Source organism: Bos indicus x Bos taurus, chromosome 3 (genome assembly GCF_003369695.1).
Source record: "Bos indicus x Bos taurus breed Angus x Brahman F1 hybrid chromosome 3, Bos_hybrid_MaternalHap_v2.0, whole genome shotgun sequence".
NCBI classification, from domain to species: Eukaryota; Metazoa; Chordata; class Mammalia; order Artiodactyla; family Bovidae; genus Bos; species Bos indicus x Bos taurus.
In genome coordinates, this window is record NC_040078.1 from 10,172,117 (window position 1) to 10,244,205 (window position 72,089).

General features: G+C 39.6%; 1 protein-coding gene and 1 pseudogene across 1 annotated transcript; one reads left to right on the plus strand and one right to left on the minus strand.

Moving 5' to 3' along the window:
* Window positions 1–12,746: 12,746 nt before the first annotated feature.
* LOC113882686 lies at window positions 12,747–13,315 on the minus strand (annotated as a pseudogene).
* Window positions 13,316–15,219: 1,904 nt separating this feature from the next.
* Window positions 15,220–16,149, plus strand: LOC113890400 (olfactory receptor 10J5). Its single transcript, XM_027538286.1, has one exon. It carries the CDS (start codon window positions 15,220–15,222, stop codon window positions 16,147–16,149), a length of 930 nt encoding a protein of 309 aa, XP_027394087.1.
* The last annotated feature ends 55,940 nt before the right edge of the window (window positions 16,150–72,089 follow it).

Below are 72,089 nucleotides of genomic sequence, written 5' to 3' on the forward strand. Positions count from 1 at the left end.
CTGAATTCAGAGATTGAAGCTGAGTTTCCTGCATTGCAGGCAGATTCTTTACCATCCGAGCCACCAGGGAAGCCCCATATATGTGTCTGTGTATGTACGTATGTGTGTGTGTGTGTTGTATGTGTGTGCGCTGTGTGCTCAGTCATGTCCAACTGTTTGTGACCCATGGGCCACAGGCCAACTCTTTGTGACCCACCAAGCTCTTCTGTCCATGGAATTTTCCACGCAAGAATACTGGAGCAGGCTGCCATTTCCTTCTCCAGGGGAGCTTCCCAATCCAGAGATTGAACTTGTGTCTCTTGCGTCTCCAGAATTGGCAGGTGGATTCTTTACCACTAGCGCCATATACATATGGGCTTTCCTGGTGACTCAGTAAAGAATCTGCCTGTAATGCTGGAGACCTGGGTTTGATCCCTAGGTTGGGAAGATCCCCTGGAGAAGGGAACAGCTATCCACTCCAGTATTCTGGCCTGGAGAATTACATGGACAGAGGAGCATGGCAGGCTACAGTCCATGGGATCGCAGAGTTGGACTTGACTGAGCAGCTTTCATATATATTTGTAATGATTAGAAGATTATACTTTTATATAAAATGAAACATATATCTTTTCTCTCTGCCCAATTCCTTCAGAATTTGTGTTAATTTAATGTTTGAAGAAAGTTATTCTCATTATATTTAATTAAATAGAACAGGGAGGATCATGTCTTTTATTTGAATACTGTATTCAAGATGTAAAATCAAGGGGAGATGTATCATAAACAAAAAACATATAGTTAAGTCAGGAGATAACAAAGAGAAGCTAAATATTTCGTATATCAGTAAAACACCTGCTTTTCTTGGTTTACTTACCTGTTTCCCTACTACTTGGTGGGGAGGCTTATGGGACCTGACTTATAAGAAACCCATTGTAGCCGCTCTTCCTCAGTTTTTAGGAAATCTTTGTAGGCTCAGATGGCAACTCTAACTTGATCATCTCTTTCTGAAATCTTCTGTTTTCATTACACTGTGCTGTGCCTGTGCCTATGCCTTTCATCACTTATTAAGTCTTCTCTTAGGTTGGTTTCAACTTTTGGTGGAAGGGAGAGGATGGTAAGGTGGGTTAAACCCTTGGCTCTTTCTGAATTCTTGTTTTCTGATCTTCATTGACTCCACTCTTTGCAAACTAAGGCCAGTGCCCCTGTGATGTGCTAGACTGGGACTAGTCCCTCTTAAATCCAGCATCTTTTGCTCTTTTCTGTTTGGCAAAGGAGTTGAAAGAATTGAAACCCACTCCTCCTAAGCACCAACTAAGAACAAGACAGTGTGGGATGTGTTTCACACAAAAACAATAATAATAAAATAGTAAGCAATATATATCGGAGAAGGCGATGGCACCCCACTCTTGCCTGGAAAATCCCATGGACGGAGGAGCCTGGTAGGCTGCAGTCCATGGGGTCACTAGGAGTCAGACACGACTGAGCAACTTCACTTTCAGTTTTCATTTTCATGCATTGGAGAAGAAAATGGCAACCCACTCCAGTGTTCTTGCCTGGAGAATCCCAGGGACAGGGGAGCCTGGTGGGCTGCCATCTCTGGGGTCGCACAGAGTTGGACACGACTGAAGTGACTTAGCAGCAGCAGCAGCAGCAAGCAATATATATAGTATACTAATATTATTAATTATAGTATTTTGTATAACAATAAAATACTAACATATACTAAAATACTACTAAAATATATAACAGCAGTGTATATGATGTTATTAGTATTATTTATTACATTATTATTAATCACAATAATAAAACAAATGATTTTGATTATAATTTTTGTTGCTGTTTAGTCACTAAGTTATGTCTGATTCTTTGCAGCCTTACGGATATTGCAGAAGGCTGTCCTGTTCTTCACTATCCTCAGATATTAATTGCAATATCATTGATATATATTACATACCAATCAATAGGCTGAATATTTTATTTGCAGGGCTTTCAGACAAGTAGTCAAATCCTTCAGCAAATATTTAACTTTGCCAAAATATTTAACTTGCCAAAATATTTAACTTCTGCTATAAGTGCCTGGGAATCTTAGAGGGATTTTAAGCAAAGGTGGCATGAGAGTTATTCATAATGTATTTTCTTGATGACTTTAGGACACTGTTATGTCAATGATTATTTTATGGCATTTCAGGGGCTATAGGGGGCTTCCCAGGTGGTGCTAGTGGTAAAGAACCTGCCTGCCAATGCAGGAGACGTAAGAGATGTGGGTTCAATCCCTGGGTTGGGAAGGTCCCTTAAGGAGGGCATGGCAACACAGTCCATAGTGTCGCAAAGAGCTGGGCAGCACTGAAGCAACTTACCATGCAGGCACTGAAGGGCTACTGGAGGTAAAGATTTGCCATGGACTATGCGGCCCCAGATTTTGTGAGATCAGCTCTGGGGATGTGCCCCAGAGGAAGGAGGCGCCATAGCTCTTAGTGAGTACAGATTCTCCCAACCTGTTCTACCCTTCTGTTTCTGCTAACTGTGCCCTGGAAACCCCAATTAGCAGGTTCTCAGTGAAGTTCCTGGAGAAGGAAATGGCAGCCCACTCCAGTGTTCTTGCCTGGAGAATCCCAGGGATGGGGGAGCCTGGTGGGCTGCCATCTATGGGGTCACCCAGAGTCAGACATGACTGAAGTGACTTAGCAGCAGCAGCAGCAGCAGTGAAGTTCCACAGAGATAGATAGTTGTGAGTAAAATAAGAATAAGCTCCTTTGAGTGGGAAGTCCAAAACCTTTTCTTACTAGTAGAAGTTAAACCCTTTACTTTTTTTCCCCTCTTACAACAGATTTTGTTTTTATTGCACACTGGTTATTCCTTATTTTCTGAATAACAACACAACTCAAAAATATGAACCTTAAATAAAAGATGTTTGGGGCCATAAAAAAAATTGAACAAATGCTAGAAGTCATTGTACTTTTACTGTAAATTAAGCATTTCAATAGATAGGATACTTCAAAGAAAATAGCAATAGCCATAGGGGATCAGTGTAATTGACTTTAGAGCTGGTCTTTCCTGTGGGTAATTTTCCTTCTCGCTATCTTTGTCCTGTTGGAACAGAACTTCAGTTCGACTTCTGATGCCTGGTCAGCACATAATCCTGTATTTCACTGTTCAGTGCTCACCACTCCAGGACACTGGGTCAGATGGAGATACCTCCACACACAAGCCAGTCAGTTTTTTCTGGAGATGGACAGATACAAATCCCCAATCCAATCCCTCCTACAAAGGCCTGGCTCTGATCAAACCCACCTCAATAGGAATTCTGCTCCTGCCCCAGGACAATATGGGGTGAGTCCCCACAGAGTAACCCTGTTTGAGTCCCTTTCTCACCCAAATCTGCCTTTTGAGCCAGAGTCTGGCAGTACCGGAGGATGACTCCTCACTGGCACAGGTGTGCACCTGGGCAAGGACGTCCTTAGAGACCTTGGAGAAAATCTTGTCATCCACAAGATAACACTCTACTCTCCAGTCCTAGGCTTAAAAACAATCATCTCAAGATTCCCTGGTGGTCCAGTGATTAAGAATCTGCCTGCCAATGTGGGGGACACAGGTTTGAGCCCTGGTCTGGGAAGATTCCACATGCTACGGGGCCACTAAGCCTGTGCACCACAGCTACAGAGCCCACGTGCTTCAACTGCCGAAGTCCAAGTGCCTAGAGCCTGTGCTCTGCAACAAGAGAAGCCACCACAATGAGAAGCCCGTGCACTGCAACTGAAGAGTAGCCCCAACTGATGCAACTAGAGAAAGCCTGCCCACAGCAATGAAGATGCAGTGCTTCAAAAAAAAAAAAAAAAAAAAAAAGGTCATCTCATTTTTATTGGCCTGTAGCTGTAGGAGGACAGGCTTGAGACATGGGGAGAGGTCAGGATAAGCACAAAGACACAGAGTGAAGTTCTGCAGAGGTTCCTCTGGCTGTGTGATCAAGCTCACATGAGTGTTACTAGACCATTTAGGAAAAAATAAACACCTTCCTACTCATGTCTGTGAGAGAAAGAAGGGGATACAACAATTTTCACCTAAAATGTCAACAGGAGAAATCATAAATTCAGTCATGTATTTAATAATCTCTAGTCTTTCCTTCCCATGATCTCTCCATTCACACTTTCCCTACTTTCCCACCACATAGACTTATGTACCCTGACCTTCTAACCTACCTGAGCAAAGGCTTCTGGGAGAGTGGAAACAGAGACCCATAGCAGCAGCTATGTTCTTGGCCTGGGGCTGTTAGAGAAGCAGGGGTGACCAGCATGAGTGTAGCAGACAACCCAGTGGTTGGTTATCTAGCCAGCTTCTGACTCACCTACATAGAGATTCTCATACTCAGACCTCAGGCTGTTCAGGGTTTATATTCACCTCTGGGTGGGTGGGGGGATGGAGAGCACCAATAATGTGTGAGTGATTTTCCAGGCCTGCCCCCTGGTGCCGATGGTCAGAGCTGCTGGTGGCGAAGGGAGGGCTGGAAAATCAATGCAAGCTACTTATTAGGTACAGAGGACAGCCAGAGCTCCGTTCCACTGTGACCCAGATTCTGTGCTGGGAGAGAGTACTGTGGAGCTGTGGTGTTATGGATGAGACAAGAGGCCACACCGGCCACATCAGAAGGGCCTGATTCCACTCTCCAAGGGCCGCTTTGCCCACGGCCCTGTGCTCTGCTGGGAGTTCCTGAGCCATGTGGGTGGGAGGGGAGCCTGCCTGAACTCAGGCCTCTCATGAGCTGTGGATGCAGGGACTTCTTTTCCTCTTACCCTTCTGTGAAGCAGTCTGTTTGTGGGGTATTCTGGGATTCTGGTTTCTGCTGTAGCCACAGAATCCACCTCTCTGTTACTAATTCAGTATGACATCCCAGCACTTTGCTACAGAGATTCAGAGCAATGGGGGATACCACCTCTGGTTTCTAGAGAATTGTCGTGAGACATCTTTCATCTTTCCCTTTTCCTTTCCCTTTTCTCCTTATGACTTGACCTTCCAGACCCTCATTCACCATCTTCAGATGTCAGAATCTTGCAGCTTTGTTCTCTTCTGCCCCAAGCCTGTCAAGGTGACGTTCAGTGTCTGTATGTGGTGATACTGCCTTCACATCCATTCAAGCGTACATTTACTAAACACATTTTTTTTTTAAAATGTAAACACAATTTTAATGAACATCTCTTGTGTGCCATGCAGTATTTAAGTTTTGCAGATAAGAGAGTGGCTTTTTTGCTGGGCTATATCCAGTAACCTCGATTTCTTTTGTATTGGAGTTACAACTATCACGTGTTGGATTTAACTCAACCTTGCTCTCCCCACTCCATATTTCAAACTGAAGTTGTTTATGCATAGATATTATTCCATCTATTCCACTTTAAATCCCATTCAACTGTTCTACATCTTATTTTGGTTCTTCTCCTCCTGACCTATGTACACACACACACACACACACACACTCCCCTTTTGTTTTGGTCAGTACTTCATGTCCTTTACTTCATCTTACCTTCCAGCCTCATTGTCCTGATTCAGTAATTGCCTTCCAGAATCTCTTTTTCTTCTCTTCTAATCCTGAAAGCTGGCCAGACCCTAACTGTCACTTCCTGGAAGCAGTTTTCTACAATGTCATTCTTCTGATAACCTTAGTTAGGTTCAGTGGTGGAGTTGGGCTTAGGTTAACTTTTGCATCTTGAATGAAACACAGACTCATTTTTCTGGGATCTAGAACCATTTACAGTTCTTTTCCAATCTATTGGTCTTGTCTTACTTCCTTCACAAATTCTATTGTGTACTCAAAGTCTTCTACTTTTGAATATATGCCCTGAGTCTCCCCTTTAAACTCTTTGATTCATTCTCTTCTCTGTAATCTAAGTAGCTTTCAGACATATCTGTTTCTCAAAATCCCAGTTCTTGAAAGTCTATCTTATATGCCATTTACCTCATGAAGTCTTTCCTGATCTCCTGACAGATGGGATATTTCCATCTTCTGAATGCCATAGTGATGAAGGAAAACGATTTTGGAATTGGACAAATATGGACTCCAAGCAGAGCACTCTCATTTTCTAAATTTGGAAACCCAAGCAAACACTGAAACTGTTGGAACATTTAACTCCTCATATGTGTACAGTAATATAAGTTGCCACCCTTTGTGAGGTTTTAGTGGCCGGCAGGTACACAGTGCTTTTTACAGAGTAAGTTCTTGAAAGTCATTATTATGGCATTTTCTGTTATTACAGTATTATCTCACAGTATAGTTATTTGTATATTCCTCTAAACACCCTTACAAAATCTTACAAAATATTCTATTTTATCCTTATCTCTGAGATCCCACCCATCATCTAGCACTTTGCTTCATATATATCTTAGGGACTCACTAGATATTTGTCGAATTATAATGTTAATATAAATTTGTGGAATTACAATAAGTGAAGAGATAAGGGAAAAGATAGAAATTGGAGATATTGCTGTGAATGCATGATTTTCACTGTGTGTGTGTGTGTGTGTGTGTGTGTGTGTGGTGTGTGTGTGTGTGTGTGTGTGTGTGTGTGTGTGTGTGTGTATTTGCGTTGCATGTTCCCAAGCTGTTTCTAATGCAAGTGCCTGAAAGCAGATCCCAAACTTCCTTTCTACATACTGCATATCAGTAAAAAGAACCAGTAATGCTTGGACAAATGGTTAATTCTAGGTCTGAGGCAGGCAAACACAGAGTCTGGACTTTTATTTTTAAAACCAGAAAGGAAGGAAATGATCAAAGAATAATATGAACGTGTCAAAAGGACACCAAAGTCAGCTTGAAGGCGATTCCACTGAGCAAATGGAAAATAACTGAAGAATCAAAATAAATTGTCAAAATAATGATAATATATTGAATAAACAAGGTAAACAATGAATCATAAAATGATATATATAAATAATTGATAAAGAACAGGAAAAGATATTTATCAAACAATTATCAAAACTACCTCCCTGAAAAATATTTTATTAATTTAAAGAGAAAGAGTACTTCAAAGTAGAGAATCTTGGCTTATGCCACTTTAAGCAATCCAACTGGGTATCATTAGAAGTGGGATAACTCAGAACCACGTGACTCTTGATAGCATGCAGTGAAAAAACACAACATCACTTCTGTCCTGCCAAAGATCCATAACCTGCTTCTAATCATGAGAAGACAGTAGACAAATTAAACTTCAGAGACTTTTAATAAAATACTCGACTTGAAATCTTTGGAAATATCCAAGTTATGAAAGACAAGGGATTGCTGAGAGACCGTTCTAAACTAAAGAAGATTAACAAAGCATGGCAATAAACAAAAAGCTTGATTCTGAGCTGGATTTATGTTTGGGACACCTGGCAAAACACTGAATGGGACCTGAGGATTAGAAGATAGTGAGTCAGTGTTACTTTCCTGATTGGGGTGATGGCTTTGTGGTACGTAGGTAAATGTCCTTGTTTGTAGGGACTTCTAAAGTATTTAAGGTCTCAAAAACTTACTCTAATGGTTCAAGAAAAAGTTCTTTGTATTGCCCTTTCAACTTTTCTGTAAATTTGAGGAGGTGGAAGAAATTTAAAGAGAAAGTGGTACTTAGTCTTGCTTGGGAAGATAGTTGAGCAGCAGTAAAAAGGAAAGTAAGAGAAATTATTTGGGACATGGGAAAAATGGGGATGAATCTTTGTAGATTTTCTAGATGGACACGAGCATTGGGTGATCATTAACTCAGGAGACTGGCTTCTTTGGGAAATAATGTTCTTGATTAGGTGGAAGGAGAAGAGGTAAGGTTGAGGGGCTCTAATTTTCCTTCTGCCCTTTCTTTTCTAAAATAAGTTATTCTTTCTCAGGCCCTTGGGCAAAAGCATTACTGGGTTAGGAAGAATTGGAAGGGGTACGATATTTTACGTTTTGGAAGGGGAAGCATTGGTATTGTGATATGCAGAACTGAAATCTGGGTCTAATTTCTGTTTCCTGCCAGTAAGTGTTGAGATAAGTGACAGTGGTTCTTGCCTCCGTGTCTTTGTAATTTCCTTGTGCTGTGTGATAGAATTTCCTTTTGCTTAGAAAACTTTCAAAGGCGTATTTAAGGCTGTAGGGGCATGATGTATCCAACTTACTCTCAACTCCTTTAGAGTTAGATTTAGATGAGGCAGATGGGGCAAAATATAAACAATTGGTGAGTCCAGGAAAGAGTATGTAGGAGTTCCCTGTAGTGTACTTGCAACTTTTCTATAAGTTTGAAATCTTGTTAAAAATCTCAAGTGTCGGGGGAATGGGAATCAGTAATGGTATTGCCTTTGTCAGATCTGAGAGACACTTAAGCTAGGAGGGAGCAGAGACCTTGGAGATTGTTGTTGTTTAGTCTCTAAGTCATGTCTGACTCTTTTGTGATCCCAAGGACTGTAGCCCACCAGGCTCCTCTGTCCATGGAATTCTCCAGGCAAGAATATTGCAGTGGGTTGCCATTTCCTCCTCCAGGGGATCTTTCCAAACCAGGGATTGAACACACATCTCCTGCTTGGCAGGTGGATTCTTCACCACTGATCCACCAGGGAAGCCCAATGTCGGAGATAACTGAGGATTAACTAAAGAATTTATGAATGTGCTTCAGATAACTTCTAAAGTCAAGGATTGTGCAAATTATCAAGGTCACTGTAAACTCTGTAAACATTGTAAAAGGAAAGACTGAAACCAGAGGTTACTGGATTTGAAACAATATAGAACAGGATTTAGGGCTATTAAAGAAATCCTTATTCTGACTTCCATTGAAATGCTCTGAAATGCTTTGAGAACATATAACTGGATAGAAACAGATGTCAGAGTTAACATGACTGCTTGATTATGATCCTGGCATTTGAGTGTATTAAATTGGAGGTGTACATATCTAGTCTGATAGAATGACCTTATACCATAAGGTATAAGGAGGAAGTAAAAGTACATTAAAGCCTTTACACCATTTTGTAACTTCCATGTAGGGAAGGGAGGAATAAGCATAGATCAAGTGGAAAAATTAAAACATTATTTGCTGCAGTCTTGGAAGAGTCTTGAAGGATGCTCAGGGGAAAGGGATTTGGATCAGTCCAGAGGAGTGGGCAGTGGGCAAAGATAGGGAGCCATGGATGGCTCAGCAGGTAAAGAATCCACTTGTAATGCAGAAGACAGGAGACCATGGGTTCAGTCCCCTGGAGGAGGAAATGGAAATGCACTCAGTATTCTTGCCTGCAAAATCCCATGGACAGAGGGATCTGGCGGGCTACAGTCCATGGGGACGCAGAGTTGGACACAACTTAGCAAGTAAACAGTAACAACAAAAGGGAACTCTGGATGCCAGGAGCATGACATATTTGTTGGAAAGTCTCCCAGAAGGAGTCTAACTGCTAATACTCAGGCTAAGAAAATCTGTCTTGCTAAAATGGAAATGGAATTTATTAACAAATGAGTGTCCTTGGGAAATACTGTTTATGTACTTAAGTGCCCTCTCTTGGAAGCACTATAGAGGCTAATCTCCCATCTTCTAAAGTCCACGATAGGGGCAGAGACACCATCTGAGAGGATGGCTTCAGGATCACAAATCACCAACCACTTGGAAAAAATGAAGTCTTCTTTTTAATAAGATCCCTTGACACCTGTCTGGAATCTGACTCTACTCATTCCCTTGAGACAATCAGGAAGTTCTGAGGAAAAGAGACCCTGGAGAACTGGGCTAGTCAACATGGCTTTTCCTTGGAGATTCTTCTCATGATGTCTGAGTTTATAGGTTTTCCTTCTCCTCCTCCTACAGATGTAACTTTCAGGGCCAGTGTGCATGTCACGCACCTCTTTTTCTCTAAGCTCCAGTCCAATCTAGAGAGAGAGAAAGTGATTGTAAGATTATAAAGCCCTGAAGAAGCACCAGGGTGTTTTGCTTTTGTAGATGCTTTCAGATTAAGTTTGCAATGTGCCTGGGTTACCTGTATGTGTGTCTTACCTTAAGCAAGATCTAGTCCCTTGTGCTCCTGCATCCTTTATGGGCCAGGATCTGGAGTTCTGCGATGGGAAGCTGCAAAGACATGACAAATGGGCTCATGTCGTAAAAAAAATAAAAGCACAGTCTGGCAGATTCTTTCCCATCCTATGATCAAGTGTTTTTCTTTCTCTGGCTTCTTCAGATAGCTATAATAATCATAGATTTTTAAAGAGTCCCTGGCATCTTGAAATTTGTGTTTCAAGGTCTCTGGAGAGGTCATAGAGTTTTTGTTTTTTTGGAAGAATAATTGACATGTAATATTTTTTGTGAGGTTAGCCAAGTTGCATGTTTTAAGTTCCTTCTCACTTCCTAACAGGTTCACACCAATTTAAATAACATACATGATTTGTTGTAAGTATCAATACATTCCGTAATAGTTTGTTTTCTTGTAAATACAGTTTTCTTTGCATCTTCAAGCTTTTTTCTCTTTTTCTATTTGGAATGTAATCTTCCTGATTAAAACACTTGCTATTCTATCTTTTCATTATATTCTGCTGTTTCAACATTCTTATTTTCCCAAGAGGATAATCTAGAAATAATTTCTCTCTGTCTTTCTCATCTTCCATTGTCTCACACTGTTTTCTTCTTTTTTTTTGTTGACTTTAAAAAAAATACTTGGATGGTTTCTTCCTATCATAGAGCCATACCAAGAAAAAATTTAAATGGTTTGCCCAAGACCACATGCTTTTTGGTTTTCTTTTTTTTGGCCACCCCGTGTAGCATGTGGGATCTTAGTTTCCCAACAAGGGATTGAACCCAGGCCCCCTGAAATGGCAGAGTCTTTACCACTGGGCCATCACTGAAGTCCCCAAGACCACGTGTTATGACATTAACAGATTCCACATCAGGTTCTGACTCCCTAGGGTCCAGCCAATTCCCATGCTTCTTACATCACAGTGAGCCCCTAAAGAGCTGTGGATCTAGCAGTGACAGATTTGCAAGCATAAAATCTTATTTTTGGCCAAATGAGAATCTTTTTAAAAATCAACTTAGATGAGGTATATTACATTCCATCCTATTGTACTATATAATGTTATACAATGTGATAAACACCATGTTTACTGTAAATGATGTAACAAAATGCACCAATATAGGTATACATTTTGGTGAATTTTGATAACTTTATGTGACTGTGTAACTACCATCATAATCACGAACATTCCCTTCATCCCTAAAAGTTCCCATCCCTAAAAGTGTTCTTTTACAGTCAATTCCCTAACAATTCTGGTAACCACCTCTTGCTTTATTGCAAGTGTAGATTAAAATTATATTTTCTAGCATGCCCTATAAATGGAATCACATTGTATCCACTCTTTTGTGTCTGACTTCTTTGGTTTAATATAATGCTTGATAGCATCAGTCATGTTGTTTGTATTAGTAATCTGTTCCTTTTATTGCTGAGCCATATTTCATTGTATAGATACACCATAAAAGTTTCAGTGGTTTTTAGTTTTTGGCTTTTAGGAATAAGGCTTCTAGGATATTCATGTTCGCTTCTCTATATGGACATCAGTTTTAATTTCTCTTGTGTAAATACTTAGGAAAAATATTGAATCATGGAGTAAGTATGTATTTATTTTTCTAAAAATATGCTAAACTGTTTTACAAAGTGGTTGTACTGTTTTATAAGACTGCCATCAATATTTTAGAGTTCCAATTGTTTTGCTTCCCTGACAACATTAGGGGTTGTCAAGTTGTTAATTTTAGCCATTTGAGTGGGCATGGAGTAGTACCTCATGGTGTTATTTTACATTTCTCTGGTGGCTAATAAGGCTATGATGTTGAGCATTCTTTCATGTACTTACTCACCATTTGTATATCTTCTTATGTAAAATGTCTATTTAAATATTTTTCCAATTTAAAAACATGTCTCTTAGTATTGAGCTCTAAGAATTCTTTATACATTTGAATACAAGTTTAGACGTGTATATTGTGGATATTTTTTCCCAGTCTGTGGCTTTCCTTTTCATTTTTCTAACAATGTCTATTGAAGCATAGAAGCTTTATTTTGATGAAGTTCAGTTTGTGATTTTGTCCTTTTATAGTTTATGCTTTTTTATTTTGTGTCTAGGAAATTTTCTCATTCCAAGGTCATGATTTTCTCACATATTTTCATCTAGAATTTTTGTTTTAACTTTTATGTCTTTGATTTACTTTGATTTTTTTGTATATGGCATGAGGTAAGATTTGAGGTTTATTTTTTCTGTCTAGCTATCCAATTGTTTGTAACAGCAACATTTATTGATAATACTATTATTAAGATATTTAAAAACTTTGTAAAAATTAATTGACCATATATATGTGGATCATTTTTGATCTATGTTTTGTTCCACTGAGCTGTATATCTATCCTTATACCAGTACTATGCTGCCTCGTTACTGTAGTCTTCAATTGCAATAGTGTAAGTTTTTAAATTTTTTTGGGAAATTGCTTTGGCTTTTGTAGTTCTTTGCATTTCCATATATGTTTTAGAATGGGAACAGGTTTTATTTCCTGACTAGAGGATTTGGTACCCTAGTCTTATGAGGGTCATTGTGAATCCAGACATTGGGAGAGACAATAGGGAAGGGAAAGGGAAGTCGCTCACTCGTGTCCGACTCTTCATGACCCCATGGACTGCAGCCTACAAGGCTCCTCCGTCCATGGGATTTTCCAGGCAAGAGTACTGGAGTGGGGTGCCATCGCCTTCTCCGATGAATGAGTCTACCTATTTGTAAAAACGTGACTGATGAAAACAGTACAGTCCCTAGGTTATCACACTGTGCGAGTTCATTTGTCAAGAGGGAGCAACTCAAAGGACTTCACACAATCTATAAACCAGCTGGAAGGAGCCATTCAGACTTTGCCCTGCCGAACCCTCTCTGGGCGATGATTAGACAAGTCCTTATAGATGATACACTGTGTGCAGAAGCGCTGATCAGAATCAGGTTTGGAATGGTACGCGACTGTATTGATGGTTTGAGTCACATCACTGTCTGGCTTGGGCTTTCTAATGAGGATCTGGCCCCCACCAGCAGTGACAAGCTTAATAAGGTTGTCCTTTGAATGGTGTTTGAAGGGTCCCCTCAAATAGAAGTAACATCCATCAAACAGCTTTGGCAACAGCTGTTCTCTGTTGATCCTGCTTTTCTGTGGTCCTTCAGGAATTTCATTCTTTTCTTCCTGTTCACATTCTTTGCTTTGTAGAATGCTTTCACCCATTCAAATTTTAGGATCCAGCATCCACTGAGAATTCCAAGCATACATTTCAGGGTGCTTTGAACTGTATCACCAGGAACAATGACATGAGTTACTGTAATGTCAAACTCAGCACATTTTTTAGCCTTAAGAATCGTTGAAAGGAAGAGACAATAGATATTATTTAAGAAAGAATTTCACTGAATGCAATGATGAGGTACAAGTGACTCCAAAATACTGACCTTGGTTGACTGGAATAATGGTGAGGTCATCAAGAAAGACAGAAGTTAATATAAAGAGTGTTTGTGCTTAGGTGCTCAGTTGTGTCTGACTCTTTGTGACCCCATGGACTGTAGCCTGCCATGCTCCTCTGTCTGGGGGATTCTCCAGGCAAAATACTGGAGTGGCTAGCCATTTCCTTCTCCAGGGGATCTTCCCAACCCAGGGATTGAACTCGGGTCTCCTGAATTTGCAGGCAGATTCCTTACCATCTGAGCTACCAGGGAAGCCCAAGATGTAGAGGGTATGTCCCAAATATAAGAGGATAAATGTTTATTAGTTTTTGAAAAAGTAAAATGTATTATATCAGCAAGACCCATAAGTAGAAGAATCCAGAGGATTCTTTGAGGAAAAGATTGATGATAGAAGTAGGGATCTGAGAGCAATTAACATAGAAATTATAACTGGAAAAACTGAGGAGAGTGTGGAAAGAAAAAAGCAAAGGCCAAAGATTGACCAAAGAACAGCATTTCCGTTATGATATAGGTGGAATGAGCAGCTTCATGGGAGAGAACTAAATTAGTGCTGAGAAAAGAGAAAACTAGTGTGGTGTCATGGAAACTAAGGTCAGAGAATGTTTCCAGGAGGCACGGTTTTCAGAAGTGTAAAATGAATCAGAGGGAAAAGAGAAAGAGGAAAAAGCAAAGTCTGACACTTATAGCAATGGAGACTTCTTTGACATTTGAGAGAACAGTTTTGTAGGAGTGACCATGATGAAACCAACTTTCAGGGAATTATGGCAGGTGGGAGAGAAAGTCTATTTCATAATTCTGAATAAGAAAAGAGGGAGAGCAATGGAATGATCACTGTCCACAAAATCAAATGTATATTCTCCACACAGGTTGTGTACTCTGGCTTTTTGGTAGAGGGAACTAGTGCACTCTATTTCTTATAATTATATAAAATTCTGTGTTCACCAAATTTTTAAAAATTGATAAGCCAATTCAGATCCCAGCAGCCAGCAGACTCCTTTCTCCTCCTCCTCTCAACTCTGATGCTTACATTCCCTGTTCACAGCTTGAATTGTCCTTCCCCTTTCTTACTATAGTAGAAACTAAACCATGTTCTCCCTATTACTTGTCTCTCTTCCTGACTTCATTCTTAAAAAGGACCACTGAGGTCAGCAAAAAAGATTACTGTGGCGGGACTCAGTGAACAATTTCAGTGGAGAGATCACAGCACAAATTGTCCTGCAGTTCTTTGAGGGTGTGATGACATGTTTGGACCACATTCTTTCTCTGAATTGAAGTTTCTAGATTCGAAACTCAACTGAAATACTTTGTAAAAGTTATTGGTGGCCCTGTCACCATCCAGTGATGACTGATCAAAGTTCATCTTTCAGATTACTTCCTTCTGCTATATCATTGCCCCTCAAAACTTTCATCTTTATCATTTTCTTGACCTGCACTTCATTAGTAAGCCTCTTGTTCCTGGAGTTTGTTTTAAGTGGTAGACCTCATTACTGTTCGGGACACAGGGCATCTCTCTTTCCCGGCTCGATCTTCCCTCTCCCAACATCAGTGCTGTGAGCATTTGTTCAGAAGTCTCCATGCGCAGGGCAAGTTTGCACCTCATGATTGTGTTTACATGTATAAACCCCACAGAAGCAACCAGAGTTTTCTCTTTCTATTCAGGGGTCATTACATGAGCTTTCTGGTCACAAAGGGGGAACTGTGCTCACTCAATTCAGCTATCATTGTCCTTTACTATGAAGTCAAGTTGCTGATGGGAATTTTCCCCGTGCTGACTGCCTCTCTCTGTTGCCTTAGGACACTGATATAGCAGAATGCAGAGAAAGAACTTCACAGAAGTGGCAGAATTCATCTTCCTGGGATTCTCCATCTTTGGAAATCACCAGATAACCCTCTTTGTGGTTTTCCTCACCACCTACATTTTCACTCTGACTGGGAACATCATCGTTATCACTGTCATCTGCATTGACCGTCACCTCCACACTCCCATGTACTTCTTTCTCAGCATGCTGTCTAGCTCCGAGACTGTGTACACGCTGGTCATCATCCCACGAATGCTTTCTGGTCTCATTTTTTATAACCAGCCTATATCTTTGGGAAGCTGTGCAACTCAGATGTTCTTTTTTGCCATGTTGGCCATTAATAATTGCTTCTTGTTCACAGTAATGGGCTATGACCGTTATGTGGCCATCTGCAAGCCCCTGAGATACACAGTCCTCATGAACAAAGGCGTGTGTGCTAGGTTAGTCTGTGGGTCCTTTGGCACTGGCCTTGTTATGGCAGTTCTCCACGTAATGGCCATGTTCACCTTGCCCTTCTGTGGCACCATGGTGGACCACTTCTTCTGTGACATTTACCCAGTCATGAAACTGTCTTGTATTGATACCACTATCAATGAGATCATCAATTATGGTGTAAGTTCATTTGTGATTATTGTGCCTGTTGTCCTGGTCTTCATTTCCTACATCCTCATTATCTCTTCCATCCTTAAGATATCCTCAGTCGAGGGCCGCAAGAAGACCTTTGCCACATGTGCCTCTCACCTCACTGTGGTTGTTGTCCACTACGGCTGTGCCGCCATTGCCTACCTCAAGCCCAAATCAGAAAATGCAATAGAAAAAGATCTTCTTCTCTCTGTGACCTACACCATCATCACTCCCCTGCTGAGCCCTGTTGTTTACAGTCTTAGGAACAAGGAGGTCAAGGATGCCCTGTGTAGAGCTGTGGGCAGAATCAGTTCTTAACAGATTGAATTGTTTTGTCAGGAGACCTTTGGCTCAGTGTAATGTGTCTACTCACAAACATGCCACGATACACAAGTTCATCAAATACAATGTGTGTGGAGAATAATGTCAAAGAGTTGAAATGCTTTTCTTTCTCATGCTGTAGGGGCAAAGAAGAAAGCAAGGTTTTTGCTCTGATGAATTTTGTTACCAGATACAAGAATCATTCCAAGCCAGAGTAAGACTACTTGTTTCTGTGCCTGAGGAGTTCTGTTTGGAGACCTCTTTTGGCCTTCATTTTACCTGGCTCCTCTCAGGCAGTCAGACCCTTGATGTAGTCTGGTAAGAAGATGTGAGAAGAGGCAGCTGGAACAGATGTGGAAGAGGTCTTAGGAAATGAAGCAGCAGAGACAGCCCAAGGACGGCTTTCATTCTCAGAAGCTGAATCACTTGCCCTGTAGCAGTCATTTCAGAAAGGGTTTTCTTAACTCCTGCTGATTGAAAAATGAAGAGCCTCAGAAAAGGGGAGCACTTCTTTTTTTTTTTTACAAGAGAGAAGTAGGTTTTATTAATCTAAAGGCTTTTTTTTTGCCAAAATAAAATATAAGCATTTACAAATTTCATAAAAGTACTCTACAGTATTAAAAATGAAGATATAATAACACAGAGAAAGGGCATTAAAAATATAGTAACCAAGAGAGTATTGATAGAAAGACAGAAAAACATTAATGGCACAAACTAGAGTCCAGAAAGAAACCTATACCTATATGGTTAACTGTTTGTTTTTTCTTTTTTTTAAGAAACAAAGGCAATTCAGTGGAGAATGGAAAGTGTTTTATCAATTCATGCTGGAACAACTGGATGTCTATGTGTAAAAACACCAGTTATTATCCACCTCTTGCAGTTTATACAAAATTGACTCAAAAATATGGTAGAATTAAATGTAAAATCTAAAAAACTACTAAACTTTTAAGAGAAAATATTTGTGCCTTTATGTTAGGCAAAGGTTGCTTTTTTTGTATGAAACCAAATGCATAGTTCATAAAAGATAAAAAAAGATAAATAACCTCATCAAAATTAAGAATTTCTACCCCTCAGAACATACTACTAAGATAAGAAGACAACAACCTAGAAGGAATTTGCATTTCACAAATGTGAACAGGGATTGGGTCTGGAGTATATACAGAGCACTCAAAAAAAAAAAAAAAGCACTCAAAAGAAAGCAAGCAAACCAAGTTATAAATGGACCACAGATTTGAACAGATATTTCACTGAAGATTAACTAATGGCAAACAAGTACATGAGAACACGTTCAATATTAGCCATTAGGGAAACGCAGATTAAAATCACAATGAGCTACCACCACACGTATTAGCATAGGCAAAATTAAAAGTAATGAAGACAAACATTATGATATGGAATAAATTTTGTGAAGGATACTGAAGAATTGATGCTTTTGAACTGTGGTGTTGGAGAAGACTCTTGAGAGTCCCTTGGACTGCAAGGAGATCCAACCAGTCCATCCTAAGGAAATCAGTCCTGAATATTCATTGGAAAGACTGATGCTGAAGCTGAAACTCCAGTACTTTGGCCACCTCACGTGAAGAATTGACTCATTGGAAAAGACGCTGATGCTGGGAGGGATTGGGGGCAGGAGGAGAAGGGGACGACAGAGGATGAGATGGCTGGATGGCATCATGAACTTGATGGATGTGAGTTTGAGTGAACTCTGGGGTTGATGATGGACAGGGAGGCCTGGTGTGCTGCGATTCATGGGGTTGCAAAGAGTTGAACACAACTGAGTGACTGAACTGACTGATTGTTTTTAGGCATATCAAGGTATCAGTCAGTTCAGTTCAGTTGCTCAGTGATGTCTGATTCTTTGTGACCTCACAGACTGCAGCATGCCAGGCTTCCCTCTCCATCACCTACTCCTGGAACTTGCTCAAACTCATGCCCACTGAATCGGTGATGCCATCCAACAGTCTCATCCTCTGTCGTTCGTCTCTCCTCCTGCCTTCAAACTTTCCCAGCATCAGGATCTTTTCCAATGAGTCAGTTCTTTGCATCAGGTGGCCAAAGTATTCATCTTCAGCATCAGTCCTTCCAGTGAATATTCAGGACTGATTTCCCTTAGTTTGATCTCCTTGCAGTCCAAGGGACTCTCAAGAGTCTTCTTCAACACCACAGCTCAAATGCATCAGTTCTTTGGCACTCAGCTTTCTTTATGGTCCAACTCTCACATCCATACATGACTAGTGGAAAAACCATAGCTTTGACTAGATGGACCTTTGTTGGCAAAGTAATGTCTCTGCCTTTTAATATGTTGTCTAGGTTGGTCATAGTTTTCTTCCAAGGAACAAGTGTCTTTTAATTTCATGGCAGCAGTCACAATCTGCAGTGACTTTGGGGCTCCAAAAATGAAGTCTGCTACTGTTTCCACTGTTTCTCCATCTATTTGCCATGAAGTGATGGGACTGGATGCCATGATCTTAGTTTTTTGAATGTTGAGTTTTAAGCCAGCTTTTTCACTCTCCTTTATCACTTTCATCAAGAAGCTATATGTTAATATGAAAATATACTTGGAAGTAATAAGGTCAATGCATTAGAAATATCTTTCACATATAATTATACATAATTATATATTCAATTGACTGATTTTTATTATAACAAGTTAAACATCCTGTTGGTATCGTGAAGAATAGTTGTCACAGATAAAGAATAACTGAAACAATAGTAACTGATTGCTGAATAATTACTTCATTCTCATCTTGTCACTTGTTATTATCCATCCATGTTAGTTCCTTGGCTCTTATGCATTTCTATGTGTCTCTCTTCTTTATTTGAAATCAAAGCAAAAATCTCTGTTGTTCCCTAGAGGCTAAACTGGGAGATAACATATTGGTGGCTGTTCTCTGTAACTGTACTTTTATCCAGATGCACTTTTTATAAAGAGTCTTCTCTATTCAACCTATGGAAGCCTTTCAGATTTCATACTTCTATTTAGGAGCTGAAGTGGCATTGAAGTAGTTGTCTTAGATATTGGCTGTTCTGATTCCAAAGTCTAAGGCAAATGCCATTGGAATTCACTTTTCTCAGAAAATAGTGCAGACTTCATCCTTCTCTCAATACTAATGTATAGAAAAATCAGCATATTTGTGCTACATTATTTTATATCCTCAATGATTAAGGTTGTAAGAATATTTTTTTTGTGCATCTTATTACTAGTTTATCTCTGCTCTGAGGCAGAGCTGAGAGATATGAAGAAACATTGATATGGACATGTGTCTTTTTGTACACTCCTGTCATGATTTCATCCCCAGGTCACTTCTTGTCCCTTTCTTTCCAGCTTTATTTCTCTGTTCTGAACTATACAAATAGTACTATTGCATCTTCTGTATGACTGTAATTTACTCTCTGTTCCATAGGTCTCAACGTGAGGAGATCAGCAGGGCTGGGGTTCCTTGTCCAGTGTCCTTTGTGGCAGGCTCTCATAGTTGGGTGACATCATAGCTGACATCGGAGTCTCGATGGTAACCATCACTGCTGTCCCTATAGAATATGTTTCTCAACCTGAGGTTCATAGTGCCTTCAGGAGTAGTGTTTATAAGGGCTTCAGGGGACTTTTGAACTTTACGGAATTATTTAGTAAATTTTGTGCTCAAGTGTGAATCTGCCTTTTCTATCATATTCTCAAAGAATTTTCTCTGATATATTTCTTCCCTCAAATCCTAACAGAGACATACTGCAGAATCCAGCTTCCCTCTTTCATAGACCATTTGCTTCCATAATTTTCTTAAACTCTTTTGGAGAAGCATTCTTTAACTCCATTTATTTTTGTCTATGTGGGCACTGCTATTTTGCATTAAGCTGGGGAAATGGAACATTAAATGGTGGTTCTCACCTGGGAGACTGAGGGGTAATGGAGGGTAGATAGATAATCTGAAGGCACATGTGGATACATTGACAGGCTTGCAATTCAAGATGGTGGAGTAGAAGGACCTGTGCTTGTCTCCTCTGAGAGCACCAAAATTGCAAATAGCTGTTGAATAACCACTGACAGGAGGACACTGGAACCCACCAAAAAAAGGTACCCCACCTCCAAAGACAAAGAAGAGTTTGCAGTGAGATGACAGGAGGGGTGCAGTCATGATAAAATAAAATCCCATACCCGCTGGGTGGGTGACTGACAGACTGAAGAATAATGAAACCAAAGAAATTCTCCCACTATTGTGAAGGTTCTGAACCCCACATCAGTCTTCCCAGCCTAGGGATCCAGCAAAGGGACCGGGAATCCTAAGGGAATCTGGCCTTGAGGGCCAGCAGGATTTGATTATATACCTTCCAAAGGACTGGGGGAACAGAGACGCCAGCCTTGGAGGGCACAGACAAAATTTTGCATGAACCAAGACTCAGAGGAGAGAAGCAAAGATCCCATAGGAGACTGAACCAAAACTACCTCCTAGGGTTAGAGGGCCTCCTGTGGAGGCGTGGGTTGGCAGGAGCTCATCACAGGGATCGGGGCACTGGAAGTTCCCCCTTGGCATAAACCGTTTTAGAGTTTGCCATTAATCCTATTATGGAGCCCATAGACCCCAGGGCTGGGCCACCTCAGGCCAAACTACTACAGGGAGGCAATGCAACCCATCAGCAGATAATTGGACCAAATCTTCACTGAGCAAGGCCCTGCCCACCAAAGCAAGACCTAGTTTGACCTCTCACCATTCCCTCCCATCAAGAAGCTTTCACAAGCCTCTTATCTTCATCCATCAGAGGGCAGACAGAACAAGCAAGAAGCAGGACAACTTCACAGCAGTTAAAACAAAAACCATATTACAGAAAGTTAATCATGATGAAAAAGCAGAAAGTTATGTCCCAGATGAAGGGACAAGATAAAATCCCAGAAAAACAACTAAATGAAGTGGAGATAGCAACCTTCCAGAAAAAGAATTCAGAATAATAATAGTGCATATGATCCAGGATTTTGGGAAAAGAATGGAAGCAAAGATTGAGAAGATGCAAGAAATGTTTACCAAAGACCTACAAGAACTAAAGAACAAACAGAGATGAATAATACATTAGAAGAAATCCATAGCAGAATAATTGAGGCAGAAGAACATATAAATGACCTGGAGGACAGAATGGTGGAAATCACTGCCACAGAATAGAATATAGAAAAAAGAATGAAAAGAAATAAAGACAGCCTAAGAGACTTCTGAGGCAACATTAAACTCATCAACATTCACATTATAGGGGCCCCAGAAGGAGAAGAGAGAGAAAAAGGACCTGAGATAAATTTGAAGAGCTAATAATAGCTGAAAACTTCCCTAACATGGGAAAGGAAATAGTCAACCAAGCCCAGGAAGCACAGAGAGTCCCAGGCAGGATAAATCCAAGGAGGAACACATTGAGACACACAGTAATCAAACTGACAAAAATTAAAGACAGAGATAAAATATTAAAAGCAACAAGAGAAAAATGACAAATAACATACAAGGGAACTCTCAACAGGCTATCAGCTGATTTCTCAACAGAAACTCTACAAGCCAGAAGGGAAGGGTGTGGTATATTTAAAATGATGAAAGGGAAGAAACAGCAACCAAAAATACTCTACCAAGCAAGACTCTCCTTCAGATTTGATAGAGAAATCAAAAACTTTCCAGACAAAGGTTAAGAGAATTCAACACTACCAAACCAGCTTTTCAACAAATTCAAAAGGATCTTCTCTAGGCAGGAAACACAAGAAAAGGAAAAGATCTACAGAAAATATACTCCAAACAAGAAAACTGTAATAGAATCACACATATTGATAATTACCTTAAATGTAAATGGATTAAATGCACCAACCAAAAGACATAGTCTGACTGGGTAAATGAGAACATGTGCATATATGCATTTCCACTTACCACATCACTCTGCTTGACTGCCCCCCCCCCCAATTGTATGTAATTATTTTATACTGTTAATCATGTTTGCATTATAGCTTGTAATTATAATGGTATTTTATTTTTTGGCTATTGACTGTGAAAACTGATAAACATCTTTTACTATTGTGATTATGTAACCTTTACTCAATACCATTGTATCATGATTGGTCAACAGAAAAGTAATAGAGATCTACATCACCAAAACTGCCATTTAATGAAAAATCTGTAATCACTTTTTTAAAATCCAAATGTATATCAGAATTATCTTGAAATTTTTTGAAAAGTAAAAATGACCAGGTATTGCTTTTTTTTTCCCCTCCAGAGCTCCAGATTCATTTCTAATTAGCAGTCATGTTTAAAAACAATTGGACTATATGATGATCTTTTACTTTTATCTGGTTTGTTTCAGTTTTTCTACTTCATATTCAGTTTATGTTCTCTAATTTCTCTATCTCTTCTCTTTTTTTAATGTTCTTTCTCAAGCCTTTATCAAGTATGTAGTAGAAAAGCTTTTTTTTTTTAACACATATGTGTATAAATATGTATAATATATAATTTTTAGAAAACTGAAAGTTTACCTAACTAAAAAAATTATAACATTTTGATTCCACTTGTTTGACTTAGTATGAGTAGAATGCTAGATTTATAATTTAAAAATAGATATGCAACAAGCAACAAAGATTTACCGTACAGCATAGGGGACTATAGTCAATATCTTATAATAACCTATGATGGAAAATAGTTTCAATATGCATATTTGTATAACTGAATCACCTTGCTGTGCACCTGAAACACTTAAGTCAACTATACTGCAATAAGGTATATGTATATATATATAAGAAGGCACATGTGGTCTTCTTTTTTAAAAAATGTTTATTTAAAAAGAATTTAATTGGAACATAGTTGCTTTATATTGTTGTGTTAGTTTCTGCTGTACAGCAAAGTGAATCCGTTATACATATACATATGTCTACTCTTTTTTAGATTTCCTTCCCATTTAGGTCACCACAGATCACTGAGTAGGGTTCCTTGTGCTATAGAATAGGTTCCTATTAGTTATCTATTTTATAATAGTAGTGTATATATTTTGACACACTTTACAAAATTGTAGTAAAATAACAAAAACTACCTACATATGTGTCCACATATAACTTGGATAAAAGTAGCAAATTTTAAGACCTAAAAAAATGTGGACACACACATAGGTATATACTATGTAGGTATGTATATAGATCAATGTCTATACAGATATGGAGAAATATGTAGATAGTAGAGATATAGGTAGTTTTTGTTATACTTGTGATCTTCTTTATTGATGGTTATCTGGCTTTCTTCCATCCCATCCCTTCCATTTTCTTAAGTGTTGAAACATCATTCCTGCCCCTCCTCAACACACCTCACAGATGAGTGAATTGCCCATTAGTGCTCATTGTTTACCCACTTTGCATGGACTTAGACTCACTGGAGGAAGCCACTTCTACAGTCTGTGCAGCAAATATATAAGAGTAGGTATGCCTGTGTGGTCCCAGGTCCTTCTAGTAGGATGACTCAGGAACAGTGAATCACGTATGTGTGTGTGCATGTGTGTGTCCACATTTTTTTAGGTCTTAAAATTTGCTACTTTTATCCAAGTTATATGTGCACACATATGTAGGTAGTTTTTGTTATATGTAACCTTTAAATGATAAGATTTTACTAAAATTTTATAATCAATTCATAATACTTAGATTGCTGGTAATGTGGGGGCTGTCTTGATTATCTTCTTCTGTTATCATAATTTTCCAACATTTCACTCTACACATGTTTCTTCATCTTGGGTTTCTTGTGCATTGCAAACATCTTGTTTCAGCACTTCTTTTGTTTAGCTTTTCTGCTCATCAGAAAAGTAACCGTAATGTCATATATTTATTCAGTATCTGTGCATTTCTCAAGCACTGTGTACTGAGCAGTTAAGTAGTTCTGGGTCTATAATCCTGGGCAATGCAGGATTCTATTTCTAGTTCTTCACAGTCCAATGGGAAGACAGAGAAAATAAGAAAAATACCAAAACTTGCTATAGGCATACATATAGGATTGTTGTTTGGGGTCAGGAGTGTTGTACAAAAAAAAAAAACAACAAAAAAAAGAGAACTGATCAAAATCTATTTAGAAGGTCAGAAAATAATTCAGAGAGATGATATTTAATTAACTTTCTGTGGTGCTAGGTCAACTGAAGTCTGGGAGGGATTAGGGAGAACAATCAAGGGAAAGAAAAGAGCCTGAGCAGAGACATATAGCCTGAAAAACTAGAAGTACTAGCAGGTGAGTATTATTCATTCCTATATGCCCATTGCCATGCTGATTATTAGCCTGACAAATAAGTTGCTTAATATACTTTTGGAAATATGCATATATTGAATGTGTGAGCAAATACTTAGTATAAGTTCTTATCCAGGGATTTCCAGTTTTGTTTTGATAGAGATAGCCTATTATATTCCCTCTATCTCCTATAAAGACTTCCCTCACCTACGGTAAACAGGAAAAACAGAGTAGAAGTGACAATCTTGGGAGCATACTTGAAATTACTTCTCCCCGTTGCAGCATTTCCTATAATCAGGTCTCACTTGCTCCATAAACTCGGTTGACTTTCATATATTTTTGTTAATTCGTCATTTAAAATTGGACTGGGGGGAAAAATCCTTCTTTTGAAGGAATCTGGGTTAATACTGGGTTGATGTCTTAGCCGTACCAGAAAAATAACAAACTTAAACCTGATAGCTTGATAGCTTGACACGTAAAATCAAGAGTTAAAATATTTTTAATACTTACCTTTGAGGGGGGAAAAAAAAGTGAACCAGACTCTGACAGATCTTAAATGTTCTGAAATAAGATTTTCACAGTGTTGACTTTGTAGCTTCTCTAGGGAAAAACCAGTTTCACTCGATATCCTTTCACACTCCCCACTTGCAGTGCATGATGGATTAGAGAAAATTGTTGCAGTACTACCAACAATAAGTAGAATAAAACACGTTCTTAATAAGTATAAATGTTTCCAAGAGGAGAGAGGGGGGAAGTAGGCAGGAGGGATAAAGTGAAGCCAAATTAAGACAGGTAGTATGTTGCACACAATTTTTAAAAATGCATATTTAAAGCATGCAAGATCCCAGATCAGTTTTGATGCTGCTGCTGAAGTATTTACACATTTGGAATTGTGTGTGCATGTGAGTGACTATGCACATATATTTTTGTGAGGGGAGAGAACATTTGGGAGTTTTAGATGTGATGAATGCCATAGTCAAAGGTAATAATGCTTCATTTGAATTATTTTATAACTATCTCTAATATTTATGTAGCTTTTTACATTCACAAAGGTCTTTCACATTCATGATCTCACTTGATTCCAACACCACACCTGTAAGATAAATATTACTACCTCAGTTTCAGATAAATACACTGGAGGAAGATTAAGGGATGTTCCTAAGGGTGCATACACCATTAGAGATAAAAGTTGGATTAAAAAAGAAGTTAGCCTCAATTATCAATCTATCGATCCTAAATTCTATGTTCTTTCTTTATTCATATGTACACACACACACACACACACACACACACACACACAGAGTTTTATCAGGGAATAAATAAGGTATGATGAATGAGTAAACTTTGTTTTACATGCTAGAGCTTCATTTCAGCCAGTATTGCTGACTCTTCCTGAAATGTTCTGATTTCTTTTCTTGCCTTTGTAAATAAGGTATATTGAACCTCATTAATATATTTCTTTAAATGTTTACCATGAGCATTTAAATTTACCTTGTGTTGTGGTTCACTGATACCTTCAGCTGAAACTAAGCTTATATTAGCATCTTTGTTTCTGAGTTAAATGACCCACATACACATTACCATATGTAAAATAGATAGCCAGTGGGAATCTTCTATGTGACTCAGGGAGATCAAACTAGTACTCTGTGACAACCTAGAGGGGCATGATGGGGTGGGAGGTGGGAAGGAGGTTCAAGAGGGACATATGTATACTTTTGGCTGATTTATGTGGATATATGGCAGAAATCAACACAATACTGTAAAGCAATTATCCTTTAATTAAAAATAAATAAAATTTTAAAAGACTCACATATTCCAGTATTTTGTGAATTTTGTGTTAGCATCATATGATTTATGAACTTCTAAATGATTCTGTTTGTTGCATCAACAAATATGACATGAATATCCACTCTGAGTATCAGTTAGGCATTAGCTGAAGAGACTAGACATAAGCCCTTCTCTTAAGTCTTCCTTCTTCTTAAGCCTTCCTTCTTTTAAGGCTTCTCTGATAGCTCATTTGGTAAAGAATCCACCTGTGATACAGGAGACCCCAGTTCAATTCCTGGGTGAGGAAGATCCACTGGAGAAGGGATAGGTACCCACTCCAGTATTCTTGGGCTTCCCTTGTGGCTCAGCTGGTAAAGAATTCACCTGCAATGTGGGACACCTGGGTTTGATCCCTGGGTTGGGAAGATCCTTTGGAGAAGGGAAAGGCTACTCACTCCAGTATTCTGGCCTGGAGAATTCCATGGACAGTATAGTCCATGGGGTTGCCAGGAGTCAGACATGACTGAGCAACTTTCACTTAACTTGGCTTCTCTTAAGTAACTCACAATATTCTTGCAACCTGTCTTAATACAGTGTGATTAGTGCTATACACAGAGTACCATAGAACCTCAGAGAAGAAAATGGCCTAACTTAGCTGGTGACGTCATCTTCTCATGTATTGTTTGGGCCAAGTCAAGGTGAATGAATTTGGCAAGTCAAAACACTGTGCTATAGGGAGATTTACTGACAGCTGTGCCAACTCAAAGATAGCAAGTTCACCAAGATTAATGAATCCAAGAATTTCTATAATGTATCTTCCATAATGTCCAGCATACAATTAAATGCTCAACATTGAAATAAACAGAAAAACATGACTCCATGATTAAGAGAAAAATAGTCTATAGAAGTCAATTTTAAGATGGCCCAAATTAGTAGTCAGGTGCTTAAAAAAAGGGCAGTATATACATAGATACAAATATTTATAGGAAAATATGCTCTTAATGAACAAACAGATGTGGAATCTCAGTAAAGAAATGAAAACTGTAATAAGAACTTATAGAACAGAAAGTTAAAATATTTGAAGTGAAAAATTTACTAATTTGCTCAACAGCAAACTGGAGTTGGTAAAAGAAAAGATTGGTTAACTTGAAGGTCAGATTCAATAATTTCTACTGATCTAAGAACAGAAAAAAGAAAAATCTCAATGATTTATACACAATATAAGAAGCCTAAATTCCAAGTGATTGGAGTCTCAAATAGAGAACAGAATGTGTCACAAAATATCTGGAGATGCATTGGCCAAATTAATGAGAAATATAGAGATCCAAGAATCTCAGTGAATCTCAAGCAGGATAAATAAAAAGAACACCAAATCTAAGTACATCAGAGGTGAATCTTTAAAACCAAAGATAAATCTTGATAGTCACCAGTAAAAGTGGTATACTACACGTAAGGGAACAATAATAATTTCACTGACTTCTAATCAAAAATGATGGAGACCAGAACAGAGTTAAATGACATTTTTAGTGTTAAGTTAGAATTCTATATCCAGTAAAAAATACCATTCAGAAATTATATGTATGTGAATATATTTTCAGATAATTGAAAATTGAGATAATTATACACTATCAGAAATGCTAAAGGAAGTTCTTAAGGTTGAAGGAATATGGCACCAGATTCAAGCTATAGATTTATAGAAAGTACTGAAGATCACTGGGCATAATAATATGTGGGTAAATAAAGATATACTGTTTTTCTTTCAGTTATTTTAAAGGATATATTAAAGAAAATATGATATAATATCGAGAGGCTAATAATGTATACAGGTGTCATATACATGACAGCTATAGCATATAGAAAGATAAGCATAACTGTACTGTTATGAGATGTCTTTTTTAACAAGAAGTGGTACAATTTTAACTAAGATTGTAATAAGAATGTATATTCATAGAACAATAATGAAAAGAATAATGCAATGAGGTATACCTATGAAAATAATACAGAAATAAAATAGTAAAAATATTTAAGTATTAATATTTAAGAAATACATTAATACTTAAGGAAAAAAAGGAATAGAGGAATAGCTAGCAAATGAGACAAATAGAAAAAAAATAGCAAAATATTAGACTTAAATTCAGTTGTATTAAGAACTACATTCAATCTAGATATATGGTTGACCCTTAAATGACATAGGGATTAAGTGTACTCAAACACTCCCTGCCCCCATCCTGTCCCAGCGGTTGAAAATCCACATCTAACTTTACAACTGGCAGTTTTTAAATAAAATTTTATTTATTAATTTTATTTACTTTTGGTTGTGCTGGGTCCCCATTGCTGCTCACAGACTTTTAGTTGCACTGAGCAGAGACTACTCTTTTGCGGTGCATGGGCTTCTCATTGCAATGGCTTCTCTGACTGCAGAGCACATGCTTTTGGCACTCAGGGTTCAATAGTTGCCACACGTGTGCTCTGCAGTTTCGACGTGGAGGCTCTAGGGTGCATGGGCTTCATTAGTTGAGGCAAACAAGCTCAGTAGTTGTGGTTCACAGGCCCTAGAGTGTGCGGGCTTCAGTCATTGTGGCACAGAGGCTCAGTAGTTGCAGCTCACAGGCTCTAGAGTGGCGGCTCAGTAGTTGTGGCACATGGGCATAGTTGCTCCATGACTTTTGGAATCTTCCAGGACCAGGGATCAAACTCATGTCCTCTATCTTGGTAGACAGATTCATATCCACTGTGCCAAGGGAAGTCCAACAGTTGGCACTTTGTAGTTCAACATTTGCAAATTCAACCAATCTCAGATTATAAATATAGTAGTATATGTGTTGAAAAATTCCATCTATAAGAGGACCTGCACAGTTCAAACCTATGTTGTTCAAGGGTCTGCAGTACTAAATAGGTCAATGAAAAGGCAGATGTTGTCAGAATGGATATAAACAAACTGAAATAAAAATACACAGATGAATTGAAAGAATGAGTGTATATAACATTTGTTGTTGTTCAGTCACTCAATCAGGTCTGATTCTTTGTGACCCCATGGACTGCAATCTTCCTTATCCTTCACAATCTCCTGGAGTTTGCTCAAACTTATGTTCATGCAAACTCTATACTAGAGTAGTTTTACCTTCTGCAACTTCTTTAGCAATTTCTAGTGTTGTAGAATTATCCCAGTTTTCACTTATCTAAAAATGCCTTACTTTCACCTTCAGTTTTCATAATGTCAGACAAAGATTTCAAAACAAGAAATATTACCATAAATAAAATTGGGAGATTTTATTAAAATAAAAAGGTAATTCATCAGTAAGACATGACAATCTTAAATACGCAGCTCCTAGTAATAGAATTCTAAAATAAGTAAAACAAAACTAAGTTAAATAGAGACAGAGAAATAGATAAATTTACAATTCTGATTGGGGATTTCAATACTTGCTTAGCAATTGATTGGATGAGTAGGCAGTAAATAAGCAAATAGAATAGCTCTTCCATGTTTTAGTCAGTTTGACCTTTTGATATTTATAGAACCTTACAACCAACAGCAGACTACACTTTTCAAGTGCCCATGGAAACAAGAAAGAACATATGAATCATAAAATAAGATTCGATAAACTTATAAATACTAAAATCATACAAAGTATGTTTTCTAACCACAGTGGAGTTCAGTTTTAAATCAAACAAAAAATATCAGGTAAAAACATTCAGAATTTAACACACAGACTAATAATTGATGAATTAAAGAATAGATTATAAGGGAAATTGAAAAATATTTGGAACTGAATAGAAATTAAGATGTAAGACATTAAAACTTGTGTGATTCAGCTAATAGTGCTTAGAAAATAGTTTGATTGCTTAATATAAAAAAGAAGTATATCAGTCATGGTCCATTTGGGAAACCACAGTTTGAATAATGAAAGTTTAATATAAAGGATTAATTGTAACAGGGGATTACTGTTAGTTCAATGGTGTGTGGGGTCACAAATGGCCAGGTGATGGTCTCATCTTCTAATTAAATTTAATTATTTTTGTTACATTTCTTGGTTAGAAATATTTTGCCCATGAGGACTAAGACCCATGGAGCTAAGTATGCTGGGACAGAAAGAAAATCCTGCAAGTGAGTTACTAGGTGAAATGGGAATGAAAGAAACCATTACCACTCTCACCCCTTAACTCCTAGACCCATAAATTCTGGCTGTATGGTTGTCTGATTCAGAACATACATTCTTTGATTTAAAAGAGAGCCCTGTAATTTTAAGATATCTTACAACTGGTGGAGTAACCAAGTCATTAGTAAGCCATTTATCTTTCAAATACATCACCTATTTCTGGATGATGAACTATGTGGTAAGATTAGTTAATTCTGCGGTCATGAGTCCATTGCTGTATTTCCTTTATTGTGAAATGAGGTCCTTTACCAGATGCAATGTTATGCGGAATGCCATGATAGTGGTTAAGGCATTCCGAGTGTCCACAGATGGTAGGGCTGGCAGAAAGCATTATGGGAAGGGAAACCAAATCAGTTTTCTGAATTTGTGTCTGTTCCAGCAAAGACAGATTTCTGCCCCTTCCCTGGAGAAACAGGTCTATTATAATCAACCTGCCACCAGATTTTCTTAACAAAGAATGATATCACATTTAGGAGTTACTATTGGTTGCTGCTTTTGGCAGATAAGGTGCTCAGCAATGATATAATTCAGATCAACTTTGTTGAGGGTAAGTCCATATTGTGGAGCCTAGATGTAGGTTCTACCTCTGCTAACATGGCCATTTTGTTCATGGGAGGTTTTGAACAAACATTAAGGTCGCTGGGGAAAGAGACTGACTGACATCCACAGGGCATACCATTTTGTCCACCTGACCCCCATAAGCTATCATTTTGATTGATGAGCCACAGAGAGATTTTGGGTCCCAACATGTTAACATAAATTTTGGGCCAGTGTCAAGTAATCCTTGATAGGTCTGGGTATTTCTTATTCCTCAGTGAAGCCACTCTACTCTATGGGCATAGGTCCCTTTGGGGAAAGATTTGGTGGAAAATCTACAATGTGTGTTTGTATTAATTATAAAGGACACTTCCTCAAGGAGACTTGGGCTCCCTTTCAGTCAAGGGGCTCTTGATCTTTGAATTGACATTGGTTTGGGAACTAGTTGATAGACTGTGATGCTCCACTGTGTTGACTCAAGTCAGGTGATAGATGCAGTGTTAGCTCTGATGTGACACAAAGAGATTCACCTGGTGGTTATTTCCTCAGTTCTCTAATGTAAAATTAGAATAGATATGCTTAGTGACTGGTAGAACCCCCCACAGTGGTTCCCTAACATATTGGTCATATGGTAGCAGGTATTAAATAAAAGCCCTTAGAATTTCTTCTCCTTTTCGAGATCAGTTCAGTTCAGTTCAGTTGTTCGGTCGTGTTAGACTCTTTGCGACCCCGTCAACAGCAGCATGCCATTCCTCCCTGTCCATCACCAACTCCCGGAGTCCACCCAAATCCATGTCCATTGAGTCGGTGATGCCATCCAACCATCACATCCTCTGTCATCCCCTCCTCCTTCTGCCCTCAATCCCTCCCAGCATCAGGGTCTTTTCAAATGAGTCAGCTCTTTGCATGAGGTGGCCAAAGTATTGGAGTTTCAGCTTCAACATTAGTCCTACCAATGAACACCCAGGACTGATCTCCTTTAGAATGGACTAGTTGGATCTCCTTGCAGTCCAAGGGACTCTCAAGAGTCTTCTCCAATACCACAGTTCAAAAGCATCAATTCTTCTGTGCTCAGCTTTCTTTATAGTCCAACTGTCACATCCATACATGACCACTGGAAAAACCATAGCCTTGACTAGACAGACCTTTGTTGACAAAGTAATGTCTCTGCTTTTTAATATGCTATCTAGGTTAGTCATAACTTTCCTCCCGAGAAGTAAGAGTTTCTTAATTTCATGGCTGCAGTCACCATCTGCAGTGATTTTGGAGTCCCCCAAAATAAGGTCTGACATTGTTTCCACTGTTTCCCCATCTATTTGCCATGAAGTGATGGGACCAGATACCATGATCTTCGTTTTCTGAATGTTGAGCTTTAAGCCAACTTTTTCACTCTCCTCTTTCACTTTCATCAAGAGGCTCTTTAGTTCCTCTTCACTTTCTGCCATAAGGGTGGTGTCATCTGCATATCTGAGATTATTGATATTTCTCCCAGCAATCTTGATTCCAGCTGTGCCTCCTCCAGCCCAGCGTTTCTCTGCATATAAATTAAATAAGCAGGGTGACAATATACACCTTGACGTACTCCTTTTCCTATTTGGAACCAGTCTGTTGTTCCATGTCCAGTTCTGGCTGTTGCTTCCTGACCTGCATACAGGTTTCTCGAGAGGCAGATCAGGTGGTCTGGTATTCCCATCTCTTTCAGAATTTTCCATAGTTTATTGTGATCCACATAGTCAAAGGCTTTGGCATAGTCAATAAAGCAGAAATAGATGTTTTTCTGGAACTCTTTTGCTTTTTCAATGATCCAGCAGATGTTGGCAATGTGATCTCTGGTTCCTCTGCCTTTTCTAAAACCAGCTTGAACATCTGGAAATTCATAGTTCATGAATTGCTGAAGCCTGGCTTGGAGAATTTTGAGCATTACTTTATTAGTGTGTGAGATTAATGCAATTGTGAGGTAGTTTGAGCATTCTTTGGCTTTGCCTTTCTTTGGGATTCGAATGAAAACTGACGTTTTCCAGTCCTGTGGCCACTGCTGAGTTTTCCAAATTTGCTGGCATATTGAGTGCAGCACTTTCACAGCATCATTTTTCAGGATTTGAAATAGCTCAACTGGAATTCCATCTCATTTACTATTCCTTTTCGAGATAGTAAGTAGAAACAATGTCGCTTTACTATGGGAATTATAGAGATAAATAGCACCTAAAAAACCTAAAGAAGTGGGGATGATAATACCCATCACATTGCTATTTAATTCCTTCACTTTGGCTGCAAATAAGTCAGATGTATGTTAGAGAATGATCATGGGCTGTTGTAAACTTAATCTGACTGTGAGCCAATTGCTATTGCTTTCCCATATGTAGTGTCTCTAAGGGAACAAATCCACATAGCACATAACACTTGGTACATAGTTATTGACCTGGATGACTTTTTATCCATACGGTTTTTAAGGACAACCAGAAGCAGTTGCTTTTACTTGGAAGGCCCAGTAGTGTATTTTCAGTCTTACTTCAGGGCTATGACAATTTTACTGCTCCCTATCATACTATAGGGGCTTCCCTGGTAGCTCAGCTGGTAAAGAATCTGCCTGCAATGGGAGACCCTGATTCAATTCCTGGGTTGGGAAGATCCCCTGGAGGAGGGCATGGCAACCCATTCCAGTATTCTTGCCTGGAGAATCCCATGGAAAAAGGAGCCTGGTGGGCCTCAGTACATGGGGGTCACAAAGAGTAAGACAATACTGAGCAACTAAGCACAGCACATCATACTGTAGACCACAGAAATCTTGCTTGTCATGACATTTCATACAACATCATATATACTAGTGTATTGATGATATTTTACAAATTGGACCTGTTGAACAGAAAATAGCAATTATTTTAGATGTCTTAGAATAAGATGGTGAGTTCTAATTCTGTATCAATCATGGCCCAACTAGACAAATGCTGCTTGATGAAGGGAAAGGCCACCCACTCCAGTATTCTGGCCTGGAGAATTCCATGGACTGTAGAGTTTATGGGGTCGCAAAGAGTTGGACATGACTGAGCAACATTCACTTTCACTTTATAATTTGAATAAGGAGTTTAATATAAAGAATTAGTAACTGTTACAATGGAGAAGGGAATGGCAACCCACTCCAGTATTCTTGCCAGGAGAATCCCATGGACAGAAAAGCCTGGCGGCTACAGTCCGTGGGGTCACAAAGAGTCGGACAGGACTGAGCGACTAACACACACACACAACTATTACAAGGAACTGGAGCAATGAGAATATTGGATAGCAACTAAGATAATCCTGAAGAATACAGGAATAGCAAATCCAGCCACTATCCCTAGGGCTAATATAGTGTATTATGGGGAACAGATTTTCTCTACAGTTTTTAGTGATCCTATAAAAATCTCAGTTTCCTGAACCATGGAAATGCATAAGCTGTCAGGGTAGAAGGTTTGCTTTCATTTCCCCTAGGAACATTTTACTTCTTTCAGTGAAGATTAGAACTGAGGCCATCTGTTTCTGTAATGGTGGAGCTAATTATTTCCTTACAATAAGCTTCTCTTATCTTCCCAAGAGTCAGATGATTTTGGGTAAGGCACCTGTTGCTGTTGTTCAGTCACTAAGTCAAGTCTGCTCTTTGCAACCCCATGGTTTGCAGCACACAAGGCTTCCCTGTCCTTCACTATCTCCCAGGGTTTGCTCAAACTCAAGTCCTTTGTGTTGATGATGTCATCCAACCATCTCATCCTCAGTCTTCCTTCTCCTCCTTCTGCCTTTAATCTTTCCCAGAATCAGGGTCTTTTCCAGTGAGTCAGCTCTTCACATCAGGTGGCCAAAGTATTGGAGTTTCAGCTTTAACATTAACCTTCCAATGAAAATTCAGGGTTGACTTCCTTTAGGACTGTCTAGTTTGATCTCTTTGCTGTCCAAGAAACTCTAAAGAGTCTTCTCCAGCACCATAGTTCAAAAGCAACAATTCTTCAGTGCTCAGCCTTGTTTATGGTCCAGCTCTCACATCTGTACTTGACTACTGAAAAAACCATAGCTTTGACTATATGGACTTCTGTCAGCAAAGGGATGTCTCTGCTTTTTTTGGACAGCAAATATGCTGTCCAAGTTTGTCATAGCTTCTCTTCTAAGAAGCAAGCATCTTTTAACTTCATGACTGCAGTCAGTGTCTTCAGTGATTCATTATCTCTCTGCTTGTTTACATTTCAAAAGGGGTGGAGCCTGGAACCATGAGGAAATCTCTAGGTTGTTAAAGCCATAGACACTCTATCTTCTTCCTGGAGAGATTTATTTACATAACAAAGGATTAGAGTAAGGATTCTTTGCATTCTGTCTCCAAGGAGATACTCAGAAGGAGAAGGAAGGAAAATAATCTCTTTCCCCTGTATAAAGGGAAGACTTTTATATTTCTCCATCACTTGAATACAGAGTTATGCTTCCATTTGTGTAGGATATATTTCCCATATAGCTCTTATCGCATCACTCTGCAGGGTTGCAAATGTGGAGGGACTAATGATCCAATGCTATTCTGACTGTTGACTGTGTGGTGAGCATAATAAGAAATCTGCTCTGATTTAGAAACTTCATTCAAAAAAATTTGGTAATAATGAATGATAAAAATCAACAACACTCAAGGAAGAGACAACCTTTCCTGCATAAGGGTTATTATCCATACCTTATTGGAGAGGCCACAACATCAACCCACTCACTGTATGATAGAGACAGTGCAGTGTGCTAAGCTGGGAGAATTTAGATGAAATCTACACTTTGGAACATGCTAGATATCTGCCCTCTGTTGTACTGGGGAAAGCTATTCTGAAGGTGCTGTCTTGCTGGAGATGATATACTATGTAGAGAGCCATCCTAAAGTAAATTGTTTATTTCTAGGTGCTGTTGATTGCCATGCACTGCAGAGCTGGAGTATCTGCCCATGTTGCAGGAACTTGGTGCTGGAGAAGCCAAGTCATGCTGAAGAAAACTGCCAAATGAAGCACAGTGGAAATATGAAGGAAGGCCCCTTCCTCCTGCAACGTGTCTAATAGTGTCCTGATTTGACAAAGCTTAGCATTGTACCAGCTGTCAGGAGCCCAGCTCAGTTTCTTCAGAGCAAGCAATGAAGGCAAATTTGAAGTTGAAGGGAAATACATTGATAAATGGCACACAAAGAAAAATGTAAAATCAATTATGTATTGCTTCTTCCACTCAGAAGGGAGTAACTACTGCTCTATTAGGCTTTTCATCATAAAAAAAAATAATAAAGTGGGAAAAACATGCAAATCAATTGTTTTCAGATTTGAGACAATAGGCAGTGAAAGACTGTGATTATGGAGAGACTAGAAACATGAAAGTTAAGCTTCATGATTCCCTGGCCTTTTGTCTAAAGGCTCTTTGCAAAACATGACATAGTGAAGGGGAGTCTAAGAAGAAGACATGGTTTTACTGAGCTGAAGAGACAAAAATTGAAATTTAGAGATGGCAGTATGGCTGGTACATGTGGGTCAGAGTAGAAGAGAAGAGGAAGCTCCACAGAATAAAAGCTGCAGAATGATACATAAGTATCTCTTGGTCTGTTCAGTTCAGTTTAGTCACTCAGTTGTATCCGACTCTTTGCGACCCCATGAATTGCAGCACGCCAGGCCTCCCTGTCCATCACCAACTCCCGGAGTTCACTAAGACTCACGTCCATTGAGTCAGTGATGCCATCCAGCCATCTCATCCTCTGTCGTCCCCTTCTCCTCTTGCCCCCAATCCCTCCCAGAATCAGAGTCTTTTCCAATGAGTCAACTCTTCACATGAGGTGGCCAAAGTACTGGAGTTTCAGCTTTAGCATCATTCCTTCCAAAGAAATCCCAGGCTGATCTCCTTTACAATGGACTGGTTGGATCTCCTTGCAGTCCAAGGGACTCTCAAGAGTCTTCTCCAACACCACAGTTCAAAAGCATCAATTCTTCGGCGCTCAGCCTTCTTCACAGTCCAACTCTCACATCCATACATGACCACAGGAAAAACCATAGCCTTGACTAGACGAACTTTTGTTGGCAAAGTAATGTCTCTGCTTTTCAATATGCTATCTAGGTTGGTCATAACTTTCCTTTCAAGGAGTAAGCGTCTTTTAATTTCATGGCTGCAGTCACCATCTGCAGTGATTTTGGAGCCCAGAAAAATAAAGTCTGACACTGTTTCCCCTGTTTCCCCATCTATTTCCTATGAGGTGGTGGGACCAGATGCCATGATCTTCGTTTTCTGAATGTTGAGCTTTAAGCCAACTTTTTCACTCTCCTCTTTCACTTTCATCAAGAGTTTTTTTAGTTCCTCTTCACTTTCTGCCATAAGGGTGGTGTCATCTGCATATCTGAGGCTATTGATATTTCTCCCGGCAATCTTGATTCCAGCTTGTGTTTCTTCCAGTCCAGCGTTTCTCATGATGTACTCTGCATATAAGTTAAATAAACAGGGTGACAATATACACCTTGACGTACTCCTTTTCCTATTTGGAACCAGTCTGTTGTTCCATGTCCAGTTCTAACTGTTGCTTCCTGACCTGCATACAGATTTCTTAAGAGGCAGGTCAGGTGGTCTGGTATTCCCATCTCTTTCAGAATTTTCCACAGTTTATTGTGATCCACACAGTCAAAGGCTTTGGCATAGTCAATAAAGCAGAAATAGATGTTTTTCTGGAACTTTCTTGCTTTTTCCATGATCCAGCGGATGTTGGCAATTTGATCTCTGGTTCCTTTGCCTTTTCTAAAACCAGCTTGAACATCAGGAAGTTCACCGTTCACATATTGCTGAAGCCTAGCTTGGAGAATTTTGAACATTACTTTACTAGCTTGTGAGATGAGTGCAATTGTGTGGTAGTTTGAGCATTCTTTGGCATTGCCTTTCTTTGAGATTGGAATGAAAACTTACCTTTTCCAGTCCTGTGGCCACTGCTGAGTTTCCCAAATTTGCTGGCATATTGAGTGCAGCACTTTCACAGCATCATCTTTCAGGATTTGGAATAGCTCAACTGGAATTCCATCACCTCCACTAGCTTTGTTCGTAGTGATGCTTTCTAAGGCCCAGTTGACTTCACATTCCAGGATGTCTGGCTCTAGGTCAGTGATCACACCATCGTGATTATCTGGGTCATGAAGATCTTTTTTGTACAGTTCTTCTGTGTATTCTTGCCATCTCTTCTTAATACCTTCTGCTTCTGTTAGGTCCATACCATTTCTGTCCTTTATCAAGCCCATCTTTGCATGAAATGTCCCTTGGTATCTCTAATTTTCTTGAAGAGATCTGTAGTCTTTCCCATTCTGTTGTTTTCTTCTATTTCTTTGCATTGATCGCTGAGGAAGGCTTTCTTATCTCTTCTTGCTATTCTTTGGAACTCTGCATTCAGATGTTTATATTTTTCCTTTCCTCCCTTGCTTTTCGCTTCTCTTCTTTTCATAGCTATTTGTAAGGCCTCTCCAGACAGCCATTTTGCCTTTTTGCATTTCTTTTCCATGGGGATGGTCTTGATCCCTGGTCCTGTATAATGTCACGAACCTCATTCCATAGTTCATCAGGCACTCTATCTATCAGATCTAGGCCCTTAAATCTATTTCTCACTTCCACTGTATAATCATAAGGGATTTGATTTAAGTCATACCTGAATGGTTAGTGGTTTTCCTACTTTCTTCAATTTAAGTCTGAATTTGGCAATAAGGAGTTCATGGTCTGAACCACAGTCAGCTCCTGGTCTTGTTCTTATGGACTGTATAGAGCTTCTCCATCTTTGGCTGCAAAGAATATAAGGTAAACAGAGGTTCTGAAGTTTGCACTTGGCTGTGAGACATTGGTGTTTGACCAACTAGAGAAGAGAAGCTTAACTGAAAAAACTGGGTCCTCAGTGGAGACCCTAGTAAGACTATACCTTAGGGATAAAGCCATGCTAACCCTAAAGTAAAGACTAATGAGTCCTGCCCTATCAAACAGACAACTCAATCAAGTCAAGCTCAATAGGATCCACAATTAACCTATATACGTAACAGAACAAAGTTCATCGCTTTTTTAAAGGTATAAAAGGAAAAAAATACAGCAAGCTACAAATAAAATTCAAAATCTCTAGCATTCACTAAACTACTTGGTATATGAAGAAGCAGAAGAATGTCAATTATAGTGAGAAGAAAATCAGAAGAAAGAGATATAGACATGAAAGAGGAGATGGAATTAGGCAAGGTTGCTAAAACATTTACAAATATTATATATGCTCAAGGATTAAAAGAAAGCATGAAGGTAATGAGGAGAATGAAAGGTGTAAAAGAACCAAATGAACCTCCTGTATATAAAAGATTGTATTATGTGCAAAGAACATTTTTAGTTCAGTTCGGTCACTCAGAGGTGTCCAATTCTTTTCGACCCCATGGACTACAGCACGCCAGGCCTCTCTGACTATCACCAACTCCCGGAGTTTACTCAAACTCATGTCTATTGAGTTGGTGATGCCATCCAGCCATCTCATCCTTTGTCATCCCCTTCTCCTTCTGCCTTTAATCTCTCCCAGCATCAGGGTCTTTTCCAATGAGTCAGTTCTTCACATCAGGTGGCCAAAGTATTGAAGTTTCAGCTTCAGCATCAGTCTTTCCAATGAATATTCAGGACTGATTTCCTTTAGGATGGACTGGTTGGATCTCCTTGCAATCCAAGGGACTCTCAAGAGTCTCCTCCAACACCACGGTTCAAAAGCATCAATTCTTCTGTGCTCAGCTTTCTTTATAGTCCAACCCTCACATCCATACATGACTACTGGAAAAACCACAGCCTTCACTAGACAGACCTTTCTTGGTAAAGTAAATATCTCTGCTTTTAAATATGCTGTCTAGGTTGGTCACAACTTTTCTTCCAAGGAGCAAGCGTCTTTCAATTTCATGGCTGCAGTCACCATCTCCAGTGATTTTGTAACCCCCCCCCCCCAAAAAAAAATAAGTCTCTCACTGTTTCCCCATTTATTTGCCATAAAGTGATGGGATCGGATCCCATAATATTAGTTTTCTGAATGTTGAACTTTAAGCCAACTTTTTCACTCTCCTCTTTCACTTTCATCAAGAGGCTCTTTAGTTTTTCTTCACTTTCTGCCATAAGGATGGTGTCATCTGCATATCTGAAGTTACTGAACTTTCTCCCAGCATTCTTGATCCAGCTTGTGCTTCATCCAGTCCAGCATTTCTCATGATGTACTCTGCAAATAAATTAAATAGCAGGGTGACAATACACAGCCTTGATGTACTCTTTTCCCAATTTGTAACCAGTATGTTGTTCCATGTCCAGTTCTAACTGCTTCTTCCTGACTTGCATTTTGCAGAATATTTTGCAGAATAGATTAATAGTAGATTAGTAACTGTCTTTGTTTCACTGATTTTTCTCTACTGATTTCTTGTTTTCAATTTCACTGATATCTTTAATAATCATTATTATTTATTTTCTTCCACTTTAGGTTTAATTTGCCTTTTTTCTCCCTAGTTTCCTTAGTTGGAAACTTAGATTATTGATTTTAGGTCTGTTTTCTTTACTAAGATATGTATTCAATGCTATAATTTTCTCTCTAAGCACTGTTGTTACTGAATCCCACTTTGATGTTTTATTTTCATTTAGTTCAAAATATTTTCAAATTTATCTGGAGATTTCTTCTTTGACCTATGCCATATAATTATAATTATGACTTTAAAATTTTAATGTCAATATGTTTATTCAAGAAGAAGCAAAATATAGCTGCATTTGGGAAAAACGTTTTCTTAAGAAATTTGTTGAGTATCTGCCATATGCAGATTTGTACTAGATACTAATAAGTCTTTGAAAGTGTAAGGAAAGTGTTGGCCACTCAGTCGTGTCCAACGTTGTATGAGCCAATGGACTGTAGCCCACTAGGCTTGTCTGTCTGTGGGATTCTCCAGGCAAGAATACTGAAGTGGGTTGCCATTCCCTTCTCCAGGAGATCTTACCAGCTCAGGGATTGAACCTGGTCTCCTGAATCGCAGGCAGATTCTTTACCATCTGAGCCACATTAATAGCAAGATCACTAATGGCAGAAAGTGAAGAAGAACTAAAAAGCCTCTTAGTAAGAGTGAAAAAGGAGAGTGAGAAAGCTGGCTTGAAACTCAACATTAAAAAAAACTAAGATCATGGCATGCAGTTCCATTACTTCATGACAAATAGAAGGGAAAAAAGTGGAAGCAGTGACATATTTTATTTTCTCGGTTTCCAAAAATACTGCAGACAGTGACTGCAGCCATGAAAGTAAAAGACACTTGCTCCTTTAAAGAAAAGCAATGACAAACTTAAAGAGTGTTTTAAAAAGCAGAGACATCAGTTTGCTGACAAAGATCTGTATAACCCAAACTGTGGTTTTTCCAGTTATGTACGGATATAAGAGTTGAACCATAAAGATGGCTGAGCACCAAAGAATTGGTGGTTTTGAATTGTGGTGCTGGAGAAGACTCTTGAGAGTCCTTTGGACTGCAAGGAGAACAAACCAGTCAGTCCTAAAGAAAATTAACCCTGACTATTCATTGGAAGGACTGTTGCTGAAGCTGAAGCTCTAATATTTTGGTCACCTGATGTGAAGAGCTGGCTCTTTGGAAAAGACCCTAATTTTGGGAAAGATTGAAGGCAAAAGAAAAAGGGGCCAGCATAGGATGCAGTGGTTAGGTAGCATCACTGACTCAATGGACATGAATCTGAACAAACTCCTAGAGCTAGTGGAGGACAGAGGAGCCTGGTATGCTATAGTTCATGGGATCCAAAGAGTCAGACATGACTTAATGACTGAGTAACAACAACAGGCAAGATTTTACACTTGAACAGAAACATTAAATTATCAATTGCTCATAAAAGGTTTTCATCCATTCTTTTCCCACCAGACATTTTATTGGGTCAATGTTTTCCTGCTTTTGTCTTTTTTTTTTGGATAGATAAGAAGGGAATTTTGTCCCCTAAAGAATCTATTACTTGCTTCCTGAGTTTGGTTCTATAGCTGGGGGAAACTCTGGCAGAAACATTCTTTGATGTTAAGCCTTCACTGACTTCTCCCTTAACTTCAGGTGCCTTTTCTCTAGTTTTTCCAGCAAGGACAGTGAGTTAGTTCTTATGGGGTCTAGTATTGGAGAATACCACTTGTACCATAGTGTTACAATATTGCCTGTGAAATCATCCAAACCTTAACATTCCAGTGCTCATGAGCGCTAGTGCTGGGAGTCCCCCTGGCCCATTGATGGGCTCTGGTCAGTGGGAAGGCTTTGGTGAGGAAGGGTCTCTGGCAGGGACACTTTGTGGGGTGCTTACCCCAACACCATCTTGGGACAGGAGCAGGATTACTATGGGTTCCATAAGGGTCAATCTTTGTGGAAGTGATTAGAGGTTTGACTGTCTGGGATTCTACTTTGTGTGTATATGAGATAAATTTCCAGCACTGATATTCTAGGGTAGTAGAAAAGAGTTTATCTTTGAATTCTTGTTGAAATGTTTTGGTTCACCAAACCCCTTCCACAAACTGGGAAATAAATATGACTGACATTTGAATGGCATTATAACATCATCCTTAGATTTCTAATACTTCTTTTGAGTTGCTTATGTTTCAAGTTGCCCATTAAACTCAGTTAATTTCTTAAATTCTCTGCTGAGCTTGTGAAATGTTTTTTCCTAAACAGAAGTCTTTCATGTATAATTATTAAGCTCTTCATGAATCAGTTCTTTATCACCCTGAGCAAAGGAACATTAAGGAGTAAACCAAAACACATTTTGAACATCCAGAATGATGTCACAAAATAAATCTGTGCTTTATAATGTATTTTCATTATTTTCATCTGGTATTAGTTTGCTAAGAGTTTCATCATGACTGGATGCTGAATTTCATAAATGACTTTTTCTGCATACATTGAGATGATGACACAGTTTTTATTTCTGTAATTGCGGTGAAATGAATTGATTGTTAAAGTGTCAACCCAATTTTGTATTCCTGGAATATATCCAAAATGATTTTGATGTATTACCAGTTTTGAATATCACTGTTTTCATTGCCAGATTCTAGTTTAAGGTCATTCTCTCATAAAATAAGTTGGGGAAGGTGATGTCAGCAAGATGGTCAATTAAGACACCCTTCATTTATATCTCCCATTCAGCAACAATAATTTGGCATCCATCCTCAGACAAAAGTGCCTTTGTGGGAGCTTGGGGATCCAGTTAGGAGACCGTGAAACCGTAGTGCAGTCCAAGACTGAGGCTGTCTTACTGAGGTGGCTGATTCTCTGATCATGGTCCCAGATGCAGACATGGAAACAGCTCTGTCCCCTGAAGATGGAGCTGCAGCCCTGTTTGCCTTTGGTTCTGTCACGAGCACCATCTGCCAGGGGACCTCAGAGGGTCATGACCACCTATGCATCGATATGCAAAAAGTCTTGGCTCTGGACCTGGAAGTGTACCATTTACCTATTCTTGCCCCTTTGGTGTGATCTGGGAGACCCTGGATGTAACACTGAGATGGCAATGAAGGTCATTTCCAACTTTAGTCCCCCTCACAAGAAGACCAACTAGCAACTATCCATAGACAAGACACCACTGTAAAAATCCCAGAGCCTGGGAGTGAGGCTGAAGTGACTTTCTGGACCACAGAGATAGAGAGGGACTGCATTAGAAGGTGAAGAATAGAGGTTTCACTTCTAGGGCATTGCTGCTCCCTGTACCGGCACAGAACCACACCAAGGGATGGCTTCCCAGGACCTACAGTTTCCCCAGTGAGAAAAGAGAGCAAGATAGACATCTTGCTCCCCTCAGCTTTGGATACACTTCCTGGGAGGCTCACTTGGATCTTGCATCATGGGGAATCATTGTGGGAATCTGTGGGGCTTGATCACTGGGGATCAGAAAGAAGTGGAGAAAAAGTGCAGTCAGATCTTGGAGAATCACATTCATGTTTGTTTCAGTGCCCATGTGGCTCTACCTGCCCATCTGCAGAACCTAGCCAATGGTCTCTATTGGCAGTGAAGTCTTTTCTGTGGCTGTACCCAGGCAGGAAAACAAATTTACAGCCCATCCCAACTATTGAGCATAGCCTCTAGTTCTGTCAGGACAAAGGGCTTGACAAGAGAACGTAGGCAGCCCTGGAGCCCATCTTACTGCCAAGAGTCAAGCCAGCAGCCCTTCTCACCTGTTGAGCATAGCCTCTGATTTTACTGTACTAGGGAGCCTAAACAGTGACCCTGGGCAGCCTGAGCCCAGCTATGGCCCTATATGATTGCTGAACACAGCTTGTGGTCTCCTCAAGATAGGGAACCCAGTTGGTGAATCCACTCAGTCATGGAGTATAATCTGTGGCTCCACCCAACTAGGTAGCCCAGAAAGTGACCGGCCAACCATGAAGAGTATCCAGCCCCACCCAATTGCAGGATACAACTGGATGTCCTGTCCAACAGGAAAGCCTAGCCAGAGATTTTGCTCAACAGTGGAACCTTGCCAATGGCCTACCTGATTGCAAAGCCCAGACTGAGGCTCTACCCGTCTTTGGGGCCCTGGCTGATTGCACAGCTCAGTCTGAGGCTGTCTGACCCTGAAGCCCTGCCTACAGTCCCTCCAGTGTGTGGAGTTCAACCAGTGGCACCATCTGATTACAGAGCACAGTCTGAGGGCCAGAGAACCACTTCTACTGCATCTATTTCAGAACTGTTCTCTGAAAAGCATGTTGGAAGACTGTGTGTGTGTAAACCATATATACATATAAACCCAGGGGTTGTGAAAAAAGGAGCACTAGGTGGAACACAGGTGATTTTATTTAGGAAATAAAACTTTTGTGTCATTCTACTGCGGTGGATATATGTTATAAATTGTTCAAAATTTTTTGTACAACTCAAGGAGAGAACCCTAATGTAAACTGTAGACTGGTTAACAATGATGTCTCAGTATTGGTTCATGGGTGTAACAAATGTTGGTTGTGGGGTAGGCTGAATGTGTGTGTGTGTGTTGGGGAGGGGAGGGCATGTTGGAACTTCCTGTACTACCTGTCTAACTTTGCTGTGCACTTTAAACTGCACTAAAAGCAAGCCCATTACTTTAAAAAGCAAAAAAAGGTAACTACCTTCTCTTTACTGCTCTCAGAAGAAGAAAAGAATGGTCAGTGTCCCAGAACACATAAAAAGATATTCAGGATGACTGATAGGGAAATGCAAGACAAAAGAGGATTGGGATACCATTTTTATTCCAAATTGCAGAACATTCTAACTCTGTAGCCCTGTCAAAAATATGGAGAAACAGGAACTCCTTCACATTGGCAGTATAGCTGTGAAAGGCTACAGTGTCTTTAACAAAGTTATGACCAACCTAGATAGCATATTGAAAAGCAGAGACATTACCTTGCCAACAAAGTCCCGTCTAATCAAGGCTATGGTTTTTCCTGTGGTCATGTATGGATGTGAGAGTTGGACTGTGAAGAAAGCTGAGCACCGAAGAATTGATGCTTTTGAACTGTGGTATTGGAGAAGGCTCTTGAGAGTCCCTTGGACTGCAAGGAGATCCAACCGGTCCACTCTAAAGGAGATCAGCCCTGGGTGTTCTTTGGAAGGAATGATGCTAAAGCTGAAACTTCAGTACTTTGGCCACCTCATGCGAAGAGTTGACTCATTGGAAAAGACTCTGATGCTGGGAGGGATTAGGGGCAGGAGGAGAAGGGGACGACAGAGGGTGAGATGGCTGGATGGCATCACCGGCTCGATGGACATGAGTTTGAGTGAACTCCGGGACTTGGTGATGGACAGAAAGGCCTGGCATGCTGCGATTCATGGGATCGCAAAAAGTCAGACATGACTGAGCGACTGAACTGAATTAAACTGAGAACATTATTATAAAACTTAAAATTAACCACTGACTCAGGAATCACTGGAGAATAAGGTCTATAAAGTGCTATAGGTAAAAATATATCTAAAAAGATAATTATGTTATATTCTTAATCATAAATATTTTAAATCATCAGTAGAATGGTTGAATAAATTATAGCCCATCTATATTATGGAATATTATGCAGCTATACAAAACAATGAGTTAGATTTATTTTTATTAGTATGAAGTGATATATATATATATATAAAATATTTTAAGGGAAAATGCATATTGATGAGTAGCACATGTGGTATAGGACAGATGAAAATAAAGCAAAGGAAAGAATATATTTTTGTCCATGTTTATAGCAAAAGAGGGTAAAAGAATGCAGAACAAATCATTAACATTTATTGCCTTGGGGATGGGGAAGAAAGGGGAAGATTGTTTGTGGTTTTCTTTATACAATAGCAGTTGTTTTGTTGCAACAAGTATGTAGTACTGCTTTTGTAGCTTAAAAGGAAAATTCAATAAATTGTAGTAGAAATAAAACCAACAGAAGAGGAGCCCTGGATGACATGGCCTCGGGGTCAAACATCTATGGACAGTCAGATCTTTTATACTTCCAAGAGTGATTGCCTCTTAGTTTAACTCCTGAGCATTACTAGACTACGAAATTCATTTCTTTTCTGTGTTTTGAAGGATGAAACAAAAAAGAAATTAAACCTTCTGCTCTCTGAACATAGTGCACAGTTTCCTTCAGGATGAGCTGTCTCTTAGTTAAAACTCAGTAAGTGGCTGAAGAGAAAAACCTCTCCCTCCACCACCTCTCCATCCTGTTCCTAAATTAATATACATGCAGCCTAAGGGTATAGGGGAAATTGTGGCATGCCCCTCAAAAGGAAGTAAAGGAATAAACACTGTTTTTGATTTAAAAATATGTAAATCCTGTCTAATTTCGAGCTCAAGCATAAAATATCAGCCATCAAATAATGCATAGCAAATTACCCTAAAAGTTATCAGCTTAAAACAACAATAAAGATTATCTCACATAGTTTGCTTGGATAGCAAGGAGATCAAACCAGTCAATCCTAAAGGAAATTCATTGGAAAGACTGATGCTGAAGCTGAAGCTCCAATACTTTGGCCCCCTGATGCAAAGAGCCGACTCACTGTAAAAGACCCTGATGCTGGGAAAGATTGAGGCCAGGAGGAGAAGAGGGCAACAGAGGAAGAGCTGGTTGGATGGCATCATTGACTCAAGGGACATGAGTTTAACTGACCTCTGGGAGATAGTGAAGGACAGGGAAGCCTGGTGTGCTGCAGTCCGTGGGGTCATAAAGAGTTGGGCACAACTGAGTGACTGAACAACAACAACAGGCAGTTTGAGAGTCAGGGCTCTGGGATTGGCTTTGCTCAGGGGTTCTGGCTCAGATACTCGCAGGAGGTCAAGGTGTTGGCCTGGGCCCATCTAATCTGCTTCTGTGTTGGCTGGCTCACATGACTGGTGAGTCAGAGCTGGTGGTTAGAGAAGGCCTCAGTTCCTCCCAGGTGTGCTTCTACATAGGGCTGCTTAGTATCCTCAGGACATGGTAGTTGGACACCTCCAGAGCTGGTGGTCCAAGAAGAACAAGGAGAAGTCCAAAATGTCTTTTATGAACAAATCTCAGAAGTCACATGCCATCACTTTTATACATTCTATTCTGTTAGAAGAAAGTCACTAAATTTGGGCCACCACTCAGGGGAGGGGAATTAATTCCACCTTGAAGGAAGGAGTATCAGAGAATGTGTATACATCTGGTACTCACAGCTGCCCTATTTTCTAGCTTTTAGGAATTTCAAAAAATTTCAAGTCTCCTGAAGGCATTCTTTTTCTCTGAAAGTTTTTGGAGTTTTCTTAATAGCTTTTCTTTAATTTTATGAGATTTTTATGATCTTATGTTCTGTACTCCCTTTTCTTGTACTTATTCCTGTTGATACAAAGCCAAAACTCCACATGCTTTTATGAAATCTCTGTCTCCATCTAGTCCCCCTAAATCACAAATTCATCAATGTCATCATCCCAAAAGCTTCAGTTCAGTTCAATGGCTCAGTTGTGTCCAACTCTTTGCGATCCCATCGACTGCAGCATGCTAGGCCTCCCTGTCCATCACCAACTCCCGGAGTTTACTCAAACTAATGTCCATTGAATCACTGATGCCATACAACCATCTCATCCTCGTCCCCTTCTCCCGCTTTCAATCTTTCCCAGCATCAGGATCTTTTCCAGTGAGTCAGTTCTTCGTATCAGGTGACCAAAGTACTGGGGGTTTCAGCTTCAGCATCAGTCCTTCCAGTGAATATTTAGGACTGATTTCCTTTAGGATGGACTGCTTGGGTCTCCTTGCAGTCCAAGGGACTCTCAAGAGTCTTCTCCAGCATGACAGTTCAAAAGCATCAATTCTTCTATGTTCAGGTTTCTTTATAGTCCAACTCTCAAAACCATACATGACTACTGGAAAAACCATTGCCTTGACGAGACAGACCTTTGCTGGCAAAGTAATTTCTCTGCTTTCTAATATGCTGTCTAGGTTGGTCATAGCTTTTATTCCAAAGAGCAAGTGTCTTTTGATTTTCATGGCTGCAGTCACCATCCACAGTGATTTTGGAGCCCAAGAAAATAAAATTTGGCACTGTTTCCACTATTTGCCCATCTGTCTGCCGTGAAGTGATGGGACCCGATGCCATGATCTTCATTTTCTGAATGTTGAGTTTTAACCCAGCTTTTTCACTCTCCTCTTTCACCTTCGTCAAGAGGCTCTTTAATCCCTCCTCACTTTCTGCCATAAGGGTGGTATCATCTGCATATCTGAGGTTATTGATATTTCTCCCGGCAATCTTGATTCCAGCTTGTGCTTCTTCCAGCCCAACATTTCTCATGATGTACTCTGCTTATAAATTAAATAAGCAGGGTGACAATATACAGCCTTAACGTACTCCTTTTCCTATTTGGAACCAGTCTGTTGTTCCATGTCCAGTTCTAACTGTTGCTTCCTGACCTGCATACAGGTTTCTCAAGAGGCAAGTCACGTGGTCTGGTATTCCCATCTCTTTCAGAATTTCCCACAGTCTATTGTGATTCACATAGTCAAAGGCTTTGGCATAGTCAATAAAGCAGAAATAGATGTTTTTCTGGAACTCTCTTCATTTTTGATTATCCAGCGGATGTTGGCAATTTGATTTCTGGCTCCTCTGCCTTTTCTAAAACCAGCTTGAACAACTGGAAGTTCGTGGTTCACATAGTGCTGAAGCCCGGCTTGGAGAATTTTGAGCATTACTTTACTAGCGTGTGAGATGAGTGCAATTGTACGGTAGTTTGAGCATTCTTTGGCATTGTCTTTCTTTGGGATTGGAATGAAAAGTGACCTTTTTGGGCCTGTGGCCACTGCTGAGTTTTCCAAATTTGCTGGCATACTGAGTGCAGCAGTTTCACAACATCATCTTTTAGGATTTGAAATGGTTCAACTGGAATTTCATCTCCTCCACTAGCTTTGTTGGTAGTGATGCTTCCTAAGGCCCACTTGACTTCACCTTGTTATTCTTTGGAACTCTGCATTCAAATGGGTATGTCTTTCCTTTTCTCTTTGCTTTTCACTTCTCTTCTTTTCACAGCTATTTGTAAGGCCTCTTCAGATACCCATTTTGCTTGTTTGCATTTCTTTTGCTTGGAAGTGGTCTTGCTTCCTGTCTCTTGTACAATGTCAAGAATCTCCATCCATAGTTCGTCAAGCACTCTGTCTATCAGATCTAGGCCCTTAAATCTATTTCTCACTTCCACTGTATAATCATAAGGGATTTGATTTAGGTCTTACCTGAATGGTCTAGTGGTTTTCCCTACTTTCTTCAATTTAAGTCTGAATTTGGCAATAAGGAGTTCATGGTCTGAGCCACAGTCAGCTCCTGGTCTTGTTTTTGTTGACTGTATAGAGCTTCTCCATCTTTGGCTGCAAAGAATATAATCAATCTGATTTCAGTGTTGACCATCTGGTGACGTCCATTTGTAGAGTCTTCTCTAGTGTTGTTGGAAGAGGGTGTTTGCTATGACCAGTGCATTCTCTTGGCAAAACCCTGTTAGCCTTTGCCATGCTTCATTCTGTACTCCTAAGGCCAAATTTGTCTGTTACTTCAGGTGTTTCTTGATTTCCTACTTTTGCATTCCAGTCCCCTATAATGAAAAGGACATCTTTTTGGGTGTTAGTTTTAGAAGGTCTCATAGATCTTCTTAGAACCATTCATCTTCAGCTTCTTTAGCATTACTGGTCAGTGCATAGACTTGGATTACCATGATGTTGAATGGTTTGCCTTGGAAATGAACAGAGGTAATTCTGTCATTTTTGAGACTGCATCCAAGTACTGCATTTGGTACTCTTTTGTTGACTATGATGGCTACTCCATTTCTTCTAAGGGATTCTTGCCCACAGTAGTAGATATAATGGCCATCTGAATTAAATTCACCCATTCCAGTCCATTTTAGTTTGCTGATTCTTAAACCCAAAAGTCTATTGGGGCTAATACCATTGTTTCTTATATCTCTGTGTTCACAGAAATCACCAAAATATTAATAGTATCTGACAATTACAAAGCAATGACTTGAAGCCAGGCACTGTTTAAAAGAGTTTACACATACCCACAGAAGTACACCAAGCCGTCCTTCACGACCCAATCTTTAGTCACAGTCTAACTTGCCCTCCAACCCTCTCAGCTCCCAAACCTTTCCCATGGAGAAACCATGGCCCATCCCTGGCAAAAGTTCTGTATCTTAAACCTCATCTCTTGGATGTTTCCTTTATGTTTTTGCTCACACTGAAACTTGGAACTCCCTTGATGGTGTTGCTTCTTCTCCATCCTTATATAGCAGACATTCTCTTCTGTATCCTTTATTATGATTGAGCATGAGGATGGGATAGCTTTTTGTTCCTCATTGCTGCTCCCAGGTCATTTGCCCTCCTTCTTTCTTGAAGATGTTGATTTTTGTCTTAGCTCCCAGTGACTTTTGTTCTCACACTGCATCCATCAGCTACTTCTGTGGTCATACACATACATTCTATGCAATCTCAAAAACGATAGAATGACCTCTGTTCATTTCCAAGGCAAACCATTCAATACCATGGTAATCCAAGTCTATGCCCCGACCAGTAATGCTGAAGAAGCTGAAGTTGAAAGGTTCTATGAAGATCTACAACACCTTTCAGAACTAACACCCCAAAAAGATGTCATTTTCATTATAGGGGACTGGAATGCAAAAGTAGGAAGTCAAGAAATACCTGGAGTAACACGCAAATTTGGCCTTGGAGTACAGAATAAAGCAGGGTGAAGGCTAACAGGGTTTTGGCAAGAGAATGCAAACACCCTCTTCCAACAACACAAGAGAAGACTCTATACATGGACGTCACCAGATGGTCAACACTGAAATCAGATTGATTATATTCTTTGCAGCCAAAGATGGAGAAGCTCTATACAGTCAACAAAAACAAGACCAGGAGCTGACTGTGGCTCAGCCCATGAACTTCTTATTGTAAAAGTGAGACTTAAATTGAAGAAAGTGGGGAAAACCACTAGACCATTCAGGTAAGACCTAAATTAAATCCCTTATGATTATACAGTGGAAGTGAGAAATAGATTTAAGGGACTAGATCTGATAGACAGAGTGCCTGATGAACTTTGGACGGAGGTTTGTGACATTGTACAGGAGACAGGGATCAAGATCATCCCCAAGAAAAAGAAATGCAAAAAAGCAAAATGGATGTCTGAGGAGGCCTTACAAATAGCTGTGAAAAGAAAAGCGAAGTGAAAAGCAAAGGAGAAAAGGAAAGATATACCCATTTGAATACAAAGTTCCAAAGAATAGCAAGGAGAGATAAAAAAGCCTTCCTTAGCGATCAATGCAAAGAAATAGAGGAAAACAACAGAATAGGAAAGACTAGAGATCTCTTCAAGAAAATTAGAGATACCAAGGGAACATTTCATGCAAAGATGAGCTCAATAAAGGACAGAAATGGTATGGACCTTACAGAAGATATTAAGAAGAGGTGGCAAGAATACACAGAAGAACTATCCAAAAAATATCTTCACGACCCAGATAATCATGATGGTGTGATCATTGATCTAGAGCCAGACATCCTGGAATGTGAAGTCAAGTGGGCCTTAGGAAGTGTCACTACGAACAAAGCTAGTGGAGGAGATGAAATTCCAGTTGAGCTATTTCAAATCCTAAAAGATGATGCTGTGAAAGTGCTGCACTCAATATGCCAGCAAATTTGGAAAACTCAGCAGTGGCCACAGGCCCAAAAAGGTCACTTTTCATTCCAATCCTAAAGAAAGACAATGCCAAAGAATGCTCAAACTACTATACAATTGCACTCATCTCACACACTAGTAAAGTAATGCTCAAAATTCTCCAAGCCAGGCTTCAGCAATACGTGAATTGTGAACTTCCAGATGTTCAAGCTGGTTTTAGAAAAGGCAGAGGAACCAGAGATCAAATTGCCAACATCTGCTGGATCATCAAAAAAGCAAGAGAGTTCCAGAAAAACATCTATTTCTGCTTTATTGACTATGCCAAAGCCTTTGACTATGTGAATCACAATAAACTGGAAAATTCTGAAAGAGATGGGAATACCAGACCACGTGACTTGCCTCTTGAGAAACCTGTATGCAGGTCAGGAAACAATAGTTAGAACTGGACATGGAACAACAGACTGGTTCCAAATAGGAAAAGGAGTACATCAAGGCTGTATATTGTCACCCTGCTTATTTAACTTCTATGCAGAGTACATCATGAGAAACACTGGGCTGGAAGAAGCACAAACTGGAATCAAGATTGCCGGGAGAAATATCAATAATCTCAGATATGCAGATGACGCCACCCTTATGGCAGAAAGTGAAGAGGAACTAAAGAGCTTCTTGATGACAGTGAAAGAGGAGAGTGAAAAAGTTGGTTTAAAGCTCAACATTCAGAAAACTAATATATGCCATCCTGCCCCATCACCTCATGGCAAATAGATACGGAACAGTGGAAACAGTGACTGACTTTATTTTGGGGTCTCCAAAATCACTGCAGATGGTGACTGCAGCCATGAAATTAAAAGTTGCTTACTCCTTGGAAAGAAAGTTATGACTAACCTAGACAGCATATTAAAAAGCAAAGTTTACCTGTCAACAAAGGTCTGTCTAGTCAAGGCTATGGTTTTTCCAGTAGTCATGTATGAATGTGAGAGTTGGACTATAAAGAAAGCTGAACATAGAGGAATTGATGCTTTTGAACTGTGGTGTTGGAGAAAACTCTTGAGAGTCCCTTGGACTACAAAAGAAGATCCAAGCAGTCCATCCTAAAGGAAATCAGTCCTGAATATTCACTGGAAGGACTGATGCTGAAGCTGAAACTCCCAATACTTTGGTCACCTGATGCAAAAAACTGACTCACTGGAAAATACCCTGATGCTGGAAAGATTGAGGGCAGGAGGAGAAGGGGATAACAGAGGAGAAGGGGATCACAGGGGATGAGATGGTTGGATGACATCACCAACTCAATGGACATCAGTTTGGGTAAACTCCAGGAGTTGGTGATGGGCAGGAAGGCCTGGTGTGCTGTGGTTCATGGGGTTGCAGAGAGTTGGACATAACTGAGCGAGTGAACTGAACACTACATGTTTCCATTTGCGATTACCGTATCCCCTCTGTAATATCTAAACCTACCACTGCCTCCCTTTCCAACTCTCTAGTACCCAAGGGAACAAATGTTCAGCCCAAATAGTACTTGAACTCTGTGATATTGTAATTTATTATATGAAATATATATTTGGTCTTTGTCTTGTTGCTAGCATGGAGCTCTCCAAAGCCTCAAAATTTCCTGTGATGAGAACTATGAAGGTATCTTGTGTCATGTTAATGAGGTGATTTGGGGAAAGGGTCTAAAAAGGGGAGCTGGTTGCCTGAGAAGACAATCATGTGATGAGAAGGTTACAATTTTCAGTGTTATCCTCCACCTCCAGGGAGGAGAGAGGGATTGGAGATGGTGTTCAGTTGCCCATGGCCAATGGTTTAATCTTTTATGCAATGAAGCTTCCATAAACATGTAAAACACTAGTTTCAGTGAGCTTCCAGGTTGGTGGACAAGCCAAGACTTGGGGGAGCATGGCATTCTTGGAGAGGGGCACATGGAAGATCTGTGCCTTTTCACAGTACATTACCCTGTCCATCTCTTCCTTTTGCCTGTTCTAATTATGAAATGTTTCTCTGAGCCCTGTGAGCCACTCTAGCGAATTAATTGAACCTGAGGAATTGATTTTGGGAATCTCTGATCTATAGGTGGTCAGTCTAAAGCGCAGGTGACAACCTGGACTTGCGATTGGCATCTGAAGTAGAGGGCAGTCTTGTGGGACTGAGCCCCTAATCTTGGAATCTGATGCTGTCTCTGGGCAGATAGTGTCAGAATTGAGTTGAATTGTAGGACATCCAGCTGCTGTGCAGAATTGCTTGGTGGTGTGGGGAAAATTCAGAGAAGGCAATGGCATCCCACTCCAGTACTCTTGCCTGGAAAATCCCATGGATGGAGGAGCCTGGTGGGCTGCAGTCCAGGGGGTCGCCAACAGTCGGACACAACTGAGCGACTTCACTTTCACTTCTCACTTTCATGCATTGGAGAAGGAAATGGCAAGCCACTCCAGTGTTCTTTCCTGGAGAATCCCAGGGACGGGGGAGCCTGGTGGGCTGCCGTCTATGTGGTCTCACAGAGTCGGACACGACAGAAGCAACTTAGCAGCAGCAGCTTCAGCAGTGGGGAAAATTATCCCCACATGGGAATTCGGGGCAGAAGTAAAGATTCCTTGATCTTAACACTGTTCCTCACTCCCTTCCAGTCCTAACTTCTCTCCTTAGCCAGTTTTGATTCCTTTTTTCTTCATTACAATTGCTTTCATAGATTACAAACTCCCTTGTTTCTCTCTTTCTTCATTGCTGTTACCTGGCAAACCTCCAGACCTAGTTAAATCCAACTTTCCAACTACTTCACCTTTAGCCCAGGCAGCAGAATTAGTTGGAGAAAAATATGCAACCACTCTGACTAATGTCACTCTATGGCACTGACCCTCTGTGGGCTAAAGTATTGCTAGGCAACCTTACCTTACCATATTTCTATAGTCCAAATTTTCTTATACATTAGAATCTCTTGTGCAAGCTTTTTAAAAATGCTCATGTCAGGCTACACCCCTAGACCAATTAAATCACAGTCTCAAACAGTGGACCCAGGTATCAATTTTTTTTTTTTTTTTTTTAAACTCCACAGCCAAGTTTGAGGACTACTGCTCTAACCCATTTATTCCTTTACTCTAGAGATGACTGTTTCACCCACACAGTCTTTGCTATTCCTCCAACATGCCAAGCACAGTTCTGCTACATGATTCTCTCTTCTGGGATGCTCTTTCCCAGGAGTTTGCATGGTTGGCTTTTTTATTCCTTCAAGTTTCTGCTGCAAATGTCTGTTAGCAATAGATATTTCTGAACTCTTCCGTATAAAACAAGACTTTCCCATCCCAACCTTAGCACTTCCTGTCCCTTTTGCCTTACTTTGTTTTACTCCTTATCATTTCTGACTACCTAATATATTGGCACTAGTGGTAAAGAACCCACCTGCCAATTCAGGAGACATAAGAGACTTGTGTTCTATTCCTGTGTTGGGAAGATCCCCTGGAGGAGGGGATAGCAACCCACTGCAGTATTTTTGCCTGAAGAATCCCAAGGGCAGAGGAGCCTGGTGGGCTACAATCCACAGAGTTGCAGAGAATCAGACATGACTGAGGTGGCTTAGCACCATATTATGCATTTATTTGCTAATTATTTATTGTATGTTTCCATCTACTAGAAAAATAGATTTTGTGTGTTTTGTTCACTGCCCACAACAAAATGTGCACAGTTAATTTATTAACAGATCAATAGGTGTTCAATAAATGTGTATTTTTTAAAGGGTAGAAAACAGACACTTCTCAGGACTCTATTGTGTTCAAGGTAACTGTTATTTTATGCAAAATAAAATATGCATTTTCTAAACCTGGCTAAAGGGGCTGGTATGGGACTTGGATCAGAAAGGTTGGAATCTTGGATGCTTCAGAGGCAGTTCCTAGATATTGGGAGAGAGGTCAGTTGAGAGGGTGGGGACATACAGTAGCAGCAGCAGCAATGAAAGCAAATAGGAACTGTCATAGTACTGAGTCTGAAGGATTGTAGTCTCAGCAACCAGGAGAATCATGAACAGAACAACTTTTACTTAAACTCAAGGCCCAGAGGGACTCAGCTGGTGATTAGTCAGTGACCAGCACTCACCACCACCACTCACAGAGATGACATGCTGCTAAATGGGCTGTGAAGGAGGAGAGAGTGTGCAGAAGTTGGGGTGGCAGCAATTATAGGGATGAAGGCTCAGCTTACTACCAGTGGGTTTTTTTTGCCCCAAACTTGGTGATTAAGGAAGTATGTATTCCACATGTGCTCTTAGAAGATTTAATACTAACAAGAATTTATAGAACAATAGTAAATCACAGTTTTTAGAGCTATGGGCAGTTTAAGTGGAGTTTAGTTTTTCCTATTTAAGTATTAAGGATAATGAATAAATCATTACATGAGGTCAAAAGATGAGTCTTTAGTCAACATTGTTCAACTTTGCTCTAATTATCCTACATTTTACCCTTCTTAAGCATAGATTCTCCACATATAATAGTAATAGGCTTGAATGAATTCAGAAATCTCTATGGGCAATAAATGTCACATTTATTTATTTTTCTGAATCAAATTTAGTTGTGACCAAATTCTCACTCATCAAAGCCCATGAGTGTTCATTCCCTTCCCTCTACTGGATTGTTCCAGACTCAGGTCTTATGCAGTTCAGAAAATGTGGGCAGGCTGAATTTGGGGCAGTGATGCAGATGTTTCATGCTGACACCTGGGAGTCAATTTGAAGTTGCTCATTTTCTGTGCCAGCTTGGCTATGGGAGGTTGGTGCAAAAGTAATTGTGAGTTTTGTGTTGTTGAAATTTGCCATTTGATATTGGAATATGTTCTCAAGTAAATGGGGCTATGTTATAAATTGTTTTAATGTACATTTCTTGCTTTTTTTTTTTTTGCTAGTGACATTATTTGCTGTATGTTTTATATTTATTTTAGACTATGGAAATGATGTTAGACAAAAAGAAAATTTGAGTGGTTTCCTTATTCAAGTTCAAAATGAGTCATAAAGCAGTGGAGACAACTCACAATATCAACAGCGCATTTGGCCCAAGAACTGCTAATGAATGTACAGTGGTTCAAGTTTTACAAAGGAGATGAGAGGCTTGCAGATAAGGAGCATAGTGGCTGGCCATCAGAAGTTGACAGTGACCAACTGAGACGATCATGGAAGCTGATCCTGTTACAACTACATGAGAAGTTGACAAAGAACTCAATGTTAACCACCCTACAGTCGTTTGGCATTTGAAGCAAATTAGAAAGGTGAAAAAGCTTGATAAGTGGGTGCCTTGTAGGCTGACTGCAAATTTAAAAAGTCATTGTTTTGAAGTGTCATCTTCTCTTATTCTACTCAACAACCATTTCTCAATCAGATTGTGATGTGTGATGAAAAGTCGATTTTGTATGAGAACTGACGATGATCAGTTCAGTGGTTAGACTGAGAAGAAGCTCCAAAGTACTTCCTAAAGGCAAACTTCCACCAAAAAAGGTCATTGCTTGGTTGTCTGCTGCCTGTCTGACCCACTACAACTTTCAGAATCCCGGTGAAACCACTAAATCTGAGAAGTATGCTCAGCAAACCCATGAGATGCAACAAAAACTGCAAAGCCTGCAGACAGCATTGGTCAATAGAATGGGTCCAGTTTTTCTCCATGACAACACCATGCCACAGGTCACATAACCAATCCTTCAAAAGTTGAAGGCATTGGGCTATGAAATTTTGCTTCATCCACCATATTCTCCCAACCTCTCACCAACCTACTACATTTCTTCAAGCAGCTAGACAACTTTTTGCAGGGAAAATGTTTCCACAACCAGCAGGATTCAGAAAATGCTTTCCAGGAGTTCATTGAATCCCAAGGCATGCATTTTTATGCCATAGGAAAAAATAAACTTATTTCTCAATGCAAAAATGTGTTGATTGTAATGGTTCCCATTTTGATTAATAAAGATGTGTTTGAGGCTAGTTATAATGATTTAAAATTCACAGTCCTAAACTACAGTTATGCTTGCACTAACATTAATTAGTGTTATGGGAAGAAATTATAATATTTCATTTAGCCATGGTCAAAAAAAATTTATGATTTACAATGGATAACCCAAAGAAGAAAGATTTCTGTTGTGTTATTTGTTTGTATTTTTTTTTAGTATACAGTTGGTAATTTCTTTTTAAATTAATTTTTATTGGAATATAGCTGTTCACAATGTTGTGTTAGTTTCTTGCTATACAGCAAAGTGAATCAGTCGTATGATATACATATATTCACTCTTTTTTTAGATTTCCTTACCATTTTGGTCACCACAGAATGTTCATTTCTTTTCTTAGTAAGGTAAATGAGAAGAGGTTGAGAACTTTATAATCCAGTGACTCTATAAACACCAAGTATAAAGAGCCCCTGCTTCTGAATGTATAGAGGCTCTGTTCTGTTAAGAAGAAGCAAGAAGCTTTCTGAGATATTCACAAGTTCTTTTGGAGCTATTTGTCACAAATTCCTCCCAGAATATTCTTTCATTAAATACCCAACCTCTATGCAAGTTGTATAAATTCGCCTAAGATATAACCATTACCTGGGGAGCATATAATACATACATTGTTCATTTTGTGTATAAAAATCTTACACATTATACATTATAGAAGACTGAATTTGTCACTAAAATTGCAAATGAACTAATCAGCCATGTGTTAATATGACTCATTACTCTGTAAATCATGTAAGTTATTCTTTTTTGTGAAGGAGAAAGAAGAGGGGAAGGAAGCTATTCATGTACCATGATCTACTTTTTCTCCTTTCAGCAGCAATAGATAAGGCTGTCCTTAGATATTCTGATTTTGACATAATATGAAACTTTTTTTAATAGAGTTTAGTCTCCATGGTATTCATACAACTGTTTTCCCTCTGAGATCTATTTATGGGGTGCTGTGTATGAGGAGCCTGCAGATTTCCATACATCAAGCCCTTTCAATCTGCCAGATCCTCTCCCGTTTCTAGGGAACTAAACTTCCTTGGAGTTGTGCCACCTACTTCTCCTCTTAAAGCCACAGCTTCCATCATTCCCACATGTGGATAAGCCACTCTAATCACCTTGGTGGGCTCCATTTTTGAAACACAAAGATTTCTAGTCCTTAGACTTAAACAGAGAATGCTATTTACCTCTCTCTCACATCAAGGAGCTTCTAGCCTGAGAAACATCTCACTTTCTTTTTGAAGGTGATGGGAGTGGTAGAGGAGCAAATAATACATACGCGGGTGTTAACAAAAAAGGGAAAAAAAGAGATGTTTTATTTAATCCTGATAAAGCCATAGCAGAAAAAAAAATCCTCAATAATCCTTTACAAAAATTAAAAAAGAAAAAAACAATTTTAGAATAGTACTTTAATAATACTTGGTAGACTGAGTCTTAATAGTCCACCTCCAACACAGGCTCACAAATTGTGAGCTCCTTAAGGTCCAGTGCCCTCTTCCAGTCTCTGTATCTTCCACAGGCACCTCCCACCTGGCACTTCATCGCTGTTAAATAAAGGTAGATGCCCCAAACAAAGCCAAGTGGCTGTTAACCCCTTGCCTTCTCATGTGGACATTGTAGTTTGAATATCCCAGGCTCTCATAATTTATTCTTAACTTCTCATTCTCTAATTTCTTTTCATTCTTTCTATTTGTTTATACGTTTAATCATTGTGTTAGTTCACTGTGGCTGCTATAACAAACTTGGTGACTTAATCAACACAAATGTATTCTTTCACAGTTCTGGAGGCTAGAAGTCTGAAATCCAAGCATCTTCAGGGCTGGTCCATTTCATGCCTCTTTTCTGGCTTTGAGCGCTTGGTGGCTGCTGTCAATCCTTGGTGTTTGGTGGCTTGCGGCTACATCACTATAATCTCTGCCTTTCTCTTTACATTGACTTCTCCTGTATGCCTTCTTCCATGTTCCTTCTCTTATAAGGCCACTTGCCAATGGATTTAAGGCCCATCATAATCCGGGATGATCTCATCTCAAGATTCTTAGTTACATCTGCAAAGCCTTTACCAAATAAAGTCACATTTATAGTTACCAGGTGGACATATCTTTGGGAAAACACCAGTCAACCTATTATAATCATCTTGACTTTTTCCATTTCTGTGCTTTCTCCTTCTGAATTTAATACACAAATCTTTCTATATTCATTATCTCTTGATCTAAGTAGATGTCTCTAGCATAGAATAACTCTTCATAATTAATTGACTAGAAGTCTGGGAACTAGACTTTGATTTTGAATTTTGTAACCACTACCTGAAAATGTAATCTTGGATAAATTTAATCATTTTGAATCATATTTTTCATGTTGGTTCCCAATATGGAAATCAGGCCTCGCTTAAGGAAAAGAAAAGTTCATTGTGAGTTATGACAACATCTCATGAAGCTCATGGATAAGAATATAGTCAGATTTTAGGAAGACCATAGACCATGGAAATTGAAGTTTCAACATTCTTTCTCATTTTTTGGTCTCTATTTTTCTCTGCAATCTATGTAATTTTTATCTACTCTTGTGACTTTTTCTGATAAAAGCTCTTTAATGTTACAGCTCCACTTACTTGAACAGCTTCTTCTCATCTTTCCCTACCACTTCTTGTCTCTTTTTGCTTGTCCCCACTTCTCTTAAAATTTCTCTCCCCATCTCTATTTCTGTCCCAGTTTCAGATTACTAATTGAGGGAATGAGAATGATTCAGTTGGGTTCTTTCCTGATTCAATCAATTTTGACTGGAGATAGGGTCATATTATACAAAGATGGGTTTTGAGGAGGAAGACATAGAGATTTGGGATTAGGGTAGTTACCCTGAGGAAAGCGGAGTTTGGCAAATTCACAAAAATAGGTACCACATTTTCCTTCAATAAAATGGAGCTGATAGTTCCTACTTTGCTCACTTCACAAGACTTTTTTAGGATCAGTTTATGTATTATGCACAAGAAAACATTGCAAATTGTATATTGTACACAGGGAGGAATTGTTTTAAAGTTTATGGTGCTATATTTGGGTTCTGGACAAGTAGCAGATTTGATTTTTTTTTTTTTAAACTAGAGAAAGTGAATGAATCATCCAGTGGGGAAGTGGGTAAAGGTTTTCTAAGAGTTCATCACCGTGGCTATTAAAGTTTCCATTGTTTCCACAATGGCAGGAAATCACAATTTCAGAAATAGGGATGAAGTTGTTGCAAGAGAGGAAGAACCTGGAGCTGCAAGTTTTAAGTGGGTGATGTTTGTAAGTGGAGGCCACTCTTCAGAGAAATCCAGACAACAATGGCAAAAGAACTAACTGAATTTAAATTCTGAACTACTTAGAAAATGCCGGACATGGTGTAATATTGCTTTCTCAATTGTTTATCATAAGGATATTTATTTTCTGAAAGGTTATGAAAAGAAGGGTACATCCTTGACAACAGGCATAACTATCAGTCACAAAATAAATGAAGTTATTACATTTCTTGGGGATCTATGATTTGGTTGATGTTAGAGAGATAAGAGTGGATTTATCTTACAAAAGATGGATCAAAGAGGTTAGATATGTTTTGTCCAGAAGATTGTGAGCTGGGATTATTACTGCTTCTTTCTATCTTGTTTCCAACAGGGCTGGAGCAGCAATACATCTACTTCCCCTGGCTTTGTAGCATCTGTGCACCAGGAAAGGCCAATAGTACTGGACAAAGAGGAAAACACAGAATGAGCTCCTTGGGGCATTTTTCTCTGGGCCTTACAAAGACAGGTTCTTCCTCTTAAAATCATCTTTCTGTCCCTCATTGTACTATTCCATTAAAAAAATATCATCCAGGAAAATTCCTAGAGTAGACCTGGTAGAAAAAAAAAAACAAAACCCAAAACATCATTCTAAGGCTTCAAGTTGGACTTTAAGTTAGTTTGGCTGAAGGACATTGCAGGCAGCATATGTGAACCAGCCCAGGTCATCAAAATAAGACACTTGAATGCATTTCCCTAGAGTGTCATCTGTGCCAAATATGCTCTATTAAGAATCTATAAGAATGTGCCCTCTTAAGAATTCTTAATATATCCTATTAAGAATCTATAGCAGGAGACAGCTGGTCGAAGATTTGGGGTCCTGGCTATCTTTCTGTTATCACTGCTAAAACCAAGCACATAAGCAGGTGCTTACTAAGTGATGAATTAACGAACACTTTACTGAACATGTCCTTTGCAATGTGGTGCTGAGATTCATCTGTCTTATTTTATGAAACATCGGCAGTTTCTGATTCCCTCTCTGTGAAAATGGCAGTGTTCCCTGGAGGAAGAAATGCATAATTTTTTTCTTGGCAGTTGAGAACACCACTACGTTGCTTGTCTTCAGTTACAAATGAAGAGATTAGTGTTGGCCATCAGAGCAGACTCTTCTTCCCCAGAGAGAGGGTCACAGGCAAAGAAAGGAAAAATAAAGTTGCAGAGAGATATTTGGTTTAAGAGATGATGGAAAGAATACATGTCAAAATATCTCGATAGTCTTGGTGATGCAGAATATCAAATTGTTAGCTAAAAATGGGATGAACAGGGCTAAAGTTGATTGGGAAAATTCAGTGTGGTATATGTGGGAAAAGAAAAAAGCAGACTCATTCTTCCTTCAAATAGTTATTTGCATGCCTTACATATTTGCACTTTATTTGGGTCTCTACTCACATGTATCCTCTCAGATAAGCTTTAAAAGCCTGCCCACTAATAATACATGTGAGCTCAGTTGCTCAGTTGTGTCTGACTCTTTGCAACCCCCTGGAGTATAGCCCACCAGGCTCTGCTGTCCTTGGAATTTTCCAGGCAAGAATACTGGGGTTGGAAGCCATTTCCTACTCCAGGGGGTCTTCCTAATCCAGGGATCTAACCTGTGTCTCCTGCATTGGCAGGTGGATTCTTTACCACCTGGGAAGCCCTACCCAATATTAATAGTATTTCTATTACTCACAAATCCCCTTGTTTTGTATTATTTCCTTAGAAATCACATTTTAACAATATATTTTTATACTTATATATTTATTTATAATCTTTCTCTCTACCAAGAGAGAAGACCCTTTGCTTTGGTTGGCTCTACTGGTAAGTGGAATCTGAGTTGGAAGTAGGAGGACAAAAGATTATTGTAAAGGAAACACCTATGAAAGGAAGAGGGAAGAAACAAGGTTAGGGAGGGTGAGTCATCAGATCATGGTATATATCTGACAGTCTCTGCTAGCCTAGTAGGGAACACTGGCAAAATTACTACCTATTACAGAAATCCCACACTGGTGGAAATGGTTGGGCTATTTTACCTCAGTATTAGCTGGAGGGATTCCCACAAGTGTTGTCACCTTGACTCGGAAGTCCAGGTGAATCTGAAGAAGTTTGAGAACCTCAGCTATCCATACTCCTCACATACAGGTGATGAATCCTTTCTTGAAAGGGGAATCTAAAGAGTCTTTTAGATCCATGTCTGCCACAGTCCATACCTTACATTGCACAGATCCATATCCAAAGTGGATTCAAGAGGTAGCTTATCAACTGTTCCATTCAGTCTCTTTTCTCGAAGGAGAACCTAGAAGATGGAGGAGAGTAAAGAAAATTACAACCTTCATCATTGCAGTTGGTCTCGGAGCCACAACTGATACTAATCATTTCCTTCCTTAATTATCAATTCCAAGTTTCCTTCATCCTCAGCCAGCACCACTAAAGGTTTTGGTGGATCACTTGTGGGGTCACCAAACCTCCACACCTGAGATTTCTGACTTCCTGGTAATCATATCCTTCACAGGCAGAGGTTGCTGTCCCATCCATTTACAATTACCATTGGACGAGGGAGTACAAAGAAGTGTCCGAGTGTATCATCAAGTTCCATATATCTTCCACCCTGTCTCCATTGTGCAAAAAGATTCCTACCTCTTCATGCTGATCAGCGTTGGTTAACCTGACCAGGATAATGTCTCCTTTTCTTACCTGCTAGTCTTTGGAAGGAAAAAGTCCAGGTGGCAGTCATAGGTTGTTATTCCGCATCCAGGCTGTACAGTCACCATGTATTATTTACTTGCACCCACATATTGATCCAACACATTCATAACCCAAGCAGCAGCTCCCCTCACCTCTTTGTAGCTGGCTATACAAAATCCCCACCCCAACAACCATCAGAGTGAGTTGAGAGAGGACATTGCTGATGCAACCATGGTGGCTGACATTGGGATCTAGATTACATGTTACATGTTTTTGGAGCTTGCTTGTGCCTTCGGGTCCTACTTGTACCAAATCTCACATGTACTGTTGGATCTTATAATGGATTGTTACTGACTTTCTGACTTTGCAGGTCAAATAGGATCCAACTCCTAAAGGACATTTCTAGATGTATGGTCACTTGGTGTCCTATTAGCAAACATTCTGTTTCTACCAGGGCCCAAGCAGGTTTTCCAAATGTGTGTATGTAATTCTCTGCTTTGGATGGTATGACCTTTCTCCAAAACCTCAGAGACCTGTGCTGTGATCCTTTTCCTGGAGTTTGTAATAAATTCTCTACTGCAATTTTTCCTATCATTGACACTTCCAACACAATAAGTTGTGCCACCTTATATAGCCCAAGTGATAGCTGATTGTACCTCAACCTGGATCTGCAACAGAGCCTTTTCATATTGTAGGTCAGGCTCCAAGTTGGAAGCTTCTCATGTAGTATAAGGGCCAGAACATTATACCCACATGGGGACCATATTACCTCTAGAATTCAAAGGGGGCATAGCAGGCATTGGTGTTTTCAATTTTGTGGTAAGGTATAGCCATTTGCTGTTGACTTTGTAGGGGATGTCATGCCATAACTCTGATCAATGGACCTCTAAAATCGAAATGGCAAATTTCTCAATGTTCAGGATTTATTTTTCTCTCTCCATAGTACTGAGGGCTTCCCAGGTGGCATAATGGTAAAGAATCTGCCTGCTGGTGCAGGAGGTGCAGGAGATCCAGGAGACATGTGTTTGATCCCTGGGTTGGGGAGATCTCCTGGAGTAGGAAATGGCAATCCACTCCAGTATCTTTGCCTGGAAAATTCCATGGACAAAGGAGCTTGGTGGACTACAGGTCATAGGTGGCAAAGAGTTAGATACAACTGAGCACACACACACACATCTGTAGTATGCATGTCTTACCAAACCCTTCAGTATGTTATCCATTTTGAACTCACCCCACCTAATTAACATATCATTGATGTGATGGGTGAGTGTGGTGGTCTGTGGAAATGGCTCATGGAACCATTGGGAGAGAGAAACAGAATCTAGCCAAGAGCACTGAGGAATAACTTCTACATTTACACTGCAGAACTGAGTCATCCAGGAAACACCTGGGTTTTTTTGTTTCTGTTTTCAGAGTTAGGATGAAGATTCTTTTAGAACCAACCCAATTTGTGGCTATCATTGGGAAATCACAATGTTCAAAAGTCTACTTAATTAGAAAGACACTGCCACAATTGCCACTGCCTCCCCATGCTGTATTTGCTCTAATCTGTCCCAGCAATCCCTAGGACTCTGCTAGGATGGATCCCTAGGACTCTACTTCTCCATATTCACAAGCAGAGACTGGACAATGGCATGTCTCTTTAATTCTGTTGCTGAAAACTCAGTTCCTTTGCCCCCCACCAAATGCAGTCTCTGCCTCAATTCCAGCCCTCGGGTCTCACATATGTGTATCTGCTGCTGCTGCTACTGCTAAGTTGCTTCAGTTGTGTCCGATTCTGTGCGACCCCATAGACGGCAGCCCACCAGGCTCCCGTGTCCCTGGGATTACTGATTGACTCTAAATCACATTGAGAACCCTAGTTTCCAGGGAGTCTGGGAAATACAGCATTTAGCATTTCACTCTCTGCCCTTCAGAAAGGCAAATGAGAAGGGTGAAATAGATATTGGACACAGGTCTACTGTTTCAATCTCAATAATCATCCTTCATCAGGTGTTTTTTTGAGAGGATTAAATGTGGTAATATATGGAAGTGCTCATTTCAATAGCCACATGTAGTAATATGCAATAATTGCTGGGTTCACTTGCTTAAACTACTTATTCATAATTTAAGAATAAATTTTCCATGTCTAAATGCTATACAATTAATATTGCCAACATGAATTCACTGTCCATTTGTCCATGGATGCAGCTGGAAATGACCTCTACTTGTCTGAGATTATAATTGTGTATAGGATTCACATCTTCAATTAACTGCTGTTCAGAATGGTTGCCACAAGCTACATGTAGCCATTGAGCACATGAAATGTGGTCAGTTTCAATTGAGCTGTGCTGCAAATATAAAATATACATTGAATTTCAAAGACTTTGTGTAAAAAATGTAAAAATACCTCATTAATAATTTTATGCTGATTATTACATGGTAAAATAGTAATATTTTAGAAATATTAAGTTAAATAAAATATATTATTTAAATTTACTTCTCTAGTTTTACATTTTTTAAAGTTTTGCTGCTATAAAAATTAAAATTACATATGTGGCCTGCATAATATTTCTTCTGGACAGCACTGTCATAGATAAAGTAAGGGCAAAATTCTCTGAGGGATAAGCTGGAAAGGCGTCTGGTAGGGGAAGGGTGGATAGTCTGATGGGAAGGTTACGGAACTGTTCCCTGAACTCCACCTTCTAATCTTCTGTCTCCCTTTGGGGAGGGTATTCCTATCACAATTTTGAGTTCCCCTGTCTCTCTGGTCTTAATTTTCCATATACTAGTACAGATGAGTCAGTTTCTAAAAACTTCATTAAAAAATATTATGAGAAACCATAAAGAAATATGATTATGTCTGGCTTAGAAATTAGCTCTCCCTCCCCCATTCTCACTGTTCTCTAAGTTAGGATTCCCAGGAACATTGTTTTCTCCCTGTACTGACTTGAACACAGAGCTCAGCCCTTCTCCAGGTCTACAAAATAACCCATAAAATCACAAGTGAGCAATAAAGATGGCGTTCTTGAAGTTCCCTTACGGGAAACAGAGGAAGGGGTTTACACTGTACACTCAAAGCAAACAGCCTAATACTCCCTCCAAATCAGACACTTCTGATCTTTTCCTAATTCTCTTCTCTGCCACTCAACCAATAGGGGTTCTCTCTCCCCCCTAAGCCTTTCACCCACTCCTCATATTGTCTTTCTGCCTTACTGGCCCCTGTCTTCCTCTTTAGAATCCTCTCTTGTTAAAATTCCTCATCCTTTTATTAGGCGGAACAATTTAATTGCTGTATTGTGTTACTTAACCATTTCCTTAGGGTCTCATACTCTAAAGAAAGTAATTTCTTTTGAATAAATACAAAGTCTCCCTAAGAGGAATTTTGGGAAATATGATTTTCTTCATTTCATTACACAGAATAAATTGGATAAGTTTGGAAAGTAAAGGTTTTCAATGCTAAAAATTTTGGTAAATGTAATAAGGAGCTTTACCAAGTCTCAAGTCTCCTTATCATAGGAGAGCCACTGTATAAACCACATTTAGACTAAAAAAAACTACTTACAACTTGTACCTTCCTTTCTAAACCTTGATTTCAATAAGACAGGTTCTATTAGTTTTACATTATCAGGAGCAGCCCATCAGTTCAAGGGCAAAGGTCAATTCAAGTCCATCTCCCCTCCAGTCCTTAATATCTTCCTTTGAGAACAGATGTTTTGATTTAAGGTCAACAATAGGTCATAGTTCTTTTGTGGAACTGTGCTAAGTAGCCCCCTGAATTCTGATATGTGACCTAATCTGTGTTGGTTCATATTATCATTTCTTCTCAGCTCTTCCAGTTTTCTGAAATTTATGTTAGTATGTTTTGCCTCTTCTCTAAGATGATGCTATGCTATGCTAAGTCACTTCAGTCGTGTCTGACTCTGTGTGACCCCATAGACGGCAGCCACCAGGCTCCCCCATTCCTGAGATTCTCCAGGCAAGAACATTGGAGTGGGTTGCCATTTCCTTCTCCAATGCATGAAAGTGAAAAGTGAAAGCGAAGTCGCTCAGTCGTGTCCGACTCCTAGCAACCCCCTGGACTGCAGCCCACCAGGCTCCTCCATCCATGGGACTCTCCAGGCAAGAGTACTGGAGTGGGGTGCCATTGCCTTCTCCATCTCTAAGATGATAGTTTCATAAAAATATAACTAATGCAATATTCAGTATTATACTACCATAAATTTATTGAAATTAGAACATATTATAAAAATATTAATGAAAGTAGCTTCCATTTGTTAGCAAGGTACAGTTCTAAGTGCTTTATATGCAATTAGCACATTACAATCTCATCCGCAGAAAAGGTGGCCATTATTACGTCCATAGTATAACCAGGGAACCAGGGCGCTGAAAGATTAAGGAATTTTCTGCAAAGCACACAGCACTATAACTCCCACCAATGTGACCTCAATGTCCATAATCCACACACTTTTGCTCTGCCCTGAAGTCTCTGGTGGTCATCTTAGAAACATAGGTTCTTGTCACTGAAAGGACTTAGAGATCATCAAATCCTAGACCTTCACTTTACAGATTTGTTAAGTGATTCAGATGTTTCAATTAGTTGGAGTAATGCTGACTCCAAACAAGAATTGTTTGGTAGTGTATTACACATTCAGTGATATCCTGGAAGTAAAGTTAGTACTGGTAACTTGGCTTACCAAAGGATTAGAAATAACTTATTTCTTAATGGACATTTAAGTAAAGGCAGTGAACTTTCTAGGACAAGGGCCCCCTCACAGAGTGGCAATCCATGAATTGACTTGCCATCAGCTCTTTATTTAGCTAATGAAGGTCTTTAGGACTGAGTATCAAGAATAAAAGGAAAAGAGTGTCAGGAGCATGGGTGGCTGTCTTGCTTGTGGACTTTGAACTGGGTGTCTTAAATACACCAGGATTAGTCAGCAGGAGGTCAGCAATTGCATTAATGGAAGAAGGGGATTGCTGTAAGGAGAAAAACAAAGTTGCTGAGCACAAAAGACAAACTGCTTACTTTGAAGTGTTTTCTAGGACTCATCCAGAACAAACTTCTCTCCCCATGGAAACCTTCCAGATGCTTTTGTCTGGTGGTTACAGATAGATCTGTGATATGGCCCTGCCAATTAAGTTGCAGTGCACCCTACAAATGTGTACTCTGCATTTCATAGACTTTATGGTTTTCCTGAGGGCGGGATGATGTCTATCTTTACTGAATCCAAAATAGATCTGCAGGATTGAACAAAATTTGCTTAATTATACATTGTTCTTTCTTTTGGCCAGAACATTCTTTTGTTATTAGAAAATATAGCATAGTGGAAAATACTGAGTTTTGGAATAATAAAACCCAAGCATTTCCATCATGTATTCACTTATTAAAAATATTTATCCAGAGACTCAGTTCAGTTGCTCAGTTGTGTTAGACTCTTCGTGACTCCATGAACTGCAGCACGCCAGGTCTCCCTGTCCATCACCAACTCCCAGGGTCCACCCAAACCCATGTCCATTGAGGCAGTGATGCCTTTCAACCATCTCATCCTCTGTCGTCCCCTTCTCCTCTTGCCCTCAATCTTTCCTAGCATCAGGGTCTTTTCAAATGAGTCAGCTCTTCGCATCAGGTGGCCAAAGTATTGGAGTTTCAACTCCAGCATCAGTCCTACCAATGAACACTCAGGACTGATCTCCTTTAGGGTGGACTGGTTGGATCTCCTTACAGTCCAAGGGACTCTCAAGAGTCTTCTCCAACACCACAGTTCAAAATCATCAAGTCTTTAGTACTCAGCTTTCTTTGTATTCCAACTTTCATATCCATACATGACCACTGGAAAAACCATAGCCTTGACTAGATGGACCTTTGTTGACAAAGTAATGTCTCTGGTTTTTAATATGCTGTCTAGGTTGGTCATAACTTTCCTTCCAAGGAGTAAGCATCTTTTAACTTCATGGCTGCAGTCACCATCTGCAGTGATTTTGGATTCCAGAAAAATAAAATCAGCCACTGTTGCCACTGTTTCCCCATCTATTTCCCATGAAGTGATGGGACCAGATGCCATGATCTTCGTTTTATGAATGTTGAGTTTTAAGCCAACTTTTTACTCTCCTCTGTCACTTTCATCAAGCGGCTCTATAGTTCTTCATTTTCTGCCATAAAGGTGGTGTCATCTGCATATCTGAAGTTATTGATATTTCTCGTGGCAATCTTGATTCCAGCTTGTGCTTCCTCCAGCCCAGTGTTTCTCATGATGTACTCTGCATATAAGTTAAATAAGCAGGGTGACAATATACAGCCTTGACGTACTTCTTTTCCTATTTGGAACCAATCTGTTGTTCCATGTCCAGTTTTAACTGTTGCTTCCTGACCTGCATACAGGTTTCTCAAGAGGTAGGTCAGGTGGTCTGGTATTCCCATCTCTTTTGGAATTTTCCACAGTTTATTGTGATCCACACAGTCAAAGGCTTTGGCGTGGTCCATAAAGGAGAAATATATGTTTTTCTGGAACTCTCTTGCTTTTTCCATGATCCAGCAGATGTTGGCAATTTGATCTCTTGTTCCTCTGCCTTTTCTAAAACCAGCTTGAACATCTCGAAGTTCACAGTTTCACATATTGCTGAAGCCTGGCTTGGAGAATTTTGAGCATTACTTTACTAGCGTGTGAGATGAGTGCAATTGTGCAGTAGTTTGAGCATTCTTTGGCATTGCTATTCTATGTTAATAACTGGCAAATGTTGTAAATAAAATTTAGAATATCTCATAACTCTCCTGGAGCACATATTCTAAAAGGAGCATTAGATAGTAAACAAATAAAGAAATAAATGAGTAAGGTAAGTGTTGTTATTTAATTGCTAAGTTGTGTCCAACTCTTTTGTGAACCCATAGACTATAGCCCACCAGGCTCCTCTGTCCATGGAATTTCCCAGACAAGCATACGGCAGTGAGTTGCCATTTCCTTCTCCAGGAGATCTTCCTGACCCAGGGATTGAATCTGTGTCTCACACTGCAGATGGATCCTTTACCTCTGAGCCTGTGTGTGCATGTGTGCTAAGTCACTTTAGTCGTGTCTGATTCTTTGAGACCCTATGGACTATAGCCTGCCAGTCTCTATGCATGAGATTCTCCAAGCAAGAATACTAGAGTGGGTTGCCATGCCATCCCTCAGGGGATCTTCCTGACCCAGGGATTGAACCCATGCCTCCTGTGGCTTCTGCATTGCAGGTAGATTCTTTACAGCTGAGCCACCAGGAAAGCCATAGATGTTATAAGGACCGTAATACAAGATGGCATGATTTGTGGCAAGGAGCTATTCTAGAGTGGATAGTCAGGGAAGACCTCTCTTTGAACATTTGAGATGGACACCTCTTCTGGGTGACAAGATAGAACCAACCAGACCATAATATAGGACTGGGATTGGCAATCTTTTATTTTATTTTTTCCCTTAAAAAGACCAGATAGTAAATATTTTAGGCTTTGCAGCTCATGTGGTCTCTGTCCTGACTATACAAGTCTGCCACTGTCCTGCAAAAGCATTCACTGATAAAACAGTTGAAAGGATGTGGCTGTGTACCAATCAAATTTTATTTATAGAAACAGACAGGAGTCTGGGAGTTGAATTTGGCCTGTAGGCCATGAATTGCCATCCCCAGATATTTGGGAAAGAGCACTGAAGGCAAGGGGAAGAGCAAATTGAAGTACCTAAAGCTGGATTTAGGCTTGGTAGTGTCATTGGAGGGTAGTAAATGAGAATGAGGTGGTGAGGTTAGAGATAAAGGTCAGGTAGGTTTTTGCAGACCTAGAAAAGTCATTGCACTTTATTCTAGGTACAAAGGAAAGCCATCAGAATAATTAAAGCAGAGATCACTGCAATCTGACTAATATTTTATAAAGACTCTGGTTGTTGAGTACTGACTGTTTTGAGTGGAGCAGGAATGGAAGCCAGGAGATCTTTTAGGAAGTTGTTAACAATAATATAAGAAAAATATGGTCATGAAGACAGGGAAAACTGAAGTGGTAAGAGTTTAAATCTCTCTCTCCCTGGCCCCTTAACTAGATATGAACTTTGAACTTTATTCCCTTCAACAGCTAAATAGAGATAAAATCTTTGTTAGCATAAAATAAGACTATAAGTCAAATGTCCAACACGTGGTTAGTTTTCATCCATGTTGATTCTTTCTTCTCTTCTTTCTCCTTCTTTCCCTTCTTACTCCTTTCCTTACATATTTCTTTTCCCCTGTAGATATTTAATGGTGAACTGGGTTGTACAAAGCATAATTCTAGGTG

Bases quoted from the DNA above. Each gene is read 5' to 3' on its own strand.
- LOC113890400 (XM_027538286.1), top strand. From the start codon at position 15,220: ATGCAGAGAAAGAACTTCACAGAAGTGGCAGAATTCATCTTCCTGGGA.